Source organism: Spinacia oleracea, chromosome 4 (assembly GCF_020520425.1).
Source record: "Spinacia oleracea cultivar Varoflay chromosome 4, BTI_SOV_V1, whole genome shotgun sequence".
NCBI lineage: Eukaryota > Viridiplantae > Streptophyta > Magnoliopsida > Caryophyllales > Amaranthaceae > Spinacia > Spinacia oleracea.
The window spans coordinates 20,316,876-20,388,964 of record NC_079490.1 but is presented as its reverse complement, the minus strand read 5'-3'; the positions used below and the strand labels follow the sequence as shown (position 1 = coordinate 20,388,964).

Below are 72,089 nucleotides of genomic sequence, written 5' to 3'. Positions count from 1 at the left end.
CAAAGCGGCATGATCAGTGTGTATAATGACTTTCGAACCAACAAGGTACGTCCGAAATTTGTCAAGAGCATAAACAACCGCAAGGAGCTCTTTCTCAGTAGTAGCATAATTCATCTGAGCTCCATCCAAGGTTTTGCTTGCATAATAGATAGCATGCAACACCTTGTTCTTTCTTTGGCCAAGCACTGCTCCAACAGCATAATCACTCGCATCACACATAATTTCGAACGGCAAATCCCAATCCGGAGGCTGAATGATTGGAGCAGTTATCAATGCTTTCTTAATCCTGTCGAAAGACTCCAAACAAGCATCAGTGAACTCAAATGTGGCATCCTTGAGCAATAATTGAGTAAGGGGTTTGGCAATTTTAGAAAAATCTTTTATGAAACGGCGATAGAAACCCGCATCACCGAGAAAACTCCTCACTCCCTTGACATTCACGGGAGGGGGAAGTTTCTCAATCACCTCAATCTTTGCTCGGTCAACTTGGATGCCACGCTCAGAAATAAGATGGCCAAGTACCACTCCTTCATTGACCATAAAGTGGCACTTTTCCCAGTTCAATACCAAATTCACTTCAGAACAACGTTTAAGCACTTTAGAAAGATTATGCAAACATACATCAAAGTCAGAACCATAAACACTAAAATCATCCATAAATACCTCCATGATATCCTCGATGAAGTCAGAAAAAATGGCCATCATACACCTTTGAAATGTAGCAGGGGCGTTGCACAAACCAAACGGCATTCTGCGGTATGCAAAAGTTCCATATGGACAAGTGAACGTCGTCTTCTCCTGGTCGTCTGGGTGAATGGGAATCTGAAAGAAACCTGAATATCCATCCAAATAACAGAAAAAGTTGTGTTTTGATAATCTTTCTAGCATCTGGTCAATAAAGGGGAGGGGAAAGTGATCCTTCAACGTGGTCGTATTCAACATTCTATAATCTATACACATACGCCAACCTGTGACAACACGAGTGGGGATAAGCTCATCCTTATCATTCTTAACGACCGTTGTCCCCCCCTTCTTAGGAACGACTTGCACCGGGCTCACCCATTTAGAATCTGAAATGGGATAGATGATGCCCGCATCAAGTAGTTTCACTACCTCTTTTCTCACCACATCTTGCATATTAAGATTCAAACGACGTTGTGGCTGTATGCGAGGGCGGTGATCTGCTTCCAAGTTAATTCTATGCATACAAAAGTCAGGACTAATGCCCTTGAGATCGTCAATGCTATACCCGATTGCCTTTTTGTGCATACGTAGCACGGTCAGAAGCTTAGAAAGATGGCTATCGTCGAGTGCAGCATTAACGATCACAGGAAAATCCTCATTATCATCAAGAAATGCATATTTAAGGTGAGATGGTAATGGTTTTAGTTCTACCTTCGTTACCTGTGGCTCGGAAATAGAGCAAACAGTTTCCAATACCTCAAAACCATCGACCTTCTCAGCTTCAATTCCATCTAAATCCGAGATCAAGGAATCAATCTCACAATCTCCTTCTCCTTTATGGGCTTCCAAGGTGAGAGTCGCCAGCAATAGATCATCATACAACATTCTAGGAATGTTGTCTAGAGAAATCACTTCTGCAATATCAATCCTGCAACAAGTATTCTCAAGCATAGGAGACTTCACAGCATTGGTTAGATTAAAAGTAACAGTATCATCACCAACACTCAAAGTAAGAGACCCAGACTTGACATCAATAACAGCACCTGCAGTACATAAAAATGGCCTACCCAAAATTATGGGGATTTGACTATCCTCCTCCATATCTAGCACCACAAAATCAACAGGAATGTAGAATTTCCCCACCCGGACAGGAACATCCTCCAAAATACCTAAAGGATATTTTATAGAACGATCTGCCATTTGCAAAGTGATTCGTGTGCATTTTAGTTTTCCCATATTCAACCTATTACAGACAGAAAGGGGCATGACAGACACACTTGCACCTAAATCACACAATGCTTTATCAATGAATAATGCACCTACATGACAGGGGATGGAAAAACTACCGGGATCCTTAAGTTTGGGTGGAGACTTATTTTGCAATATGGCACTACATTCTTCAGTTAGGGCGACTCTCTCCACACCACCATAGTCCCTTTTCTTAGTGATCATCTCTTTCAAAAAATTTGCATAAACAGGAACTTGAGATATTAAATCAGTAAAAGGGACCGTTACCTCAAGATTCTTGACCATTGCCAAGAACTTACCAAGTTGTTGATCGACCTTAGTTTTCTGCATCCGGTGAGGGAAAGGTAACTTAGGCACAATAGGGAGAGAATCAGAAATCTTCTCTTTCCCCTTATTTGCACCAACATCATCAGCAGTATCAACTTCCAGGACTTGAGGCTCTACATCAATTGCTTTCTCTGGTCCATCTGTGTTCTCCTCAGCAAGAGTTGCATCATCAATGTGAAGGAAATAATGCCCTTGGTCCAAGTATGCATTCAATGATAAGTCTAATAAATGCGGTTCAGTATTAATTAACAAGTTAATAATTCAGTGAGATCAAGTGAGCTGAATGCCTAGCTAGAGGCCGCTTCAGTTCAAGTGGAATTAATGATATTAATCCACAGCTTACTCTTGACTGAACCCGTAGGGTCACACAAATAGTACGTAAACGGATCAAGTATTTAATGGCATTAAATACTCCATCTATGGATATTCGGAATCGACGGATCTTGGTTTCAGTGGGAGCTGAGATCGTCACAGGCAAGAAATGAATACTCCGGAAACGATGATATTGCCGGAAACGGAAATATGGATCGTGTCGGAAATATAAATATTATCCAAGTCGTAGATGTTGCCGGAAACGGAAACATGGTACGTATCGGAAAATATTATCGGAAATAGAAATATTGCCGGAATCGGAAATATTGCCGGAAACGGAAATATTGTCTGAATCGGAAATATTATCGGAATCGGAAAATAATTCCGGAAACGGAAATATTAAATATTTGTTCGAAACGGAAATTAATTCCGGAATCAGAAATGTTAAATATTGTTCGTATCGGAAATGAATTTCGGAATCGGAAAATTAATCGGAAGCGCGTCGTACGAATTAGCATCGGACGAGCTTGCTAGACGAAGGCCCGGCACGAAGCCAGGCCCACGTCCAGCAAGGGAAACGCGCGCCACAACACGCCAGCCCAAGGCTGCGCCAGGCCCACCGCAAGGCAGGCCCATCGCGCGCCCAAGGCTGCGGCAGTCGTGGGCTGCGATGCTCGGGCTGTGCGCGCGCACGCATAGCGCCCCTCGTGGGCTGCTGTGTGTGCGTGGGTGTTTGTGTTCACATACGAAACCTAAAACGTACAGGATTCGTTTAATGATTAAATTCCTAATTCTATTTGATAAATTAATTAAATAAGAGTTTCATTAGGATTCTAATTTAATTAATTCGTATCCTAATTCGATTCCAATTCTCTTTCCATACCCCTATAAATATGTGGCCTGGGTTCACAATTTATAACAGGTTTTTCAAGTATTCAAAGTGAGTTTTGAGAGAAAAATTTAGTCACATTCCTTGCTCAAAAGTGCCGAAATTTTTAGTACCTTAAGGGCGATTCTAGTTGGTCAATCTTAAGGCGGATCCGGACGTGCTGGGGACTATCTACGGAGGGACGACACTTGGAGTCCTAAAGACTTGTTCTTGTTCGGTTCGGGCGCAGCTAGGGAAGGCACGCAACAAAGAGTATGCATCTAAACTATGCTAAATGATTATGTGTAAATAATATGTATTCCTGGCTAAATGGTTTTTCCGCATGATTTATGAATTGTCATATGTATTATAACCTAACAGTGGTATCACGAGCCTCTTATTATTTTCATAATCTAAATTGCATGAACATGGTTAAATATTACAAATTTGCAAGAATTAAAAGGGGTGATTAATTTTCGTAATTGTTAATTAATTGCAAATTGCGTTTATTTAATTATACGTACGCAGTTTTTCGGCAGTTTCTTCGTTACTCATCCAAATCGAGTGATTTTTGTGTCAATTCCACATGTAAAAGGCATTCTAAAATTTTGACAAAAATAGTGTTTTTCGGCCGAACCCAGAATTCTCAAATTCGAAGCCTAACTATGACTTTTCGAAGGTTTTAGTTTTTCGAATGCAAAATTTCGTAAATTTAAGATGTTAAATTAAATATTTGCGATTCTTGTTGATAAATCTTGAATTTTTGATTAACCTACTGTATATGTTTAACAAGTTTGAATGCCTAGCCTTGTTAATTATGCAATCTAATTTGTAATTATGATTAATTAGTTGAAAATTAGAATAATTTAGAATTAATTTGATTTTCATAATTAATTATAATTTAATTAGATACCTATGATTAAAAACCACCATAAAAATTGTAAATTTATGATAAATTTTAAATTTTTATGACCTAGACTTGAATCCATGTTAATCGGAAATCAATTGAATAATAAATTTTCGATTTTTCGCCCTAAAATTATGAAATTAATATTATTTATTAATTTGTCATTAATTTTAAGTATAAATTTTAAATTTTATGCGATTCGTTCATATAACTTGCACGCACAAAGCAATGGGCGCTACTTGTTACCCTTAAGGGGTTTGTATAGTGCGGGCATGCGACGACGAGCAAGGGAGCTCGTCGCCCATGCGGCACGAATGCAATGAGCAAGGGCATGGTGCACGAGCACAAGGCAGCAGCCCTGCCTTGTGTCGTGGGCCACGAGCAATGGACGAATGGGCATGGGCGAAGGCAAAGCACGGCAGTCGCGTGTGGGCAGCAAGCGAGCTGCGCCACAACGCGCACTGCCTCGCGCAAGCGCGCGCAGCCTCGCGCGCAGCGAGCGCAAGCTCGCGTGCCACGAGTGCTGCGCCCAGCGTCGATGCCTCGCGCAGCGAGCGCTGGCGAGCGCGCGCAGCGAGCACTGGCTCGCATCAAGCGAGCGCTGGCGAGCGCGCACAGCGAGCGCTGGCGAGCGCGCACATCGAGCGCTGGCGAGCGCGCACATCGAGCGCTGGCGAGCGCGCATAGCGAGCGATGGCTCGCGTGCATCGAGCGCTGGCGCGCGCGCGCAGCGAGCACCAACTCGCGCGATTGCTTGCGAAGGGTAGAAGCAGCAGCTATGCGACGCAGCGCATGGGCTGCGCGCACATGGCCAGCGATGGCTGTGTGCGTGTGGCCCATGGGCGTGCGATGCGTAGGGTGTTTGCGTTGCGATTAGATCGTTTTGAATGTTTAAGTTGAAATTTTCCGTTTACGTAATTTTAATTAATTTTAAAATTAATAATTTAAATTATTTTCTTGGATTTTAATTTTGAATATTGTAATTATAATAAATTATTTATTCTAATTATTTTACTAAAATTAAAATCATGAATTAATTTAAATACGACTGAAATTAAATTAAACCTTTTTGGATTCAATTATAAATTTATATGAGCTTTAAATTTTAATTAAATTTGTATGTTTCCGGTTAGACTAGAAATACATTTTTATGTTTAAAATTAGTAAAGCATATGAATTTATTGGTTTGAGTGGGAGCCCTTTTTAGTCATAAACTCTTGATTAGGTCTACAAATCCTTAAGGTTAAAACAACTTGATTAGAATTAATAAGGACTGAATAATTGGTAGATTATTGGTGCCCTTGATTAATTGCTGCAAATGTTTACGTGATGCATAATGTGTTTTACTAACCATCTATGTGGGCCATTCATGATAATGAATGGGTGAATGGTATATATTGTATATGTACTGTTTTGCAGGTTATGAAGTGACTAGTATGGCCCAAACAGGATAGAAAATATGGTCTGCGTACCATTAATTTGAATGTAATTGGTCTAAAGTACCAAAGTGTTTTTCAATTCAAATATGGTCTGCGTACCATCAAATAGTTGTAATCAGTTTTAATTATAGCTTATTCTATTTGAAGAAAATGGTGCCTCCCACGGAGATTTTCAAGACGGACTTTGAAGTCAAAGCTTCAAGATGAAGTCGGGCCATACTAGATCACATTTATCTTATGCATGTTTTAAGTTATTTATTGCTTTTAAATATGTCTTAAAATGCATGAGATCATAAGCTTGATTATGTTGCATGATTAAGGATTTTAGTTCACTTAAAATCTAACCAACATAGTAAGAGCCTTAAAGTTCCAAACTTAAAAATTGAGTTATAAGGTGCCATGCCAAAATATACACTTGCTTGGATATCCTTTACATCAATCTAGTAATAGTTTTCGCTCAGCGAGGTGTTACTTATTGGTCCTAAAGGGGCAAGGTACACAAATAATTGTGAGTACATGTTAGTTTTGGTGAAACTCAACGATATAAGTAAGGAGTCCTTTTATGTCGTGGCAAAATCGATAGGTTTAACTAATAAGTTCTTAGACGTACCTATCAACCAAGAATAGTTTCTAGACTATTAGCAAAAGGCTTTTGCTTACCTAAGATGTTTTAGGATTAAGTCGACAAACTGTGCTTAGTTCTTCAATGATTTTAGGATCTTGGAATCATTTTATTCACACCTGCCGGAACACATAACTTGAATAAAATGCTTAATAAACATTAAATTATGCATGTATGCTAGAATTTAAGTTTATTAAGAGAAACTGTGAATGGTTATTTATTTGTTTATTCTTTTCAATTGTAGTTTTTAATATGGCAAACAACAATTCATTCAACATTCGATCAATTCTCGAAAAGGAGAAGTTGAACGGGAAAAACTTCCTTGACTGGCAAAGGAACTTGCAAATAGTTCTTATGCAGGAAGAAAAGGAGTATGTCCTAGAAGAGGCGATGCCCGAAGCCGCAGGCGAAGGGTCACTCAGGCAGCCCTCAATCGTTGGATTGATGCCAACAAGGATGTGAAATGTCTAATGCTCGCCACCATGAGTGCGGATCTGCAGAAAACGTTCATCAACTCAGATGCTTTCACAATCATCAGTGAGTTGAAGAACATGTTCCAAGATCTGGCTCGAGTCGAAAGATTCGAGACTCATAGGAAAATTCTTGAGACCAAGCTTAAGAAAGGCGAGCCCGTAAGTCCACATGTTCTCAAAATGATTGGACTCATTGAGAATATGAGTCGGCTGGATCAGCAATTTTCTCAGGAAATGGCTATAGACACCATCCTCCATTCTCTTCATAGCGGGTATGATCAGTTCAAACTGAACTACAGTATGAATAGTCTGGACAAAACGCTCACTGAGCTTCACGGTATGCTGAAGACCGCTGAAAAGACGCTCAAAAGTGATAAGCAGGATGTGCTTATGGTGCGTGGGGGCAAGTTCAAGAAATCTGGAAAGAAGAGGAATGCTAAGAAAGGTGGCAACAAGGCCAGCCCAACTAAGCAAACTGGCGCCAAATCTGTAAAGAGGAAGGTCAGTCAACCCACTTCTGAATCCGAATGCTTCTACTGCAAGAAGAAGGGGCATTGGAAGAGACATTGCTTGAAGCTAAAGGAAGATCAGAAGAACGGAACAGTCGTTCCATCTTCAGGTATTTTCGTTATAGACTGTATACTTGCTAATTCAACTTCTTGGGTATTAGATACAGGTTGTGGCTCACACTTATGTTCCAATCCACAGGGACTAAGAAGAAGTAGAAAGTTAAGCAAGGGTGAAGTCGACCTACGAGTGGGAAATGGAGCACGGATTGCTGCATTAGCTGTAGGAACTTACTATTTGTCGTTGCCCTCCGGGCTAGTTTTGGAACTAGAAGAATGTTTCCATGTTCCAAGTCTTACTAAAAACATCATTTCAGTTTCTTGCTTAGATGCTAAGGGATTTTCCTTTTCGATAAAAGACAATAGTTGTTCGTTTTATTTTAAAGAGATGTTTTATGGATCTGCTAGATTAGTCAATGGACTTTATTTATTAGATCACGACAAACAAGTATATAACATAAATACCAAAAAGGCCAAAAAGGATGATTCAGATCTCACCTATCTGTGGCATTGTCGATTAGGCCATATAAACTTGAAACGCTTAGAAAGACTTCAAAAGGAAGGAATTCTAGAACCATTTGACTTAGAGGATTATGGTAAATGCGAACCATGTTTACTTGGCAAAATGACAAAGCAACCTTTCTCTAAAGTTGGAGAAAGAGCAAATGAACTATTGGGTTTAATCCATACAGATGTATGTGGACCAATGAGTACAAATGCTAGAGGTGGTTTCAGCTACTTTATCACTTTCACTGATGACTTCAGTAGGTATGGTTATGTCTACCTAATGAAGCATAAGTCTGAATCCTTTGACAAATTCAAGGAATTTCAGAGTGAAGTAGAGAATCAATTAGGCAAGAAGATTAAGGCACTGCGGTCTGATAGAGGCGGTGAATATCTGAGCTATGAATTTGATGACCATCTGAAAGAATGTGGAATTCTATCAGAATTGACTCCTCCTGGAACACCACAATGGAACGGTGTGTCAGAACGGAGGAACAGAACCTTGCTAGACATGGTCAGGTCAATGATGGGTCAGGCCAAACTTCCATTAGAATTTTGGGGACATGCACTAAATACAGCTGCACTCACTATAAATAGATCTCCGTCTAAAGCTGTCGAAAAGACTCCATACGAATTATGGTTTGGAAAGCCTCCAAATGTGTCTTTTCTTAAGATTTGGGGATGTGAAGTATACGTCAAACGATTAATTTCAGACAAACTTCATCCAAAATCTGACAAATGCATCCTTGTGGGCTATCCAAAGGAAACAAAGGGGTATTACTTCTACAATACATCTGAGAACAAGGTGTTTGTTGCTCGAGATGGTGTCCTTTTGGAGAAAGATCACATTTCCAAAATGACAAGTGGGAGAAAAGTAGACCTCGAAAAAATTCGAGTCGAACAACAAACTCTAGAGAATGCTCAAGATGACATTCAGGATGAAACTCAGAGATCTTTAGAAGAATCTGGTGAGGATCATGGTCATCCTAGAAATGTTACCCCGCGTAGATCGCAAAGATATAGATCTCAACCGGAAAGGTACTTAGGTATTTTGACGAACGAGAGCTATGACGTTCTATTACTTGAAAGTGATGAACCAACGACTTACAAACAAGCTATGACGAGCCCTAGCTCCAAGCAATGGCAAGAAGCCATGCAATCTGAATTATACTCCATGTCTGAAAACCAAGTATGGGATTTGGTCGATTTGCCAGATGGCTACCAAGCCATTGGAAGCAAATGGGTTTTCAAACTGAAAAAGGACAAGGATGGTAAACTTGAAGTTTTCAAAGCTAGATTGGTTGCAAAAGGTTACAGGCAAGTCCACGGTGTGGATTACGATGAAACCTTTTCACCAGTTGCAATGCTAAAGTCTATTCGGATAATGTTAGTAATCGCTGCATATTACGACTACGAAATATGGCAGATGGATGTCAAAACTGCTTTCTTAAACGGCGTTTTAACAGAAACTGTGTTTATGACACAGCCTGGAGGTTTTGAGGATCCAAAGAATGCTAAAAAGGTATGCAAGCTAAAGAAATCAATCTAAGGATTGAAGCAGGCATCCAGGAGCTGGAATATACGTTTTGATGAAGTAGTCAGTGACTTTGGTTTCATCAAGAACGCAGACGAATATTGTGTATACAAGAAGGTCAGTGGGAGCAAAATTTCTTTCCTAGTATTATATGTCGACGACATATTACTTATCGGAAATGACATTCCTATGTTGAACTCTGTCAAGATTTGGCTTGGGAAATGTTTTTCGATGAAAGATCTAGGAGAAGCACAGTACATATTGGGCATCAAGATTTACAGAGATAGATCTAAAAGGATGATTGGACTTAGTCAAAGCACTTATATCAATAAGGTGCTTGATAGGTTCAAGATGGCGGACTCCAAGCGAGGCTACCTACCCATGTCTCATGGAATGACTCTAAGCAAGACTCAGTGCCCAAAAACACTTGATGAGCGTAGACGAATGAATGGGATTCCATATGCATCATTGATTGGTTCAATAATGTATGCTATGATATGTACACGCCCGGATGTTGCGTACGCACTCAGTGCTACGAGCAGATACCAGTCAGACCCAGGAGAGGCGCATTGGACTGCTGCCAAGAATATTCTGAAGTACCTGAAAAGGCACAAAGATGACTTCCTGGTCTATGGTGGAGATGATGAATTAATTGTTAAAGGCTATACGGACGCAAGTTTCCAAACCGACAAAGATGATTTCAGATCACAGTCTGGGTTTGTCTTCTGCCTCAACGGAGGAGCAGTAAGCTGGAAAAGTGCTAAGCAAAGCACCATTGCGGATTCTACAACTGAAGCGGAGTACATTGCTGCACATGAAGCAGCAAAGGAAGCTATATGGCTAAGGAAGTTCATAGGTGAACTTGGTGTAGTCCCCTCCATTAAAGGACCAATAGCCCTGTATTGTGATAATAACGGAGCTATTGCACAGGCAAAGGAGCCTAGACACCACCAGAGAGTCAAGCATGTACTTCGTAGATTTCACCTTCTACGAGAGTTCGTTGAAAGAAAAGAAGTCGAGATAAGAAAAATTGGAACTGATGACAACATATCAGATCCATTGACTAAACCTCTGCCGCAGGCGAAGCACAACTCGCACACTGCAGCTATGGGAATCAAGCATATTGGAGAATGGCTTTGATGTCTCTGTTTAATGTTTTAAAGTTTTAGAGTTTAAATCTTTGTAAAACATTATCGGTTAATCATTCACAATAAATGAAAAGAATTCATTTTCCATTTAATTTGTGGTTTATTAAATGATGAGTCCAATTTGACGATATATTCAAGATAGACTGTCAGGACCAGTCCTGTGACTAAGAAATGTCTATCAAGTGAACTTGAATGTCAAAGGTTGAAAATGGTCCCTAGTCGGAGTTTTCTATAAAAATTGGACGCATAGAAAACATTAGACGATTAGAATGCAAGATGACTAGTAGTTCTGTTTCTTGAACTATGTGGACATGGCAATGTCATAATCATTTGCATAGATACTTACTTTGGGAAGACTAGTATCGGACAAGACCTATGAAACTTTACTGTAAGAGATGAAAATCTGTCATAAGTGAATTTCATTAAAATTATTAGACACTAAATCCTCAATACCTGAGTGATTTGAGATTACTTGTTTGAGAACTGGTTGCTTTGACGTTGACCAACCGTCGCACCGTAAAAGGAGACTATAAAGGCAACGCTCAGGTAATCACCTATCAAACGAAGTCTAATCTCAAGATCGCAAGATTGGGATTGTCCTCCCATAAATCGGGATGAGATGCTTAAAAGTTGTACAAGGCCACTCGGAGAGCTAGAAACTGTGAAATGCATGGCCGTGCTCGGATGAATCATAGGCTATGATAATCTGTTTATTTGATCAGTTGAACTCTGAAACCGAGGAACACCTCTGGACATAATAAGGATGACAACTCTTACCTTATGTTCAAGAGCAAGCATCGAGCGACAAAGGAATTAGGAAATGCACACTTGTCCCTAAGGACAAGTGGGAGACTGAAGGAAATAATCCCCTTGGTCCAAGTATGCATTCAATGATAAGTCTAATAAATGCGGTTCAGTATTAATTAACAAGTTAATAATTCAGTGAGATCAAGTGAGCTGAATGCCTAGCTAGAGGCCGCTTCAGTTCAAGTGGAATTAATGATATTAATCCACAGCTTACTCTTGACTGAACCCGTAGGGTCACACAAATAGTACGTAAACGGATCAAGTATTTAATGGCATTAAATACTCCATCTATGGATATTCGGAATCGACGGATCTTGGTTTCAGTGGGAGCTGAGATCGTCACAGGCAAGAAATGAATACTCCGGAAACGATGATATTGCCGGAAACGGAAATATGGATCGTGTCGGAAATATAAATATTATCCAAGTTGTAGATGTTGCCGGAAACGGAAACATGGTACGTATCGGAAAATATTATCGGAAATAGAAATATTGCCGGAATCGGAAATATTGCCGGAAACGGAAATATTGTCTGAATCGGAAATATTATCGGAATCGGAAAATAATTCCGGAAACGGAAATATTAAATATTTGTTCGAAACGGAAATTAATTCCGGAATCGGAAATGTTAAATATTGTTCGTATCGGAAATGAATTCCGGAATCGGAAAATTAATCGGAAGCGCGTCGTACGAATTAGCATCGGACGAGCTTGCTAGACGAAGGCCCGGCACGAAGCCAGGCCCACGTCCAGCAAGGGAAACGCGCGCCACAACACGCCAGCCCAAGGCTGCGCCAGGCCCACCGCAAGGCAGGCCCAGCGCGCGCCCAAGCCTGCGGCAGTCGTGGGCTGCGATGCTCGGGCTGTGCGCGTGCACGCATAGCGCCCCTCGTGGGCTGCTGTGTGTGCGTGGGTGTTTGTGTTCACATACGAAACCTAAAACGTACAGGATTCGTTTAATGATTAAATTCCTAATTCTATTTGATAAATTAATTAAATAAGAGTTTCATTAGGATTCTAATTTAATTAATTCGTATCCTAATTCGATTCCAATTCTCTTTCCATACCCCTATAAATATGTGGCCTGGGTTCACAATTTATAACAGGTTTTTCAAGTATTCAAAGTGAGTTTTGAGAGAAAAATTTAGTCACATTCCTTGCTCAAAAGTGCCGAAATTTTTAGTACCTTAAGGGCGATTCTAGTTGGTCAATCTTAAGGCGGATCCGGACGTGCTGGGGACTATCTACGGAGGGACGACACTTGGAGTCCTAAAGACTTGTTCTTGTTCGGTTCGGGCGCAGCTAGGGAAGGCACGCAACAAAGAGTATGCATCTAAACTATGCTAAATGATTATGTGTAAATAATATGTATTCCTGGCTAAATGGTTTTTCCGCATGATTTATGAATTGTCATATGTATTATAACCTAACACAATGGGCATCGGGGGTCCATCATATTTAGTGCCACTTCTAAGAGTGATAGCATTGGCACTTTCTCTATTCTGGGGCGGAGTTGGTTGCCCTGGTAGTGTACCCGGCTGCCTTTGAGATAGAGTGTCAGCAAGTTGAGCAACTTGATTCTCCAACAATTATTCTGATTCTTCAACTCTTTGATGCTCTCATCATGGTTCTTTTGAGCTATCTCTGCGGTCTTCTGCATATTTGCAATGAGCTTATACAGATCACCCATGTTAGGCTCTAGAGTAGCACTGCTCTGAGGGGGTTGTTGATATCCTTGATGCGGGGGCCTATTAAACCCCGGGGGAGCATTATGTGAGGCTCCTTGTTGAAAAGGAGGCCTGGCAACATGTGGTTAAGGTGGATGGAACTGTGGTTGCGACCATTGTTGTTGGGATTGAGGATTCTTAACATTGTTGCCCCGATATGAGAAATTTGGACGATTTCTCCAACCCGGATTAAATGAATTGGAATATGGGTCATTGGGTTGTCTTTGTTGAAAAGCATTCACTTGCTCCAATTGCGTAGTATCCTGTAAACTATAAGAGCACTCATGACCAAAGTGACCTTGGAGGCCACATACTTCGCAGTAAGAAGTTGTCACTGGAGCTACACTAGACATAGCATTGATACTCATTGGGGGAGTACTAGACTGAGGAGCCTTCAAAGAATCGATCTTCAGGTTCAAGGCTGCCACTTGTGAGGACAATAGAGCATAAGCATCGACATCCAATTTTCCCTTCTTAGATGTGGTTCTGGTGGTGTTGTAATGGTTGGCAGCTAAATTGGCAAGAAAATCATAACCTGCATCCACTTCTTTGTCAAGAAAAACACCCCCAGCAGCAGAATTAACCGTGTTCTTTATTTCATCTTGCAAACCATGGTAGAAAATCTGAACCAAGAACCATTTTTCAATGTTGTGATGCGGACACGACCGCTGCAAAGCCTTGAATCTATCCCAGGCTTCTCGAAGTGATTCACCAGGTTCTTGAGTGAATGTAGTCAGCTTATGCCTTATTTCAGCAGTCTTGGTGGGTGGAAAGAATTCTTCTAGAAAGGCCTGTGAAATAGCACTCCACTCTGTCTCCTTGACATCATTCAACCATGTCTGAGCCTTGTCACGAAGGCTAAAACCAAACAACATGACTTTCAATTGGTCTTGAGTGACCCCTTGATGCTTGATAGTACCACACAGTTCGTTGAACCTCTGCAAATGGTTGGTGGGTTCCTCAGATGGATGGCCACCATATTGACTTTTTGAGACCATGGAGATTAGAGCGGGCTTGATCTCAAAGTTGACTGCATCAATAGTTGGCATTGTGAGCCCAGTCGGAACACTATTCGAGGAAGGAACCCCATATGATTTCAGGGATTTAGACATCGTGTGACTCGGTGGAGTCTGTGAGTCTTGGGACCCTGACTGCTTCTTCTTTTTCTGTTGCTTTTTTAGTTGACAAAGGGTCTTTCCGAGATCGGGATCGGGAGGAACCAAGGTACCCGTTCTGGCAGACCTGGGCATAAACAACAACGAAAGAAAACGCAGTGAGATTTGCCTCAATTGGAACTGAGAGTTCCAATGAGACAATGAAAACAGTTCAAATAATCAAACTAAAACTAATAGAATCTAGCCGTCTCCCCGGCAACGGCGCCAAAAACTTGATGAATTAAAAAGTGATACCGCAAGTGCACGGTGTTTGTTGTTAGCAGATACTTAGCAAATACGGGTCGATCCCACAGGGAGACAAGTTCTATTAGTTTTTGCCCAATTATACGAACTATTTCAATAACGAAAGTTGATTTTGGATATTATTAACTAATGAAGCTAAAGCAATAATGTAAATGTGAAATTATTAATGAATTAAAAGGTCTAGGGCGTCTGTTCGGTTCACCATGCTTATACCAATCCAAGAACACAAATCAATCCAGAAATGAATAAACTAAGCCGAGTAATTAAAGTACATGTTAATCCTACGGTCGGGTCTTAACACTTTCAATTCAACATATGCAGTACGGTCGCTAACATAATCAGAATTGCCAATTGTACTAAGCCTCTAAAAATACGATCTTTCGATTCTAATTCCTATTAGCTAGATAATCAATTCATGAAATTGGCCGATAACATGAATCAACAATTAAAACAAATCAATCGGAATACTCAAGCAATAATCTATAAATTAACAAACTTTATGCATAATAATCATGGTATAAACATGGCTTCCCTTACTTAGCCCTAGAATACGACTACTCGCTCATAATTGAATTCACAAACATGATAGAAATAATAAACATGAATTTCATAATCAAAGGAAAAATTAAACTAAGGAACGAAAACAATAATAATCAATTAAATCAAAAAAAACGATTCTTGAATTACCTCTAGATTGATGAATTGAAAATTGAAAAGCTAGGGTTCAACAATGGAAAAGGGAAGAAAAGCAAAACTAACGTGAAAAGCGTTCTAAGAATTGAAAACGTAAAAAAAAATAAAAGCATAAGGGAATACATTAATTCCCTTGAGGTATTTTAGTGTTTCCTAAATTCTAAACAAAAAAGGAAAATAATAATAATTACATAAGTTATCATTTAATTGAACGATCACAAGAAACGACGCAACGAACCCGCATGGAAGTAGCTGGGCGGAGAAACCAGCGGGCCCGCTGGTGGGTCGCTGGTTTTCGCGCCCAAGGGGAAGATTGGGCCATCATTTTGGGCTTCGGGCGAAGCGGGTAGTCAAGCCATCTTGTTTATGTCATAACTCTTGTTCTACAATGCCTATAAGGACGTGTGACCTGTCGGTGGAAAGCTCTTGAAGTCTACTTTCTAGGCCAATAAAAATCGCCTCATTCCGACATATAGAACTTGAGATATCATCAAAAGAGTGAACGCTTATCCGTTTTGATGCTTAGAAAAATAGCGTTTAGCTTCGTTGTTGACTCAAAATTATCCCTAGAGATATGCAATGATCCTCGAGTCAACATTCCATCCGTTCATCATGCAAATCAACTCATAACACTCCGAAAGCATCCAAATGACCGTAAAATCACCTGAAACATTAAGAAAACACAAACGGGGCGTAATAGAGTACGACAACGATAACTTATGCAAATGTGATCCTAAATGCAACTATAATGATATAAATGCCTAATAATGCAACCTAAATGCGCCTAAAATACCCTATACAAATATGACTCATCAGCCATCCTTATCACAAATCAACACCTTCAATCCACTTTTCCTTGTAACTCTTGAGATTGCGACGTAAAGTTGACCATGGCTAAATACTGGCCTTGGAAGATATAGACCAACGTGTGAGAGAGACTGCCCTTGACTTTTGTTAATCGTCATAGCACAACAAACAACCAATGGATATTGTCTTCGTTGAAACTTGAAAGGCAATTTTATGTCCGATGGGGTTAAGAGCATGCGAGGAACAAACACTTTCATACCAATGTTGTTTCCCGATATAATTTTAGCCTCGATTATGTGGTTACCCAACTGAGTAATTACTAATCTTGTGCCGTTGCATAGACCATTAGGTTGGTCTATATTCCTAAGTAGCATAACTGGGACACCAACCTTCAGTTTTAGGGTATGATTTGGCAGACCGGAACTTTTGATGTTGTTTGATGAGTGACATTTATGTCACTCACATGGTAGTGATTTAGGCATCATTTGAGTCGTTTTATTCTATTTATAGTATTTTTAATCGTTATTTTCATTAATTTCTCATTTTAATTATTTATAGCTTAGTTTAGTATTTTTAGCTATTTTTGTTAGTTTTTAGATTTTAATTTCGTAATTTATAATTTTATAGTTTGAATATTTTAGTTCTCGTTATTAATTTTCTATTTCTATTTAATTTGAATTTGAATTTATTTATTTATTTATCTATTATTATTATTATTATTATTATTATTATTATTATTATTACTCTTCGTTTTATTTTTATTTGCCCCGCTTCTCTCGTATTTCGATTTTTGTGTATAGGTGAGGGATTTGGAGTCCGGAGTTCAAGATCAAAGGAACAAATGCAAGCTAATGTGCCATACAACTTTTGCAAAATATAAGCAGCTACCCTATGCAACACCCACTCATATCCTACACCCCACATCACTCTAACCTACACCACACTAACTGCAGCCCACCATCTTAGCCTTGCACAGCCATCACACGAGCAAACTGCAGCAACATTCCTACTGCTGCCTTTCAGCCAAGACCAGCCCACGAACCTTGCCACACCACCTTCATCTCCTCACCATCTACACCAAAATCATTCCACAACCAACAACAACAGCAAAAACACAATCAAAATCAATCAAACTCGAACCCAGAAAACAGAGAAAAACAGAGTATTTGTTCGTTCGAACCCGTAATTATGTTCTACTGAACCGAAAATTTAGAGTTCCTGATTGCATGAGGTTCGGTCGAACCTGAATGAAGTTCGCCCAAACCACAATGAAGTTCGACCGAACTTCCATTAGAGTTCGTTCGAACATTTGAGCGCGTTTGGTTGTACGGATTAAATGATGCTCAACGGCTGCGATTGAATTGTTGATTGGGAAACGATATGGAGCAGCGACGGTTATGATGTTGATGATGATGATTAATCGAGGGTGATGGTCGTGTTGATGGTCGTTGATCGAATTGGAGTAGGGAGCAGCAAATTGAAGGGCTGCGATTTCAGAGGAAAGATGGACGGTGGTGCTTGGGTGATGGTGGATGATGGACGACGCTGATGAGGTTGAGAAGAGGGGATCGCACCGATGGTGGCTGGGAGCTTCGCAGCGAAAAGGACGGAAGAGGAACGAAGAGGAAATGACGAAGGATGAAGGTGGTCTCACATTTTTTTTATTATTTGATTTTGTGAGGTTCTGATTGTTTAAGGGGGATTCTTATCCTTTCCCTTTTTCTTTTTTTTTTTTTATTTTCTTCTTTTAATTAGAGTACTTTAGTTTAGGTTTTCCTTTCTCTTTTTCTTTTCTTTTCTTTTCTTTTGTTTTCAATTTCCTTTATTTATTTCCTTTTCTCTTTCTTTTTATTTCTTTTTTTAGGCTTAAATATAAATACCTATCTTTTGGGTCTTGGAAAAAACCATGTAAATAATTAGTTTAGTTCTTCTTTCTCTTAGGGTTTAGGGGTTTTCTTGAGTTTAGTTTCTATTTTCTAAGAGTGAGAAAGTGATGAAAAATCATTGAAAATGGAGGATTATGGATAATACAAGAAGATTTGAAGCATTCATTCATCAATCAATGAGAATTTTCTACTCTCTCTCCTTATTTATTGCTTATTTATTGCTTTATTTATCATTTTAATTAGTTTAATTGTTTTTGTTTAGTTTAATGATTCATGTTTAGATTAGTTGTTATTATTGTTTAGAATCATGTTTTTGGTTGTTAATTTCTTTAAATTTCCTATTTTTATGTTTATGGAGTAGTGTTGTTGGTTAGGGTTTGGGTGAAAACTCAACCATGATTGATTTGGGGATTTGAGTTCCAAATTAGAGATTTTGCATGATTAAATTATTCCATGTTTGAATGTACTCAAGCTTTGTTGCATATGAATTGATCACTTGTGTGTAGCATTGAAATTGGGGTAGTCGGCCTTGGAAAATCAAGGGATTGTGACTTTGTGTTGACTATTTGTTGGTTGATGTTTAATTTACCTAAGAGTGATAGAGTGTAGGATGGGAGTCCGCATTTTGTCATTTTAAGAAAGGATTCACATCGGGAGATGATTGGAATCCATAATCGAACCAATATCTCTCTCATGTAGTGTTTATGCATTATCGTCCCTAGTTTTGATCCTCTTATGCTTGTATCATGATTGGTTTGCGTTTGATCCTCATTCCCTAACTCGTTTATCTTTGGTGGTAGTTAGTTTAGTTTATTTAGTTTTATTTGATTAGTGATTTTCCAAAACCCCGTTCCGACCTAGCTTATTGTTTGATTAGCATAGATTAGCGCACCTTAGTCCTTGTGGATTTCGACCCTTACTTGCCGCTTTACTTGTGTTTAGTGGTTAGTTTAGGTTTTTTATTTGATTAGGAGAGACTAGTAACGACCTAGTTTCTACCTCGATTACTGTTCAAAAAATCTGTTGTATATAACTCTTGATTGCCTCTTATATTTCTATCTGATGCGCAAATACTATCTGAGCTAAGATATATTTTTTCCTTGCCTGGAATCATGGACAGTAAATGCTCATTAACCACATGCACACACTCATTTGTTGGAGCAAGAATAGATCTCTCTTGAAAGTAATTTGGGTTATCCAAGTTCTCTAACATGAAAGGATACACTCTATCCACAATAGATGCAATGGGACTTATTCCTCCATCTTTGATCAGTATATCTTCAGGAATCTGTATGTTTGCTTCCCCATCATTAGGGTCTCCTTCTTTACCATCTCCTACTCTTAATATCCACTCTGAAAATTCTTTGATCTCATTCAGATTTGAATCCGAACTTCCCGCTTGAAGTCTCATATTACGTGTCAAAGAAAGTACACGACAAAAGTCCCATAAGTATGAAGAGTTAATAGCTGAATAAACAATATCTTATCTGCTTCCCTTTGGAATAATCGGTAAAATCTGTCGAAAATCTCCTCCAAAAACAACTACCTTGCCACCGAAGGGTTGCTCCATACTTTTTGGATTACTAAATTGCATAATGTCCCTTAAACTTCTATCCAAAGCCTCAACACAAAACCTGTGAACCATTGGGGCTTCATCCCAAATAATAAGTTTTGCCTTAATCAAAAGATCTGCTAACGGTGCTCTCTGCTTGATTTCACAAGTGGTATCTTCATTTACATTTATAGGAATTGCAAATCTAGAATGAGCGGTCCTTCCGCCTAGTAGTAGTAGAGAAGCGATCCCACTTGATGCAACATTAAGTACAATTTCCCCTTTACATCGAATAGCGGCAGACAGTGTTTTCCACATGAAGGTTTTTCCTGTGCCACCATACCCATAAAGAAAGAAAACACCTCCTTTATCTCCAACAAGAGCACCAATTATTTCATCATAAACACCTTTTTGTTCATCCGTAAGACATGAAAGTAATCTTTTGTGCTCTATTTCCATGGATATTTTGTCATAAGAAAGTTCTTCATGAATAAGTTTGTTCAACCCATCTGAAATCAAATCCCGACCTGGTAGTGGCATCGGAGGAAAGTGTGAAAGACTTCGTCCATTACTCTGTAGTAAATTCTCTATGTATGCCAAAGTGTGGTTTTTCAGCCGCTCTTCACTTAACGTCAAGTCTACAATAAGAAAAAATATCATTAGTATGGAAATGGTTGCATGTTAGTTATGTGCAAGTTACTATTGAATCTATAAAAGTCTATTACCAATAATACTACTGCTAGGGGATTAAGTAAATGCATACTAATGCCATATGATCTGTAGATATTTAGGGATTGCATCAAATTTACCAATGCCTAATACTAAATTTGTATATAAGAAAAATGCAGCAAAGTATTATATGCAGATTATCAGCTATACCGAAAGTCACCAAAATTATGAATATGGTTGTGCAGGCAGCTCTGTTCCTTAATCCTCCACCCAAAATTTTTGTGCAGTGCCCTATTCTTAATCCAAGGTACTGATTCTAGATTACTATTTCTGATCAGTTTAAAATTTAGTTTTTCTTTTTTCTTTCCTAGGTTTGACAATGTTCGCATCTGGAAGGAGAAGCTAACGAATGCAGTTGATGATTATTCTCCGCACGGCCAGCTTCTTAGTGCTATGGATGACCTGTTCAGGTTTGTATATACTTTTAATTTTACATTCACAGTAGCTGAACCTGGTAAATTCTTGTTACCCTTAGCCGAATGTTACTGCAATACCAATTTCAATAATTTCAGCCTAGCTTACCCTCTATGATCAGTATAAGATTCAGTGTTCGCATCCAAAAGGGAGAAGCTATTGAATTAAGGGAGCAGCTTCTCAATGCTATAAAAGAATCATGCATCATAGTTTTTTTATTCTACTTTATATTTTCTTAAAACAGTAGTTGAACCTGGTACTTTGTTGCATACGTTTCCTATATATTTTCAAGTCAAATTTTTTGTGCAGTGCTGAGAAAGTTGCTGCATTGAGTCGAATCCTCCTTGGTGTACAATATTTTTGGGTTTTACTTAATCTGTTTTACTTAACCAGTCTCCCAAATTCACAATCAGGATTCTACTTTCCTGCAATGTGTGATGTGATGCTAAAAAGATGAGTTAATTTCCTTCCAATATGGATGGCTTTGACCTGTGATTTTCTTAAAATAGGCTATTAGATTCTGTTCTTCTCTTTTCTAATGACAGATTTCCCCCGATTGATCGCATAATAATACATGTAGATAGTTAGATGTTTATATTAAGATTAGAGAATTTATAATAAGATGATTCAGGTATCTTGCATGTCACGGGTACTATAAATCTATAGATGCATACCATAAATTTGATTATGCATAATATAAATCGGTTTATGCATAAAATTCTTTATGCAAAGTCTATATGCATAATATAATCTGTATATTATATAATTTCTTATGCATAATCTATTAATGCATAAAAAAATTCTTTATGTTGAATTCTATAATCTGTAAATGCGTAATATTGCGTCATACCGGGAATTTGAAGAATAACTCTCTGCCTAAAAATAACATCATCTCCGAGGAACTTCCATATTTTCTCCCACACAAACTCAGGTCTAGACATACTTCCTGATATCAATAAAGTCACAAATAGACTCCTTAAATACCCTGCTGATCCCCAAAAGCTTGCTTCAGTTATACCATCAATGTATTCCCTGTCATCGTCTAGTAATCCAAGAGCATAGCAAGCCTCTTTGAATGTTGAGTACGTTACACCATTGACTGTTCTGATTTCTTCGTAACATGTCGCACCTCTTACTGTATTCAACAAAGCACCTAAATAGTGCAATTCTCCACTTCCCGGAGAAACATAGTAAATTCTTCCAATAGAAAATCTTTGTGCCCTTTTCGTCCATTCCTTCTTCCCGTTTTTGTTCCACACAAACTCCGTCGGAAATTCACAATAAGTTAATTCTCTTGATTTCTGATTTGTTCTATTACATTCCATCCAACTTAAGAACATTGACTTATCAACCCCTGGCTTGTTCACGATGTCCTCCAATGACTCGTCATCTTCAAACACAATACTTTGTTCATTGGGTAGGTGGAAGCTCAACCTTTCAACCGGTGGAGTCCTATAGTGAATATCATATCCCAAAATTCTCCTTACTGCTTCACATGGAGAGATATACCTGTAAACTTACGAAGATTAATGATAAACACAATGAAATTCACCCTAAAATGGAAAAGAAAGAAACTATGTGAAATATTCAACATTTAAATAGAAATTAGAAGACCATATAAGGTCTTTTAAGTGATGTTGAGATTTACCTACAATCGTAGTATGCTTTTATCTCATCTTTTATAGTGTCGTCACTTTCACTTGTCTGACTCAACGATGTAGTTACTCGATCATGACCCTTGCTAATATACTTAAAAAGAAATTTAATTGCACGTGATTGATTGCACCACTCAACATTGATGTGAGCTCAATATTTCAATAGAAGATAAGCATTATATGGAACGACATATCTATTATCCAAAGTAACTCCATTCTTTTCTACTGTCCGTCCGTTATTGCTTCTTCTGTACACAGGAAATCCTTGATCATCCACTGTCGTTCTCTCGTTGAAATTTTTAGGGAATTTCTTTGTACACTTTCCATCCTTCATGCACGGAGCACGCATGTTATATTCACCACAGGGACCCTGAATCATGGAGTCTGTAACCAGTTTATATAATTCTGGATTTGTTTCCTTGTCAGGTATCTCTGCAGAAATAACACGATCGATGTCATCCGCATTAGGAAACTTGTCTTCTTGGTGCAAGAACAATACAATGTGAGCATGAGGTAAGCCTCGCTTTTGAAATTCAATTGTGTAGACCACTGCACATATAAAGTTTCATATTAGACTATAGAATATATTAAAGATTAAGATAAATGAAAAATCATAAAAGATATTTATTATATAAATATTAAAACTCACAAGATTGTGTTCTTCCAAATAATTTTCCACCCTTCAAATCTTTAATCAACTGGTCTAGCTTCATTTTAAAAACTCTACACAGAATGTCTGGCCGATCTTCAGGTTTAAGAAGTCTTTTCTGTACATATCGCATGATTTCTGGCAATTTTGGATTGCATGTAAAGGTAATAAATAAATCAGGATATCCATACCATTTGCATAGAGCCATAGCATCTTGGTAATTTTGAACCATGTATCTAGCACCGCTTTTGAAAGCGCGCTAAAAACGTTGCTTCTGTCGGGGCCAACAGAGTTCCAAAATTGATGAAAAAAGATTGCATCAAGGTCCAGAAGCTTCCTCTCTCCCAGCAAGCAAGACGAGATCACCACTTTAGTAAAAGATGAAGGCAAGACTATGCGTTTTCCGGTAGATGAAGAATTAGTGTTTTGTCCTGGTATGTCTCTCAGATTCTTGTACTTGTCTACTCTCAACTGCTTTTGATGCGTCCGAACGAAGCACATCCTTTCAGATTCTATCATTGTGTATGCGTCAACCAAAAACTGTTGGAGTAATTTTCGGGCCCATAAAATAGTGACAGATTCATCTTTTCTCTCGCATATTCTAAATGCAAAAAATTCCCTCATGGTCAATTTCTTTCTTTTTCTGTTTGAAGATGTGTCCCTTAATTGAATACCAAGTCGATATCCATCCTCTCCATAAGGGAATAATAACGGATATTGTAGGGGAAGATAAGATGGATGTAACTCGTTTATACGTTTCAATTGTCCAATTTTTGTCTCAACTATAATATCTCTTTATCCTGTTGAACTCCCAATATCTCCAACAATAAGAGCAGCCACTTCGGATGCAGTTGGTAGATTGTAAGTTCTGCCATCACTTTCCCTATTTCCAATGAGTTTAAGCTTAACAGACTCCTCATTATTGGATTTAAATCGATCCCTAGCCACCCTAAATGCCTGTGCTAGAGGATTGTATTCATCCAACATCTCTCGCAAACTTTCAACAATTGAATCATCTAATGCGTTCCTTGCATTTCTTTCACTGTTTGAGCTGCATGAATACATTGGAAAAAAATATCAGTTAGGAATACACTTTAGGTCACGCCAATGGGGTCAACAACGATTCAAGCATAATATGCAATTTCAACATAATTTTAAGGTAATCACAACACACCTGTAAGCATGCAATCTGTTAGATACTTCGTTTTCAGTATCATATATATATAGTTGTGAAAATTTCAGTGATGATCCTGTTGTTGGCAATAAACTCCCTATTCTATGGTAATTTTGTCCATATAGTCTAAACATAAATGGACCACGTCCCTTGTTGACAGATGAATCAATCTTCCCACCCATTGAAGTAAAAGCAAACATAATATTATATGCTCGTGTATTTTCCTGGAAATTCTTGCTCTCTGAATCTTGATTTGTGTATAGATCCTGAAGTACTTTAGGTGGATCTCGGAGCTTAGGAAGTTGAACCTTTCCTTGCATGCAACATTTGTTAAATTTTGGGTTTGTTTTTCGATCTTTCCTTGCTCTCTCTTCAAACCACATGAATGCATCACAACATTCACATGTGTATGTTGGATCTCCAATGTCCCAATAGCCTACATGTTTAATCAATACGTTTGGAACATAAATATCATATAGGTGATTGTTAGTTATTAAAATATAAATAGTTATGGAATAAGTACCTTCAAAACCAGTAACATCCGCATATATATCGTTCCCACCTTGAATTTCAAAAAAAAATGTAGCATAATCAATTTACAATGAGCTTTACTAACAGAGAGGGTGGGCGTGGAAATGATGAGATGTTTCAAACCTTCAATGTCAATGTTTGAGTCGTCCTCAATCAGTTCATCGACGATATCGTGTTCTGTATTGAAATTGATATAGTAATAAGCTACAGAATAATACATTAAACAAAATATAAATGGTCGGTCAATACCTTCATAATCAACGTCGCTATCGGTATCCATATGATGCCCAAATGCTATCAAGAGAATGATACTTGTGTTAATGTATAAGTAGTTCGGAATCTAACTGAATTTTTAATTTGAATTTTTACGGTGTAATAGCCTGTAAAATATAATAGATACCTGAAGAAGTACTTGCATGGTTAGTATTGTTTTCGCTTGTGAATCTATCTGGTGTTATATTCATGCCACTGGTCGGCATTTGTTTGATTGATTCAGGTGAATGATTAGATGCAGCAAACCCATTGATGCAATGAGAGTTTTCGGTGCTATGATACACAGATGATGTTGCTAGTTCTCCAGGAGTACGAAATTGCTCCTGACTTGAATATGATTGGCCATGATCATCGGAGACTACAAAGTTGAGGTACATTAACAAAACATTAAGAATACTCTTATCTAAAAAATATGTTCTTTTTTTTTCCAATGCAAACACCCTCTATAATGCTCAAATGTAAATGTTAAAGAATTCTTAAGAGTACTTGCCATTTGATATATCTCTTAGTGGTCTTCTTGGCTGGTTTGATGTCCTTCTTGCTTCCATTGATAGTCGTTGTCGCTTTTCCCTTAAAATGGTTATTCTGTTCATCCTGGCATTTTTCTTAAGCATTTGATCCATTCTTTTCTGCCTCTGATCAAACTTTTCTGGTTAAGAATGATGCGTAAAAATGACCTATTAATGATAATTATCTAGCAAACGTGGATTCATTATTTTTCTACTTTAGAAACTGTTAGGGTTTACAGTGACAAATGTATAAATTAAGAATCTGATATTGGCGGCAACTATTAATGATCCTTTTTTAGTTTTTATCCCATAATTATCTGTCACTTTTAGGGTTTTAAAAATCTGTCATTGCACTATATTTTCCGTAATCATCAATAAAGTGTCAAACTCTTTTTTACCCTAGATTACAATATCTTTTATGATTTTATCTTTTAGATATCCATCACTTTTATGGGATTTAGAAATCTGTCATTTTTAAGGGATTCAAAAATCTGTCACTTTCATGGGATTTAAAAATATGTCACTTTTATAGGATTGGATAATCTGTCACTTTTATGGGATTCGAAACTAACGACAAAGCATAAGTGCACCAAATATTTGTGTTGCTTCTGTTAGTTCTAAATTCTATCAAAGTTAAATCAGCGTTGTCACCTGAATTAAGTTTTGAGACTGTTAGTATTATAATTTGGCTCGTTCTGAATGTTTTTTGACCATATGCTCGTATTTTTTAACTCTTTTGAAGTTTTATCTTCTCCGAACTTTCCAGTCCTTTAAGGGGCAATGCCCTTATAGATTCATCATCTCATGTAATCAGCATTAAGCCTTTGTTTATGAAAAGGTAAATAGGCAATAAAGTAGGTATTTGAATAATGCAATGTGCATCAATGTCGGGCTTTCATTTGGATCATACTATATATTTATATCACTCATTTAGTAGGAATGTTGTTTAATTTAAGTAATATTAGGGAGTTTTCATGTGATTACAAATCATAATTCAGATTTAATTTTATCAAATGAATCGAAACTTCCTTAATTTTGCATAAATGTAATGTAGAACTTGGCTAAATTAAGTAGTCCAATTTGATAAGATGTGCAAAATTGGATTGGTTTGGGGTATGGTTTCAGGAACTTAAATGGTCTGATCAGAGGTATGAGGAGAATTAAGTGTTCAAAATTCAGGAGAGGTGTCTTTAAAGCTTGCTTTTATAGCTGTCATTAAGTGTTCGCCGCAGCTTCCCCTTGCATATTTCCTTCGCCACTTCACTGCAACTCAAACTTAAAAAAGTCAGGTCTGTTAGCTACCCACAGGCCAAAGCGAGCAGCCATCAATTCCCCAAGTCTTGCATCCCAGGTTGTCTCATGTCTTCTCACCCCACAGCCAACACCACCCCTTCACTCGACCTCACCACAGCCCCCCAGCCCCACCCTTCCTCCAGCAAACACTGCAGCATCTACACTCACCTTAAACATGCCCATATTCTGGGCTACATCACCCTGCCCTCGACGTTACACCATTCAGATGACTTGCCTTGCCAAACACCGCACTGGCATAGACTTTGCTGCATATAGTTCTTGACAGTGTTTCGGATGAGGGTAATAAAAATGGGTATAACTTCTATTGCAGTGTAGTGGGAGTTCTTGCTGAAATTTGAGTTGATCTTGTAGACTCATGAGTGATTTATTTGTTTTACAGAGTGGGTCAGGAATCACTGATGGAAGTTAACTAGGCAGATGATGATATAGAAAATGAATTGGCACCTATAACTGTTCAACTGGCATATGTTCAGCAGGTATGGATCGTGTGGCATCTGACTTACTTGTTCTATGATTGTAAATGTGCTGAAAAGTTCAATTTTCCTGGCTTTTCAGCAACATGGAAATACACCAGAAGCTGTGAAAGCATAATTGGACATGATAAAACAGAATTTAGATGATGAACCATCCCTTGCTATTGCAGTGTGTGGAAATCAGTACTAAGCAAGGCTTGACCTGGTACTTTGTTGCATACGTTTCCTATTTACTTTCGAGTCTTCTCATGATCTTTTGGTCAATTTTGTTGTGTAAGTTTTAACGCCCATACCGGTTTCTGTTTTGGTTCAAACTTATCATGCTATTAACTATAATCAAGTATTAAAAAATAAAGAACGGAGCAGGGAAATTGAAAAAAAAAATCAAAGGCTTTTATTAACCAATAAAAACGACATGAAAAGAAAAGAACACTTCAAAATCCAAAATCATCAAACATTAACCAATTAAAACGACATGAAAAGAAAAGAACACTTCAAAATCCAAAATCAACAAACAGAAAAGCTTTAAACTTAAAAAAACACCAGAATATTAATACTACAAATGAAAATAAATACTCTTAATTCTTTTTGCAGTAACTTTAGTTCTTCTCTTTTTTGACGACAATCTTTCGCTGAGTTTTATTAGTAGAAAACTCAGATGATGTAATATGCCCTTTCGAGCTTGTGCACCCCAACTCTTCAAAGCTTCTTTTATGGTTTGGAGTGATACAAAGTTCCTCACAATTGTCATCCATATTCTCATTGTCATTGTTGAGTACATTCTGCATATAATAGAAATAATTAGATACATGTCTCTCAAACAACAAATCAAATGTATACGTGTGTTTAATATACTTTTAGATATTCTGTATTATACCTTCTCTGTGTTAGTATCCTTGCAATGGTTGACAGATTTTGAAGTCACATCTAGTTGTTCTTCATGCTCCATAACCTATTATAAACAGAGAGGGTAAGCAATTGTATATTGTTAAAGTATTAGAGTTTTATTTGATTATAAAAGTACCTCATTAGGATCCTCTACATCTTGGAATGTCTTTATAAGGTCTACATCATCAGACATCTTTGTTACCGTGAATAATGGGCAGCTTTGCTTAAAGTTATAATCTGTAACTTTAACTTTAAATAAAAACTTCCGGTCCAGTAATTCTTTTAAATCTTTAGGCACTGAATCGTCATTAATTGTCATCCTTATTTCCATCCTGCATCAAGTTTAAAATTGATCAAAAGATCTACAATAATATGTAATACACTTTTAGTAAATAGTAGCATACAGGAACAATCCCATATGAACTAAGTATACCTTAATTTGGCATTCTCTTATATGTAATGCAGACTTTCCTAAGATTTGTACCACCTCGCGATCAAAAATAACAAATGAAGCACTTCCTGATTCATCCATCACCCTTACTTGAAGTTTGAACCTTGGAACGGGATCTACATAATTATTGCACTTTTCGCACCAAAACTTCGTTAGCTCATCAATTTTTTGATCTTGAACTTTCTTGTAGTCTTTCTTACATGCAAGGTAGAACCAACCATTCTCAAGCTCAATAGAGTCGATTGTGGCTACAGTTGCCAACCTATGCCATAAAAATCCAAAATTAGTATCTTGAGATCGATCTCTTTTTTTTTCTGTCTATATAAGCATCAAATTAAACAATACTAATGTTCTCACCTCCTGCATTTCAAGAATCTCATCAACATGTTTCCTCACCGATTTTTTCAAGAACTCGTTTTCATTTTTCTGAGAGATGTGACTACTTATTTGTTCCACCATTTCTGAAAAAGTCTTTCCTTCACTCCCAAATCTGCACGACAATTTATTTTGCAGGTATACTTATTATAAAAGTTTATTTATATTAGAAAAAAATAGTATTAAGGACAACAAAAAAATACACATACCTCTTTTTAAAATCATTTATCTCTGCAATTTCAGAATTTATATGGAGTCCAGTCACAAATAGAGAACTCGATATTCCAACAACACATTTAAATGCGTAAGAAAGATAAACGTATAAGAATGCAAAACCCCATCAATGTATAAAATGACGCAAGGATTTAATTCAACTCAAATAATATATATACCATGAAAAGTCTTGATTTTTGCATACTGGATGGCAATAAAAACTTGACAATTTGGATGATTAGATAAGTATTCTGTCAATTGATCAGCATATTGATTCCACAAAGTGCAACTCAAGAAATTTTTCCTGACAACACAACAAAGTTAGTACAAAAATAATAATTGTATTTTCCTTAAAAACATTAAAAATATACTTACTGCAAATCCTCTAGTTGAATATTGATCATTTTTTGGGGGTTACCATCTCTAATAAATTGACCAGTTGATAATATTCCAGAAAGATATCCAATACAATCTGTTTTTACAAAAAAACGATATTAAAAGCGAATAATATAAAAAATATATAATATACCAAAAACTTAGTAGATTTTTATACCGATTAACACACTGTTGTCTAGATCTTTGAGTGCTTCGTATGACTTAAAATCAAAACCATCCATAGGAATGGTCGATGCAACCACTTCTATGGCTTGAGCTTGAGTAAACATTCTAAAGTTTATTTTGTATGGATGCATCGTGGGTTTGTAGTCTCCAGCATTCTTTCTAACACCAAAATACGAAATATTATACTCTTGTCCTTCGATGAAAACATTCCGCCATTTTGAGATAGAAGACTTTTTAATAGAAGCTTGAATCTTGCCTCCCTAGTATACAATAAAAATAAAATAAATAATCAGTTAGCAGCATACTAAAACTTGAATATTTGTATCGAATCTAGCACAATATGAATGATGAAATTACCTCTGCATCTAGTAAACAATTCCGCTTGCATGGACCCGGTCCACCATTAAGGTTACCATGGACCAGGGTAATTAGGTAATTTGCAGCGCTGATTAGGATATACCGTTAGGAAATCACGTGATCCAAAAAACAGAACGCGCGACCCAACTAAACCCTAAAATCACTATTCTCCAGCAGCTTCTCTCTCCTCCAGCAGCTTCTCTCTCCTCCAACAGCTTCTCTCTCTTCGAGCTTCAACAATGGACGACGATTTAATCGATTTGAATATCGATTTAAATCGCGCAATAGAAGAAAAATTGTATAATTATGACGGTAATATTCGAATCCTATAACTAACTACGAAGAATTATAGTAACTTTCATACTCATTGAGTAATTATTATTATTTTAGAAAATTTAGAGAATCATAGAGAAGTATATGACGTTGAAGATGAAGATGAAGGCACATCTCAGCAAGTTATGGTTGCAAATCAATGTATTGAAGAAGGTATGATATAGTATCTCTTAATATATATATAGTAACTGTTCTTTTGATATAGTAACTGTAGAGTAACTATAAACTATAGAGACTAACTATATAAAATGAAGAGTAACTATCACATATAAAGAGGAACTATATACTGTAGAGTAACTATCACATATAAGCAGGAGTTATATTAACTGTGAGTAACTATAATATATAAACAGTAACTATATAAAATAAAGAGTAACTATCACATATAATGATAACTATATTTAAAATAAAGTAACTATAATTTATGAATGGTAACTATATTAATTATAGAGTAACTTCACATAACGAAATAATCTATATAAGAAATAACTACATTTAACTTATAGTAACTATAACATATAAATAATAACTATATTAACTGTAGAGTAACTATAACAATCAATAGATCCTAAGTAAGTATGTTAAATATAGAGTAACTATAACATATAAAGAGTAACTATATGAACTGTAGAGTAACTATAACAATCAATAGATCTTAAGTAACAATGTTAAATATAGAGTAACTATAACATATAAAAAGTAACTATATAAAATGAAGAGTAACTATCACATATAAAGAGGAACTATATACTGTAGAGTAACTATCACATATGAAAAGGAGTTATATTAACTGTGAGTAACTATAATATATAAACAGTAACTGTATAAAATGAAGAGTAACTATCACATATAATGATAACTATATTTATAATAAAGTAACTATAATTTATGAAAGGTAACTATATTAATTATAGAGTAACTTCACATAACAAAATAATCTATATAAGAAATAAACTACATTTAACTTATAGTAACTATAACATATAAAGAATAACTATATTAACTGTAGAGTAACTATAACAATCAATAGATCCTAAGTAAGTATGTTAAATATAGAGTAACTATAACAAATAAAGAGTAACTATATGAACTGTAGAGTAACTATAACAATCAATAGATCTTAAGTAACTATGTTAAATATATAGTAACTATAACATATAAAGAGTAACTATATAAAAATGAAGAGTAACTATCACATTTAATGATAACTATATTTGTATTTGTACAGGTTCAATAATACAATCAATTGATACAAACCACAGCATCTTTGAAAATCCAAATAATGAGCAGGAAGAAAACATTGATAAAGAATTAGATGGCAGTTTAATTGGAGAAGCAAGGAAAACAACCGATGAGATTTATGATCTATATTGCAAACATGCTGCTATTATTGGTTTTAGTGTACGAAAAGGGAAGAATAGATATAAAGAAGGAACCACAATTGTTAATGGAAAATACTTCTACTACTCTGCTGCTGGAATAAGAGACCCTCCTAAAAACAAAGAACTCAAAAATGAAGATGATCAATCAAATGCAAAGAAGAAAGAAAGGAGAAAGAGGGTTATGATAACAAGAACAAAATGTGAAGCTCAAATATTTGCAAAGAAGAATGAAAATGGAGATTTTGAAATAGAAAAGCATGTAGTGGTACATAATCACCCATTGACAAGAGAAATAAGTAATTATCTCCACCGATCGGAACGACAAATGACAGAACCTAAAAAAGAAGCTATTGAGGCAATGTCAGAATGTGGTCTAAGACCAATGGAGTCTTATAGGTATATGTCAACAGAAACTGGCGGAGACGACTGTGTAGGTCATACGATGATTGATCATCTAAACTACTGCTACAAGTTAAAAATGAAGCAAATTGATGGCAAGGATTCACAAACACTAGTGAACAAACTGTATGACATACAATCAATAGATCCCGAGTTCTTTTTCAGATAAGACTCAATGCTGAAGGAAAAGTTGAGTGCCTATTTTGGAGGGATTCTATGATGAGAGAAGATTACAAAATATATGGAGATGTTCTAGTTTTTGATACTACATTCAGAACCAATAAGTACAACCTCATATGTGCTCCATTTGTTGGCATCAATAACCATTGGAAAAACACAATGTTTGCTTGTGCTTTCATTGGGGATGAAACCACAGAATCTTTCGTTTGGGTGTTTGAAACTTTTCTGAAGGCTATGGGAGGAAAGCACCCTATATCAATTTTCACTGATCAAGATGCAGCTATTGCTGCTGGAATAGAACAGGTACCTCTTCATATATTATAGTTACTATTTTGACAATATAGTAACTCTTTGTAAAAAAAAGTTACAATTTTGACAATATAGTAACTCTTTATAAAATATAGTTACTATTTTGACAATATAGTAACTCTTTATAAAATATAGTTACTATTTTGACAATATAGTAACTCTTTATAAAATATAGTTACTATTTTGACAATATAGTATCTCTTTATAAAATATAGTTACTATTTTGACAATATAGTAACTCTTAATTCAATATAGTTACTATTCTGAAATTATAGTAACACTTTATAAAGTATAGTTACTATTTTGACAATATAGTAACTCTTTATAAAATATAGTTACTATTTTGACAATATAGAAACTCTTATTACAATATAGTTACTATTTTGACAATATAGTAATTCTTTATAAAGTATAGTAACTCTTTATAAAATATAGTTACTATTTTGTGGAACTATATATATTCATTATTGTTTTTCAGGTTTTTCCTTCTTCAAGACACAGGTTATGCTTGTGGCACTTGAGTAAAAATGCAAACAGTAGGTTTGGTTTATTGAAGTCTGATAAAAACTTCAAAAACGCATTCTACAAGTGTTTAAGTGGGTATATAACACCAAATGATTTTGAAGAAACTTGGAAATCTATGATCAACACTTTTAAGCTGGAAAAAGATGACTAGTTCAACAGATTGTATGGTCTTAAAGAAAAATGGTGTACAGCTTTAAGTAAAGATTTTTTTTCTGCCGGTATACTTTCTTCACAAAGGAGTGAAAGTACAAACCATGCTGTTGGATTTAAAGCAAATAAAAGTATAACATTAACAGAGTTCTATAGTATTTTTCAAGCTACAATAAATCGATGGAGAAAAACCGAAGAAAAAGACGACTTTGACTGTACAAGGGGAATACCTACTTCAGAGCTAAGTATGAGTGCTATATTAAAACAGGCAGCAAATGTATACACGATAACACTTTTCCGTGATTTTGAAAAAGAGTTCAAGCTTTCTGTGGCAAGTAGTACAATGTTTAAGGGAAGTGTTGGAAGAACAGTGTTTTTTGAAGTGTGGATAGAAGGAATAACAGGTAAAAAAACTATAAATCTTTATTTAATATTTAAAGTAGATGTTCTTTTGAATAATATTACATTATATGTAAATAATATAACAGGATCAAGGCAAGAAGTTCAATACAAAATGGAAGATTCAACCGTCACTTGCACATGCAAAAACTTTGAAGAATCTAGATGGTTGTGCTTCCATTGTTTGAGAATATTGCATTTACATTCAATCAATACAATTCCAGATCGTTACATAACAACAAGATGGACTAGATATGCAAAGAAACAGATATGGGAAAAGGTTGATACAATAAAAAGGGAGAAAGGTGAAATCAACAATTTTACTGGTTGGAGATTACATATGATCAGAAGGTAATTTTTCAATATACATTAGTTCATTTTCATATAGTTACAATTACAGTTGATATTTGACTTCATGCTTAAACTTTATACCAGAGATACTATAACTTAATTTTGAAAGGGCATAAGATAGCAAAGGCCAGAAAATTTATCGAGGAGAAGTTTAAAACGGATAATAAAGCAGTTGATGAAATCATAAAAAAGGAAGAAGAAAGGAAGGCAAAAGAAGAAGCTGCAAAGATAGCAGAACAAGAAAAGGCAAAAGCTGAAGCACAACGACAAACACAAGACGAAGAATCAACTAATTCTGAAATAACAATTGTGCTTGATCCTGGTCGTGCTAATACTAAAGGAAAGAGTAAGAAGAGAATAAAGGGTCAATATGACAATTACAAGCATCCATCAAAGAAAGGAAAAAAGAAACACAAAGAATTTGGATCCAAGACACCAAATATTCAATTATTTACACCTAAAGAACAACTATTTTAGTGATGTTCTTGTTTTATATTATAGTTTTGACAATATAGTAACTCTTTATAAAATATAGTTACTATTTTGACAATATAGTTACTCTTAATACAATATAGTTACTATTCTGAAAATATAGTAACTCTTTATAAAATATAGTTACAATTTTGACAATATAGTAACTCCTAATACAATATAGTTACTATTCTGAAAATATAGTAACTCTTTATAAATTACTATTTTGACAATATAGTAACTCTTAATACAATACAGTTTACTATTTTGACAATATAGTAACTCTTAATACAATATAGTTACTATTTTGAATCATATAGTAACTATTACCAACATATAGTAACCTTTGGAATCATATAGTAACTCTTAATACAATATAGTTACTATTCTGAAAATATAGTAACTCTTTATAAAATATAGTTACTATTTTGACAATATAGTAACTCTTAATACAATATAGTTACTATTTTGACAATATAGTAACTCTTTATATAATATAGTTACTATTTTGACAATATAATAACTCTTAATACAATATAGTTAATATTCTAAAAAAATATTATGCAATCAAAATGACTTATAGTAACAATCTGTACTAACTCTTCACATTTAGTGGTCACCCTTCCTTACATATAATAACTCTATATAAAATATAGTTACTATTTTGACAATATAGTAACCTTCGTTATGCAATCATATGACTAACAAATTTATAAGAGTTACTATATTTTAAGAAAGGTAACTATATCATTCAAATAGAAACTATATTTATACTGAGTAAATTGAACAATATGACACAAATACTGCAAAAGTTATAATTACTCTCATATATCAAACAATTAAAAAACACTGAGAGTAACTATATCAAAATTAGAATTAATTGTACTTTGTAAACAGTAATTTGACTACATACTAACACAAAAAATTAAATTGTATTTTCACCAATGATTATTAACCACGTCCACGTCCACGTCCCTTACCGCGTCTGCCTCCTCTGGCGCGTCTCCCGCCTTTGCCACGTCCTTTCTCTTCAACATTGACATCTATCTCAGCTTCATCTTCTGTTTCAACATGATTGGATTTCCTTGCTGAATTATTTCTTGCAACAATTTCAATTTTTGAACGTATTTCTGCGTCAACTCTTCCCTTTGTTTAATTAGGGCATCCAAAACTAGGGCTGAGCACGGATCGGATATCCGATCCGAAATCACATTACGGATCGGATATCCGTATCTGAAAAACCTAAAATATGATATCCGTATCTGATCCGAAATTTTCGGATATTTGATATCCGATATCCGAAAATTTTCGGATCAGATATTGACGGATATCCGATATCCAACAAAGCTGTTGAGAAATGCTTTACTAGTTTTCTTCCTTTTCAAAGAGTACCAATTCAACATTAAAATTCTGATGATTAATTCAAAATTTACAATCGATGCTTGAGAAAATGTGCAAGTAATACAACTAAAACCCTTAACAAATGAAACCCACAAAAAATCGATTCATTTACAACAAGATGTCAGCAACAACAAATAACAAAAAAAACGTAGATCTATATATGTTGTTGCTACTCTGCTAGTGCTTGGAATCTTAATTTCATTTTTTTTCCCAAAATGTGATCTTATCTTGATCAATCTTTAGATCGCCAATCATTAATTATGAGAAAGGGAAAGTAAGAAAATAAAACTTAAAAGATAGTAACCTGTTAATGCTGGAAATTGATACTTTGTGAATAACTGTTGAATATGAAGGAGAAAGGTGGTTAGCAGGTTAGGTTTTGGGTAGGGTGGAGTGAAGTTGGGCGGCTGAGGTCTAGGGAGGTGAGGAAAATAGTAGATGGGCAGTGGGTATTAGAACAATGGGCTTTGAGAATATTTATTCGCCCAAAACATCTTATTTCGGATAATTTTTCGGATATCGGATATCCGAAAATTCTAATTTTGATATCTGAATTACTATCCGATATCCGCTTTTTCGGATCGGATATCTGATCCGAAAGTTAATTTCGGATCAGATATCCAAAAAATCGGATCAAATACGGATCGGATTTTCGGATAATCGGATTTTCAGATAATTTTGCTCAGCCCTATCCAAAACATCTTGTTTCCTGTTTTTCCTGAATGCAACCATTCGTTTCAGAAATTCATCTCTGTAACAATTTAAATCTGACAACACAATGGTGCCACACATACAAGCCCTGAGAAACTTCCTGAAATCCTCCTGCAAATATCAGAACAGTAACTATTATAATAAAAACAGTAACTATGATAACAAAACAATAACTATAAAGAATGAAAAGAAAATATGAATAACAATAATTATTTTTAACACAAAAACTTACATCTGCCAAGGGATCAAAGTCAAAAATCCCAACACCATCTTGTACCGTTTCAACACCATGAAAGACCATCATAAACATCATCAAATAGACACAACAGTCTTTGTCATAAGCACCTCGTTTCCAATTACCACCGACCGGGATAAATTTGAAGCTTTTAATATCTTCATGATGAATGTTATCCATATCTTTCAGTAGATTTTCCAATGAAGAACACTGTACAAAACATATAGTAACTATTACCAACATATAGTAACCTTTGAAATCATATAGTAACTATTACCAACATATAATAAGCATTAAAATCATATAGTAACTATTAAAATCATATAGTAACTATTACCAGTTGGTTAAAAATCATATAGTAACTATTAAAATCATATAGTAACCATTACCAACATATAGTAACCTTTGGAATCATATAGTAACTATTGTATAAAGAGTTACTATATTTTATAAAGAGTAACTCTTTGTACACATAATTATTTCTAAAACAGTATAGTAACTATTGCATAACATATAGTAACCTTTCAGATAATATAGTAACTATAGTACTAACCTATTAAATCACTCAGTAACTATTTATAAAACATAATTACTGCTTTAAAGTTAAATTACTTTCTAGAAAAGATAGTAACTATTTTAAAAACATAGTTACTGTTTTAAACAAATAGTAACCTTGTCAAAAATATAGTTCCTCTAAAAAAGAAAGACTAATATAAAGGTAACTATAACATTTATAGAGTAACTACAAAAAAAAAAAAAAGGTAACTATAAAAAAAATTTACCAAGACAAAATAAGATTTCTTCCTTTGTTCCATCTCTTTTGGTTCCAAAAGCATATTATCAACGAAATAGACACTTTTGTCTTTCATACTAATGACAAACAGGTAATAATGTTTCGGGTCTTCAATCAGAACAGGAGCAAAAATCTATATAAAAAAGAAAAACAACAGATTACAACTACAAGAAAGGAGACAAAAAAAAAGAAGATAATATGGTTATATAAAGAAAATATAAATCATACCATATTACAATCTTTCAACGATTGAACTCCATTTACATCTTTCACACCATAATTAAGACAAACACACAATTCAGACAAGACTTTTTCATTGTCTGGTTTCTCAATCAAATAAGCAACATATTTCTGCAAATCAATATTAAAAGAAAAATTAAACAAAGGCCAAAAAAATTTAAAATAATTAACATTCTATATTATTAAAAATATAACTTACACAATATGTGCCACCTAAAAACAGCTTCTGAGGAGAACCGGCAGGATTCCTTTCATTTTCATTCAATAAGAAAGCCCAAGATTCAATATGAATCAAAAGAATATCAAATGTGGAAGGAAGGGTCCACATGTCATCTCTTGCTACCGCAATAAAATGATTGTATTCTACAACTTTATCACTGAAAAACATAAAAAAAGAACAATAAATATGTGAGAAGAATTATAAAGGTTACTATAATAAATAAAAAGTAACAATAGAATATAAAAGGTAAATATAGTAAACAAAAGGATACTATAGTATACAAATAGTAACTATATTATATGAAAGGTTACTATAAAGTTAAGGCAGCAACTTCACTTTTAAGAAAGGTAACTATATTATATGAAAGGTAACTATATTATATGAAGGGTTACTATAAATTATGAAAGGTAACTATATTATATGAAAGGTAACTACATTATATGAAAGATAACTATATTATATGAAAGGTAACTATAATATATGAAAGGTATCTATTTTATATGAAAGGTAACTATAATATATGAATGGTAACTATATTATTTGAAAGGTAACTATAAATTATTAAATGAGAAAACTTCTACTTACTCAGTCAAAATACCCTCTCCAACAGTCAAAGCAGCAAAGTCCACAACTTCTTGAACAAATGCTGGAAGATGCCTCATTAAATCTTCAAATGCTTTGCTTTAGCTTTGCTTTTCAAAGCAGCAAAGTCCTCCGTAATTTCTTTAGCTTTGCTTTTCAAAGAATCAAGAACTGCATGTATTTGAGTGTCAGGATCAACTTCTCGAATAATTGCTTGGGTAGATGTTGTTGCATCAACAACAGCAGCTGTACACAAACTTGCAGGCTCAGTTGGAACAACGGCAGAAGGTTGAGGGGCAACAGTAACAACTGGATTGTTACTTGAACCAAAAATGTCATCCCAACCATTTGGTAGATTCTTCACCAATTGATGAATCTCCACCAACTCATCAACCATCTTTTGATAAGTGGAATTTTCCAAAATATCATCGCCATGGTTCTGCGAAGGCATTGAAGCCTTTAATTTGAACAGCTCTTCAGCATGGATGGCTGAAACTACATCTAGATCTCTCTTCATCAACAACCACTGACCATGAAAATCCTAAAAAACAAAATACATAAATTTAAATATGGAACATAATATGAAAATTTAACTAAAAGTACAAAAAATATTATAAGAAAAGGTATCTATGGTATATAAAGATAACTATATAAAAGTTAACTATAGTATATGAAAGGTAACTATAGAATATAAAAGATAACTATAGAAAATAAAAGATAACTATAGTAAATAAAAGGTAACTATAGTATATAAAAGATATCTATAGTATACACAAGAAAACTATAGTATATAAAACATATAGTAACTATTTATACCATATAGTAACTGTTTAAAACATATAGTTACTATTTATTAAAACAAAGTAATGGTAACTTAGTGTATGAAAGATAACTATAGTACATAAAAGATAACTATAGAATATAAAAGATAACTATATATACCTACATTTACTAAACCAAAGATAATGATAACAATAGTGTATAAAAGATAACTATAGCATATAAAAAATAACTATACTATATATTGACAAATATATCAATAATAAAGTAAACTTACATCAGTGGCTTTAGAGAAAATTTCTTCATCCGTAGGATGAGAATCAGGGATTTCAAACTGAAGAATCCTAGGACGCCGACTTGGAACTCGACGCCCAACATAGGGTTGTTCAGCTCTTCCCCCACTGCTGCCAGCTTCATTTTCTTTCGAAATAGATTTGATTTGGGTCAAATCTATTTGACCATCAACAAAAAAAAACTTTTTGGAAATTGGATACTTCTCCTTCTCCAAAATACCAGAACCATATAATGCACTCATATTGGCATTTTCAGCATGAATTCGATCGGTTACCATCTTAGATGTCCAATGCTGAATAAGAGGTAATTGATCAGGAATACCACTGGAATTCCTAAACTTAATCCTCTGAAAATACACAAGTTGCAAAAACACAACACAGTCTCCAAATGTCTTTTGATCTTTGCCTTTCAATAAACAATTTTTAAATTTCACTGTTTCCTCACATAATACGTCAAGAACGTATTTACACCAATTGTATTTGGGAATCATTTTAGGATCTTCCAAAGCCTTAGCCAATCTCAAATCTACAGTCCTATTGGCTGTTGGAGTAAAAAATGTAGAGAAAGCAACAAAAACAAATAATTGTTTAAACAGATCACCACCATCTGTCAACAATTTAATCTTGTCCTCAAGCAACCTTATAGGAATTTGAGCATTGACCTCTTCAAAACCGAACTCTTTTCTCCACTTGATCTTCAAATCAAAATCAGGATTAGTGGAATTGCGCCCACGTTTAACCCCTTCAACCTCCAGCTCAGAAAGGGGGAGCATAAACAAATCGTACACATCATAATCAGTGATTTCAAATTGCTTGGAATCACTGATTGTAACACCATCAAAGCACTTGATGCACCAATACATCATCTGAGTGTTTTTTCGACTTAATTGAAGGCCTAACAATCCTCCAAACCCTATCTCTTGAACAGCTGTCTTTTGATCAGGAGAGAAGTCTTTAATTAATTTACACAATGATCCTCCTGAACATTGTGTATCAAAATTAAACATGAAAATAATGAATAATGAAAGTAAGTCAGGTTTATATATCATATAGTAACTATTTAGAACACATAGTAACTGTTTAAAACATACAGTAACTATGTTAAACATATCGTAACTATTTAGAAGATATAGTAACTGTTTAAAACATATAGTAACCTTTCAAATAATATAGTAACTATAATACACATAGAACCTATTTATAACATATATTAACTATTTAGAAGATATAGTAACTGTTTAAAACATAAAGTAACTATTTAGAACATATAGTAACCTTTGGAACCATATAGTCACTATTGTAAACATAGTACACATAGAACCTATTTAGAACATATAGTAACTGTTTAAAACATATAGTAACTATTTAAAACATATAGTAACTATTTAGAACATATAGTAACCTTTGGAATCATATAGTAACTATTTAGAAGATATAGTAATTGTTTAGAACATATAGTGACTGTTACCAACATATAGTAACCTTTGGAATCATAATAGTAAGTGTTTAAAATATATAGTAACTATTGAAAACATATAGTTACTATTTAGAACATATAGTACATGTTTAAACATATAGTAACTATTTAAAACATATAGTAACTATTTAGAACATATAGTAACTGTTTACAAAATAAAGATAATATGTACCTATTACAAAGATATAGTAACTACTTAAAACATATAGTAACTATATATAAATTAAATTAACACTTACACAATTGGCAGACCATCAGCGCCAACTTCTTTCAGAACTTGTGCATGCAGTTGATGAGATTCAGGCTGTGGAACGTCAACCAAAGAAGAATTTTGTAAAACTAGTTGTTGATTAGGTTCTTCTTCTTCAATTGGTTCTGTTTCAGGTTCAAGCTCAATATCTTTTATTATCGAATTGCCAGCCTTTTTGTTCTTTTTTATAGCCACAGATTCCTTAGCAACTGAAACAAAACAATTACAATCATATAGTAACCATTACAATCATATAGTAACCAATAAAATCATATAGCAACCATAATAGAATATAGAAACCATTAGAATCATATAGTAACTATGACAAACATATAGTAACCTTTGAAATCATATAGTAACTAATGTACAAATAATAAGTTATAAAATAGTATAGTAGCTATTGTACAACATAATAGTAACCTTTCATATAATATAGTAACTATTTATTAGACATAGTAACTGTTTAAATTTATAATAATATTTAAAAAAGATAGTAACTATTTATAACACATAGTTACTGTTTTAAAGTTATATTTACTTTCTAAAAAAGATAGTAACTATTTTAAAAACATAGTTACTGTTTTAAAGTTATATTTACTTTCTAAAAAAGATAGTAACTATTTTAAAAACATAGTTACTGTTTTAAACATATAGTAACCTTTTACAAAATTTAATTACTCTAAAAAACTACTAGCACTACGAACATTCCAGTCACTAATAAAAGCACTTAAAAACTTCGTAAAATAAAATAAAAGGTAACTATATCTTTGAAACAGTAACTTCATGAAACACTAACCCTAATTTCAACAAAACCACAAACAATTCAATAATTCAAAATCAAACAAAAAGTAAGTTCAAATTACCAGGAATTATTTCACGAACAGGATTTGGCCGTCTTCCTCGCCTTCGAGGACCGTCAACTACTTCAGCGACGACATTATCGACTTCAGGTTTCTTCACTGTCGGTTTCTTCGCTGCCGGTTCCAAAGGTTACTATAATACACATAGAACCTATTTATAACATATAGTAACTATTTAGAAGATATAGTAACTGTTTAAAACATAAAGTAACTATTTAGAACATATAGTAACCTTTGGAACCATATAGTCACTATTGTAAACATAGTACACATAAAACCTATTTAGAACATATAGTAACTGTTTAAAACATATAGTAACTATTTAAAACATATAGTAACTATTTAGAACATATAGTAACCTTTGGAATCATATAGTAACTATTTAGAAGATATAGTAACTGTTTAGAACATATAGTGACTGTTACCAACATATAGTAACCTTTGGAATCATAATAGTAAGTGTTTAAAACATATAGTAACTATTGAAAACATATAGTTACTATTTAGAACATATAGTACATGTTTAAACATATAGTAACTATTTAAAACATATATAACTATTTAGAACATATAGTAACTGTTTACAAAATAAAGATAATATGTACCTATTACAAAGATATAGTAACTACTTAAAACATATAGTAACTATATATAAATTAAATTAACACTTACACAATTGGCAGACCATCAGCGCCAACTTCTTTCCGAACTTGTGCATGCAGTTGATGAGATTCAGGCTGTGGAACGCCAACCAAAGAAGAATTTTGTAAAACTAGTTGTTGATTAGGTTCTTCTTCTTCAATTGGTTTTGTTTCAGGTTCAAGCTCAATATCTTTTGTTATCGGATTGCCAGCCTTTTTGTTCTTTTTTATAGCCACAGATTCCTTAGCAACTGAAACAAAACAATTACAATCATATAGTAACCATTACAATCATATAGTAACCAATAAAATCATATAGCAACCATAATAGAATATAGAAACCATTAGAATCATATAGTAACTATGACAAACATATAGTAACCTTTGAAATCATATAGTAACTAATGTACAAATAATAAGTTATAAAATAGTATAGTAACTATTGTACAACATAATAGTAACCTTTCATATAATATAGTAACTATTTATTAGACATAGTAACTGTTTAAATTTATAATAATATTTAAAAAGGATAGTAACTATTTATAACACATAGTTACTGTTTTAAAGTTATATTTACTTTCTAAAAAAGATAGTAACTATTTTAAAAACATAGTTACTGTTTTAAAGTTATATTTACTTTCTAAAAAAGATAGTAACTATTTTAAAAACATAGTTACTGTTTTAAACATATAGTAACCTTTTACAAAATTTAATTACTCTAAAAAACTACTAGCACTACGAACATTCCAGTCACTAATAAAAGCACTTAAAAACTTCGTAAAATAAAATAAAAGGTAACTATATCTTTGAAACAGTAACTTCATGAAACACTAACCCTAATTTCAACAAAACCACAAACAATTCAATAATTCAAAATCAAACAAAAAGTAAGTTCAAATTACCAGGAATTATTTCACGAACAGGATTTGGTCGTCTTCCTCGCCTTCGAGGACCGTCAACTTCCACTTCAGCGACGACATTATCGACTTCAGGTTTCTTCACTGCCGGATTCTTCGGTGTCGCCTTCTTCACCATTTGGAAAGAGTAATTTGATGCAAATTGGAAGAGTAATTTGATGCAAATTGATCAAAATAATCACTGAAATTAAATTTGAAATGGAGAGAGAAATTCAGAGAGAAGTTCGAAAGCAGTTTAGAGAGAGAAGTTGAGTGAGAAGTTCAAAAGCCGGGAAAAAAGGAAATTAAAAAAAAACATATATATAATTACGAAAGCACGTGGCAGTTACAGATAATAGCAACACGCAACTTCTCACATGCAACAACGCAAAGACTATAATACCCTGGTCCATAGCATGGACCGGGTTTACTATAGTGTAAATATCTAGTAAAACCATTTCAATAGCATTTGTTTCACTTGGATTATTGAAGGCAGGAACGGTCCATAGTCGGATAACCCTTGCTTGTATCGTTATGTTTTCTATAGAAGGATTAATAGTGTGTATGGGTGTAAAATTCTTGGCCATTTTTTTTTCTCAAACTCCACGTATATTTGAATAGACAGATGCTTGATATTATTGTTGGTTGAGAAGGGAGTATATATACCCGGTTGAATTCTAGGTTACCCTAATTTGTTGTGATTATTCTAGATTTTTGGGATTCTGGATAAACAGGGAGTATTTTATAAATTTATAATTCCCAAAAATATTCAATGTTGTAATCTTGTTTAGGGTTTCCTATTGTAATCTTGTTTACGTAATTTCTGAGAAAAAAAATATTCAATGTTGAAATCTTATTTACGTAATTTCTGAGATATTTTTGTAATCTTGTTTTATGGTTTCCTATTTTGCAGGGACTCAGGTAATTATTCAAAAACTGAACGTGGATAGAGGGAAAGCATATTTATCCCCTAATGATTAGATATTCCCTAATGACCGATTTTATCCCCTAATTATTAGATATTCCTAACTTTATTTTTGTAACTGATTATTCTATAGGATCTTTTCCACATGATCTTTTCCACGTTTTTAGTATAACAATATTAGGATACCAGTTAAATAAATTCTTGCTATTCAATTTCACACGTTTTTAAATTTTCCAGATTTCAATTACCTTATACTGGTAATTTCGGACTTTGTATACACTATCAATTTGGGATTTTTTTTTATTTATTTATTCCATTTCACAAGTCTCATCCATACCACAGGATCATTTATTTGAAGTTGTTATTGAACCCGATCACTGTTATCATAATATTTCATACGTTTTTTTTTTTTTTTTAAATAGTTAAAAAGTAATTTAACTTGTTTTGTCTAGTGATTTGTACACATATCTTAGGTTATTAGCTGATCATTATCATCTTGCGCAAAGTCCCAAATTGATAGTGTTAAAAAGGAAGGAAATTGGGTTTTGTGTTAGAATGTTGAGAGAAAAGTTTCATTTGTGCTTGAGGATTGGGAGGGATTTAGTACGTCTTTTACAGGATTTGGTTCATATTACTGAGTTTCGAGGTATATGGAAGGATTTAGTAATTTAAAAAGTAATTTCAAATAATTAAAATATGCAACAAAATATTATATTTTTAAATAGTTAAAAAGTAATTTTTAAAAAAAAATACTAAGGATTCACCAGGAGATGACACGTGTCATTCCTGGTGTCTCTTTTAATATATAGTTATAGATTATAGATAGATAATATTAGATTAGATAGATTAGATTAGATTAGATTAGATTAGATTATAGGTAATTGTTGTTTTAATTTTATTCTATGTTTTTATTTTTTCCATATTTTTAATTAAAGAAAAAAACTGTGACGACGCAAAAAGCTGTACAAAACATCGTTTATTGTAGAATTTGTGTTCTCGTTAATCTCTCCAACAGGTATTCACATAAATACATAATACACTGGCTAGTTTTGTAAACCTACTCCAACTCATAATACAAAAGATAACTTAAATATAACTCTATTTCTAGAATTTGTAGTAAGTTGGAATTACTCCCTAATTCTATTGGTAACCAATATATATCCCATATATCTAACCTGTATTGTATATATAAGGTAAATTTGTCAAAAACTACCTTATAAAATCTTATTTTTGTCAAAAACTACCTTATAAAAAAAATGTTGTTACTAACTACCTTATAAAAACATATTGTTGTAAAATACTACCATTCGCCGGAAACTATAAACGTTGACCGACACTCCGGTGTTGACTTTGTCACGTGTATTTCACGTGACATTTAACTACAAAATTCCAACCCTTTGTCGCCCTTACTATTTCCCTTATTTCATTTTCTCTTTACTTCCTCCCCCCATTAACTTTCTGAGTTACTCACCACCAACCAAGGAATTGAAGAAGCTCATCAATGGAAAATATTTTCAAAGATAAATCCATAGTTTTCAATTAAGCAAGAAAACAAAAATTCATATTCAGATATTAAAATTACCAAACCCACTCTTTAGAATAATCCAACAATCATTTTCATAAGCAATTAACTAAATACTAAGATATTAATTAACTAACAATCCCTTTACCCACAATCGATCCCCATGTAAGATAGTAATTAACTAACCAAACCTTTACCCACTAAACCTAAACGCAAATTCACAATTGAATAACTAAATTAATTAACTAGAAAAGGAATTGTACATGCGTATTAAATTAAGCACCAGGTGATCCCCTAACCACCTCCACACTTAGTCTTCGAGAATCTTTCTCCATTGAAAGCAAAGAAAATGATAATTTTTGTAAGCAAACAACATTATTATTATACTGAAAGGGAAAGAAATTAAAGCAATGCAAACTTACAAATTGGAGGAAGTTTAAATCTCCATTAATGAGCTTCTTTCATTTCTTGGCCGGTGAGTAACCCAGAAAGTTAATGGGGGAGGAAGTTAAGAGAAAACGAAATAAGAGAAATAAGGGCGACAAAGGGTTGAAATTGGGTAGTTAAATGTCACGTGATGTGCACATGACAAAGTCAACGCCGGAGTATCGGTCAACGTTCATAGTTTCCGGCGAATGGTAGTATTTTACAACAATATGTTTTTATAAGGTAGTTAGTAACAACATTTTTTTTATAAGGTAGTTTTTGACAAAAACAAGATTTTATAAGGTAGTTTTTGACAAATTTGCCTATATATCTCTATTATATAAGCCAACAGCTGAGGTTATTTTGGTAAATTAACTTTTCGTGTCCCTCTTCAAAATGACAATAATACCCCCAGATGCACACCAATTCAGCTATCATTCTCTTCTTTCGTCAGTTACCCAGATGCACGAACTTCATCTGCCGCTTCACTCTCACTTGCTTTCTCTCTCCCCCCTTCACTCGAAAATTTCAAATCTTCAATTCTCGGATCAGTTAATAACATTCAATTATTTTCCATCAATTTTGTGGTTTTTTTGGATTTGATTCTGTTTTTGCGATCCCGATTTGACAATCTAAGGATTTTAATTGCTATTTAGTTTTCGTTTTTAGGGTTTAGGGTTTGCCATCCCGATTTGATTCTGTTTTTGCGATCCCGATTACGAGGTTTTGATTTTGATTAGGTTTTAGAAATCTTATTTGGATTCCTAATAGGTTTTATAAATCTGATTTTTATTCCTAATAGGTTTTTGAAATATGATTTGGGGTCCTTATAAGTTTTGCTTTTGTCCGTTTTCTAATGCATTAGCTTCAAATCAAACAATCGGAAGGTGAGTTTGGGTTTTCCGGAGATGTGTTCTACGGTGGAGGTGGTGCAGGGACCGGCGGAGGGAGGGCGGGGATGGCGAGTTTCCGACAACAACAACAACAATAACAGCAGCAACAATCGCGGTGAGTTTCTTTTGATTTAATTTTACCAATTTGTTTTTACTAATTTAATGTTACCAATTTGGGAATTTTTTTGTTATGGGATTTGACAATTGATAATTACAGAGTATTTCTTTGATAATCACCAATTCTGGAAATTTTCGAAATGTTTTTCGTGGATTTTGAATTTAGATTGTCAATTAGATTTTGTTTTTTTTAAAATTTTGCAGATTTTGTGGTTTGAATTTCTTTCATTTTTTAAATTTTCGATTTCAAATTTGTAAGATTTGGGGAATTTAATTTTTTTCCAGCCCCATTGATTGATGATTGAAATTTGGGTGCTTTTCCTCAATCATCCATAAATTAAATTATTGCATCTTCTATTAATTCACCATCATATAGATATCTCACTTTCTCAATGTTCTTCCTTTATTAGACAGAGAGGATTTTTCGGGATTTATACAGATTTATGTGTCAAAAAGTCAAAAACCACCAAAAAAAAAGAGGGGACCTGGTATGATTTCTATTCTATAAACAAACAAGCAGTGAGAATTGTTGTGAATGTGTTTGGTATCTATTTGCTTATCAGATTAATCAATTTACTTATCCTCCTTGGTAAACCACCGCGTATGGCTGCCGCTTTGGTGGGGCGCTCATTTAGAATTGTGGTTAATAGTTGTTTCGCAACACCATTGTGGGTATCCCTTACTGTCATCATGCATGTTTTTTTTGTTTCAGGTTGGTGATGATTTGAGATCATTGCTCATTCAATTTTGTGTTTTATCTGTGCCTTATCAAGATTTTGGCAAATCGCCAGTCAGTTGCTGATACGTATACCGTCTACAGACAAACATAAGTGATCGTTTAAGATGATCATTTATTAATGGAGGTTCAGTAAATGATCATCTTAAAGGGTATAAGGTGATCACATAAGTGTAAATGAAGTTCTCTCTTGCATGAAATGTGATTTGGTTTTTTTTTTCTGAATTCCGTTGAATTAACTGATAACTTAGCTCAGTGCCTGTTACTGCTTTTCAGGGTTATAGCTTTGTGGAAAATCCCTTCAAAATTATTACTCATTATCAGGTAATTTATCAGGTTTCTGATTAGTAGGATATTCTTTGAAGTTATGGAGTTACCCATTGTGGCATTGCTGTTTTATTGTTCTGAAATAAATACATCTGAAATAATGCTCTTCAATGTCTTTGAATTTTTAGCTTTTGGTTTACCGAGAGTTAATGACATTTTGTGCCCCTGGCTTTTCTTTGCATCTATTTGGGTTTGATTCTGATTTGGTTTTCTTCTGAAAATTTCAATGTTTTCCTTTGAAAAAATTGATTATCATGTTTAATTTTCAATTCGATGTTTCTGGTGATGAAGTAAGAACATGATATTACTAGGATATCTGCCTCTAAAGCCCCTCTTTTTGGGTCGTTTTTCCGGTTTCGCATAGTTTCATCTCTTTAAATTATATTGTTCTTCTGTTACACTTTCATTTGATTCTTTGCATTGGTCTCTGATGCATGATTATAGATCAGCTGGTAATATATCAGCTGGTAAGATATCAGTAGCTCATTCTTCTAAATCTTTGGCATTTGGGTCGTTTTTCTATAAATCAGCCACCTTCAAATTCAGAGTGACTATTTATATTTTTTTTTTAATAAGGAGTACTAATTGATCCTATCTTCATCATCAGAGAAGTCCCCATGATATTTGGTCTTAAGTAATTAAGCTTCAGGACCACCATCAAATCCATATTCCACATCAATCCATCGCTCCTCCCTAGACACCTCTCCAATGGCTTCATACAAATTCTTAACATTCTGGGTAATTGCGAACATTATTGAAATTTTGATGGGGTTTGGTTAAAATTAAAAACCCAGGAAAAATTTACCAAATTCATTGGTTATTTAACTGAGGAATGGGGTTGTGAGATTTATTTGGGAATCTAGGTGAGTGAGATTTGGTTGATATTGAAGGATGAAAAAGAGAAAAGAGGGGAAAATGAATTAGGGTGTGAATTAGGGAAGAAGAAATCATGTTGAGAAGCCACGTTAGAGAAAAAGAGAAAGGGTTGACTGATGATGATACTTCTACTCTACGCATCCACCAGAAGGGGAGCAAATTATGGAAACGTTATTCTTTACTTTTATTAATTTGATTTCTTTTACAATTTAATCAAATTATAACTACATTTTCCATATTAGGCATTCCTAATTGTTTCAATGTATTAATTCTTTTTTTTTTCCACAAGGAAGGGAACTCATGACTCATGAGGGCAATTGTGAGTGAGGACAATATTTCCTTGAATTACAGTTAATGAACAAATTAATTCCATTTTACAATAAATCATATTCATAAATAAATGTCATGGAATTGATTTGAAGTATTATCCAGTTCTCCTTCTCCTATTTCACCATCGAGTCAATCATAATCTTCAATTTGGGAAATTTCAGTGCTTCACGATTTGATGGCAGATGACTTGCGGTATAAATTTCAGTAATTTTATGTTTTTATTGTTAATTAGTGTATATTTGTTTAGTTGTATCTACCTGAATTTGAGATTTTGCGAAGCTGGGATTAGTGGTTAATAGTTTAATTGCATTTTTCTTAAGGTAGAACGATAGACATTGGAGACGTTGGAGTTTGATACTTTAATTGCTAATGGTGTTCATCAAATTGGGCTTTAGAGTTGAACATTGAAGTACATTAAGGAGGAAATTTGATTGTCACACATTTGTTTATTTGTATTATGTGATATTATTTACAAATTAAAATTTAATTTAAATTGTCGCACATTTGTTTATTTGTTGTATGCTTCAAACTTATCGGAATGTGATAGTAACGCAGAATATAATAGTATTTGTATTGTGGCAAAGTTTGTATCGTGGAAAATTTGTTTGCATTAGGGTTCTCATTTTATGGATTAGAACAGGGTCTCCGATAAGAGTGTAATGTACAAGAATGTAATTATCTTACAATCAAGTAATTTTGCTACTATTGACTATTGATTTTATTATATTTAATTACAAAATCAATGCTAAAGACGATTGACTTTATATTATATTCTATCATAATCGCATCGCGTGCATATAAGACTAGTAATAATAGAAACAAAGAGAGAATTTCAAATTTGAAGAGAGAATTAAAATCATGGGATTTAACAAGGTTGGATTAGCCGAAGAGGTGGGTACAGGCTTCAGCGTTGGTACCTGCGCTAGTTCTGCGTTCTACTTCTCAAAGAAATTCTTATCATCCTCCACACATCAGCATCAGTTCGGCAACGCTTTCCGGTCAGCGTGCGAGAAAGGGCCGCGCGTGCGTGGTGCTTTAGCGGCGTTTTGTGTGGTGGCATACAGTGTGAATTCAGGGATAGAGTATTACCGTTCTAAGAACGACGCCTTCAACGGATTCGCCTCTACGGCTGCCGGTGAATTTGTATTGAGTCTTCGTTATGGCATTAAATATGGGTTATGTACCAGCATTGGTCTTGCAAGTGCCGTCACGCTATTGGACAAATGGGTGCCCGACGTCCCACAAGAGAAAATAAGTGCTACTGAGGTAGCTAAGGATGAATTTACTGTGTAACAAAACTTAATTTATGATCAACAATGCGGTTGGATTTCAGATTGTTTACTTCTTTTTCTTTCTTTTTTTTTCTTTTCTTATTATTTCTCCTATGAAACTTAGAAAATATAATATTGGAAATTTGATTTTGATTACAACGTCTATAATTATTTGGTTAAGAAGTTACTCTTATATAATTTGCCAAAAAAGACCTTTTATAACTCAAATTTTGCGAGAAAGAACCTTATATAATTTTTTTTGTGAAAACAAACCTTAAAGTAATTTTTTTTGTGAGAAAGGACCTAAGGGAAGTTTCCGGCATAGATTGAGCTTTTCCGGTCATTGACTTGCACGTGTGGCTTACGTTGGCTAAAGAAATTGAATTTCCCGAGTCTTGAATTTTCAAACTTGATTTTATTTCGATATTTTTTTTCAACTTTAGGTTTTAAAGCTTAGAATTTTGGAGGAAAATTGGGTGTGATTAGCAAAATAAAGTCACACGTGCTTCTCACGTGCAAGTCAATGGCCGAAAAAGCTCAGCCAATGCCGGAAATTTACTTTTGGTTGTCTTTCGCAAAAAAAATTACATTAAGATGTGATTTCACAAAAAAAAAAAATTATATAAGTTACTTTCTCCAAAAAAAAAAAAAAAAATTAAGGTGTGATTTCACAAAAAAAATTATATAAGGTCCTCTCTCGCAAAATTTGGGTTATAAAAGGTCCTTTTTAACAAATTTGTCTTTTGTATTTTGACATTACTTGTGAACCATTATTGTAGAATTTGTTAGTATGTATTATGGTTTGGTGTCGAGTGAAATTTGATTTGGGTCAATTTATGGACTATGATTAAGGATGTAAAAAGATATTGTTACTATTAGGAGACAAAATTTTGTCACTATTACGTACTCCATATTCTTATTTATCCGATTGTGATTAAAATTAGTATTACTATACAGTATATACCAACGTTAATTTTTGTTAGAAAAACGACATTTTATTTGGTTTTTTTGCCACACTAGTATGTTTAAATGTGAAGTTGAAATTTTCTAGAAACCAGGATTGACTAAAGCTGCAATCGAAAGCAACATACTTCCTGCAGAATAGGAAATCTGTGACCATGAGTTTTACACTTTTACTGGTGTAGTAGTCGTAGTTTAAGCTAAATCAGATGATAATACAGTCCTAACTTTCTTAAAAACTCTAGCAAACATGCAGATGCTAGCCTATATATAATCCTATACTGCCCGTTCAAAAATCTGAATCAGAAGTATGAAAAGAAGTGCATAAATGGAGTTTCTAAATTGTGATGATTCTGATAATCTTCCGTAGATGTTCCTAATGTATTATACTTTGTGTGGTAAATATGAGTTTAAGTTGTTGTTCTTATTGATGATTAGCCAAAGAATATATAATACAATGTATTAGAGTTCTATGTCAACTCTAACTAGTAATACTACTGTTATGCGTCTAGTACTAGGATACTACAATTTATAATAATCCTAGTCTAACTCTAATACCACACAAAGTATAATCCTAGTATTAACATCCCCTTAAGGTGGAGCATGAAGTTCTCGAATGCCCATCTTGCCAAGAAAAAACTCGAATTGTGCATTTCCTAATGCTTTGGTAAAAATATCTGCTAATTGCACCTTCGTTGACACACTATGTAGCACGGAAACGGGTACGAGGACAAATACCGGGACAGGTACGGGGACAGAAAACGGCAAAATCAAAATTCCAAAAAACGGGTACGGCAAGGATACGGCAAAAAAATCTTTAAAAAATCATATTTGCGACGCGTATATGGGCTAATAGAAAATAAAAAAATAAAAAAAAATCTTACAAATCAAATAAAACATAAATGCATACAGTCGATGGTAACTGCCTCCTAACTGGTAAGCTAGGCCAGTAGTTCCAGGCTCTGTTTGGTAAATCATTTCAGGTGACTTAAATGATTAGTTGACTAAATTTTTTTGAACCTTATTAGTTTAGAGGTGTTTGGCAAACAACATAAGTTACATTTCAGGTCCTAATGTGGACTGAATTCAGACGTTACTTGGAGTGACGTCTGAAAATCAGTTCTCACGTTTCAGCTCCATTTTTCATCTTTATTCTTTGGCGATTCAAAGAAAAAAGCTATTGGGATGAGCTTTACTTTGATAAAAAGTACTCCCTCCGTCCCTTAATACTCGCACCGGTTTGACCGGTGCGGAGTTTAAGACATTTAAATTGACTTATTAATTCAACGGATATTTCATTAAATACCCTCGAGTTTTGGCGTAATTCACCAAACGCCCATCAAGTTTCGATAATACATAAAATACCCCTATTCCAAAACTTAATACACCAAGTACCCTTATGACGTCATCAACCCTAATTAACCAACTTAATCCACCCATTAACCCATTCTCCCCAATTAATCTACTAAACTCCTAATTGACCCACTTTTCTGTTTTTTTCCTTCTCTCTCCCCCCTTTCTTCTACCAGTTATTCCATGGCTGCCAATTTCCTCAACCCCTCAACTTCTCTGAAACTCCATTTTTGTGTTTGAGAAGATTGAAAATGAAGAGAACAAGAGGAGAGAGAAAAAACGATTACAATTTTTTTCTCCCTCTTTTACGTTTTCTGGCAACAAATTAATGAACACTTTTCATATTCTCTGTCTTCGAGCTTCCATGGCAACACCCAACATTTACCTCTCTTCTTTGAAAATTGAATTTGAATTCCCAAATTGAAGAACACAATTTCTGAAAATTGAAGAACAAACTCAAGAACAAGAGAAAAAGAATCTGAAATTTGTGATTTAATTCCTAAAATTTAATATAGTTAATCTACAAATTCGAATTCTAGTTACGTTGCTCTAATCTCCCTATTCGTCGTTGCTGATGTTCTCCATTTAATAGCTACTGTTGCTGCTCAATTGCTACTGCTACTGCTCGTTAATTGAACCCAACAAATATGGTATGCCAAAGAACGAAAAATAAGAAGAGAAAAACTAAAATTAAAAATCTGAAAAACAAAACTCCATTTCTAATCTACGAATTCTTAAATTGGTGCTGCAGTAATCTCACTCCTATTGTTGTTGATATCAATATGCATCCTCATCTCCAAATCGAATTATTTCTCTTTCTTGATTCGTCGATTTAATTGAGTTTTTTTTTTGTCTTTCAATGGGGTTCACAATGAGGGAAGGGGGAGGGGGAGGAAGGCGGCATTGGGAGCTGAGCTATGGTTAATGGGATGGTGGTGATGGTTGGTGGTGATTAGTTCAGCAAAGAGAGAGAAAATAAGGGGTCGAAAAAATGGTGGTGATGGTTGGCTGGTTGATGGGTTCTTTCTAGTCAGTTAATGGAAGAAGAAAGGGGAGAGAGAGAAGAAAAAGAAATGGGTGGGTTATTGGGTTAATGAATGGGTTAACTAGGTTTTTAAATGGGTGGGTTGATTAGGAATGTTAATTAGGGATTATGTGGTTTAATTAGACGTTAAATGGTTTATTATGTGGTTGATGACGTCATTAAAGACATTTGGTGTATTTAGTATTGAAATAGGGGTATTTCGTGCATTATGTTTTGGAATAGGGGTATTTTATGTATTATCGAAACTTGATGGGCGTTTGATGAATTACGCCAAAACTCGAGGGTATTTCATGAAATATCCGTTAATTCAATAGGTGTTTGTTGATAGTGGGGTATTTTTTTCATATAGTTAGTGGGAAATGTGTAAGGGGTGGGGAGTGGTGAGTGAGGGGTGTTGATTTTTAAATGATTTTTTGTAGGGAATAGTGGTGTAGGTGGGGTAGTAGGTAAGTGTGAGAAATAATATAATATTAGTAAAGATTTTCATTTATAGAAGCGGTGCAAGTATTAAGGGACGGCCCGAAAAGGAAAGCGGTGCAAACATTAAGGGACGGATGGAGTATTCCATATATGAATATTTCGGCCTCCCAACACGCACTATGCTGAAGATGCAAATTGAGGTGTGATTGGAATTCAGAGGTTAAATTTATGGCTACTCATAACATTTGGATAAAAATTAACAAATTTGGCAATCTTAAAGATGAAAAATTGAAGGAATGAGGAGAGAGAAGAGAGAATAGGTGGAAGAAAGCACAAAAACAGTAGAAATTAATTGAAGGAGGAGCAAGTTACCAACACTCCAACAGGGAAGAGAGTAAAAAAAGTTACTCCCTCCGTCTCTTTTTGTTCTTTACGTTGGGTATTTTTCACGCGTTTTAACGATTAATTAATTTGCACCGAAATTCCTCAATTTTTTTTATTTAAACAATATAAATTACGTTTATTTATAATGTTTTCACTTTTATCAAAATTTTGATATTGTGAAATGAGAAAATTTTAATGTCCCTATGAAAAAGTGTGAGAGATTAAATGACCCAATGAATTTAATTGGTTAAAATAATAATTGGACACAAATTTTGATAGAATACTAAGTCATTTATGTGATGATATAAAAGGAAATGTAAAGAATATTTTGAAATACCCAAAAAGAAAAACGTAAAGAACAAAAAGAGACGGAGGGAGTACTTTGTTTCTTGGTTTTATAAAAAGCCCGGTTAGTTGATTTGCACAAGAAATCAAGCAAGAAAAAACAAAATTAAGTACTAGCAAAGAGTATTATTCATTTATTCCATGTATTATGATTTTTGGGAGCAAACTTCACATATTAAGATGTTAATTAAGAAATACACGTACATAATGTTTATCACATACCATGTATATAATGTCTACTTAGATACAGACGCCTAATACTCTGTAAGATATAAAAACATTGATATGAAATATCAAATATTAACTAAAAAAAACATTACTTAAACAATCAGTTTTACCAAACAATTCATATAATCAGCTAACTTATTACTTTTAACACCTTATCAGTTTCAGGTGGTATCTTTTCAATTTCAGTTACCTTATCAGTTTCAGCTCCATTTCAGCTAGTGTAGCCAAACAGAGCCCCAATCTCTGAGCCTAAAGGGATTTAAAAATAAAGACAAAAAAAAGTAACAAAATAAAAAGAATAGCTTTTCCAGCTTTTCCATTTAAAAAAATGTTGTACTACAATTCTGCAATAGGGGAAATATAACCTCCTTCACTTTCCCTTTCCTGGAAGTTTGCAACCAAAGCAGAGACCACTACCGTCGTTGTCGCCGGCGAGTAGCATCTGTAGGATGGTCGAAGAAAATGATACCATCATGTTCAGAGTTACGTTTCTAACAAAAGCCCTAATGTTTCAACAAGAAATTAGGTAATCTTCAACCTCAATTAATAGATCTAGGGCTTGAAAATCGGAAAAAGAACAAAATTTAATGGCAAATTTGTTAAAAAAGACCTTTTATACCCCAAATTTTGCGAGAAAGGACCTTATATAATTTTTTTTGTGAAATCACACCGTAATGTAAATTTTTTTGCGAGAAAGAACCTTATATAATTTTTTTTTGTGAAATCACACCTTAATGTAATTTTTTTTTTGCGAAAGACAACCAAAAGTAAATTTCCGGCATTGACTGAGCTTTTTCGGCCATTGACTTGCACGTGAGAAGCACCTGTGACTTTATTTTTCTAATCACACCCAATTTTCCTCCAAAATTCTAAGCTTTAAAACCTAAAGTTGAAAAAAAATCGAAATAAAATCAAGTTTGAAAATTCAAGACTCGGGAAAATAAATCTCTTTAGCCAACGTAAGCCACACGTGCTGCTCACGTGCAAGTCAATGGCCGGAAAAGCTCAGTCAATGCCGGAAACTTCCCTTAGGTCCTTTCTCGCGAAAATAATTACTTTAAGGTGTGTTTTCACAAAAAAAAATTATATAAGGTCCTTTCTCGCAAAATTTGAGTTATAAAAGATCCTTTTTGGCAAATTTCTCGGTACGGATACCTCATGAAACAGCAGTACCCGTGCTTCGTAGTTGACACATATGACGGACAAATAATTCCTTCTTTGATTGCATCTCGTATGAAGTGACAATCTGCTATGAGTAAATATATATATATATATACTAGATTAAGTCCCGAGCACGCAGGGATATTCGAAAATTATTATTTGACCATCTATTTTGTAAAATGTTTAAATGAGATATTTATCCTTTAGATATAATGTGTAATTAATAAAAAATATTGAACGTACTCATATAATAATCTAATATAAACTTTTCGCCCTACTACATATTATATACTTTATATGTTGAATGATAATTTGACCAAAATATTCGTTATGCTTAATAGGTTAATTTGACCAAAATACTGAGTAAATACAGTTTCTATAATTGATATGTCGATTTGACTAAAATATTACCAAAATCGTCTCATACTATCATATTTTATAATCTTATATTTTCCAGACATAAACATTTATAAAAAGGAGAGAAAATAATATAATAAATGAAATAGATATATTTTTTTAGTAAAGTGATTTTTGGCGGGAAAATTTTACACCAGAAAGTGACATGTGTCATTCCTGATGTCTTTAATAGATACTAGATTAGATCCCGTGCACGCACAGATATCTAAAATTATTATTTGACCATTTTTTTATAAAGTGTTTAACCGATATATTTCTCCTTATAAAGCAAGTGCATAATTAATAAATCTTGTACCAGTTTAATATGTAATTTTCGTCCTACTCTGTATTACATATTTTATATGCTTAATATGCTAATTTTTCCATTTGATGGAGTATATTTATTTGACTAAATTATTACCAAAATTATTTTAACCATATTATTATTACGTGATATCTATTAATTGTCATATGTATATTCCAATATTTTTTTACCATACATAATCAATTTATAAAAAAGGATATAAAATAAAAAAGAAATAAAGTTAATATATTTTTACGATAATATTTTTGGCAGGAAAAATTTATACTAGGAAATGGCACGTGTCATTCCTGAAGTCTGTCTTAATATAATGTAATAAATATTACGAGTGGATTATTAAAAAAATATTAATAAAAATGTATAGAATTTCCTAAAATTCAGGTGTTTAATTTTAATTTTCCTCCCCTTTTTAGTGAATGATGACTTTTTCATGTTCTTCTCTCCTTAGCTCTCTGTAGAAATCAAGAAGTTTCAAGAAAGAACCAGTAACACACCGTATAAAAAAAAAGTGCCACCACTATAGCACTGACGTGTCAATATTTAATTGGCTATCACACGCAGTTTGCAACAATATTATGACGTGCAACAAGATCACTGGGAAGAACAACACTCTATCAAATTAACAATGTCCTTGTCCCATTCCTCATAAAACTAACCCCCAAATCATATATATATACAATCATTCTTCTAATTAATCATCATCAAAAATCTACATCCAACAAATAATCCTGTTGCGATCTTCATCTTTTTCCTCTAATACAAATTCCACTGAATTATTTATTGTAAAGGTGACACAAATTTTGATCTGTTACAATGCGTTTCTCGTCGAAGAATTTGGCATTGTACCTTCTTCTCCTCTTTGTTTCAGGTTAGTTTTCGTCTGTTACCACCCTCTTGATTTTGTGTTGTTTGCCTCTTTGGTGTTTAGAAAGTCGCAAATTGTTATGATGCAGATGAGATTCCTAGGTTTTTTCCTTCTGGTTTGATTTTATTTGTTGGAGTATTTGTTATTCTTAATGTTAATGAAATTTATGGTTAGTTTTCTTTTATTGCTCTTAATTTTGCGTTTGTTTGTGTGTTTATAAAGTCGTAAAAGTTGTGAGGTAGACGACATTCGATCATAAGAAACAATGATCACTCTTATGAGTTATTACTCCGTATTTGTTACTTTTGTTTTTGCGATTTTTTTTTTTTCAAAACTACATAACCCATATCATGAAAACCAAATTAAAAAAGGAATTTCTGAAATTTTTAATTAGTTTCTGTTAATTTTTATGATTCTGATCACAATGTGTATAATGAATTGTTATGGTTCAAGAAATTGACAGATTTTTTTTTGGTAATTTTTTTGTGGGACGTAGAATTTTTGCTAGGAGTAACAGTAGCAGCAGATGATCAAACAGTAAAAGGAACAGTGATTGGAATAGATTTGGGAACAACATATTCATGTGTTGGTGTTTATAAAGATGGTCATGTTGAAATCATAGCCAATGATCAAGGTAACAGGATCACACCTTCATGGGTGGCTTTCACAGACACCGAGCGGTTAATCGGAGAAGCGGCGAAGAATCAAGCTTCCCTTAACCCTGAACGAACCATTTTCGATGTCAAGCGACTTATTGGTAGAAAGTAAGTCACATTGATAGTGTAATTTGAACTCGTAACGTGACAATTGACTTTGGATAATAGGGTTAACTTTTTGTGTGTAATTGGATTATGTAGGTTTGATGACCCTGATGTTCAAAGAGATATGAAGATGTTGCCTTATAAGGTAGTGAACAGAGATGGGAAGCCTTATATTCAGGTGAAAGTTAAGGATGGTGAAGTTAAAGTGTTTAGCCCTGAAGAAATCAGTGCTATGATCTTGCAAAAGATGAAGGAAACAGCTGAATCTTTTCTTGGGAAATCTGTCAAACATGCAGTTGTCACTGTTCCAGGTATAATTTATGTTACCCGGACTGTGATACCCATATCAGACACGGCTATTTTGTGAAACCATTGCATGATTTTGGTCCAAAATTAAGTGTCAAAGTGTCAATAGTTACTTATGTTATTGCATTGTTTTTGTAATGATGGATTTCTCATAGAAGTTTGTATGACCTTTGTTGTAGCTTATTTCAATGATGCCCAAAGGCAAGCCACTAAGGACGCAGGAGTAATAGCCGGGTTGAACGTGGCTCGTATCATCAACGAGCCCACAGCAGCAGCAATTGCTTATGGGTTAGACAAAAAAGGAGGAGAGATGAACATCTTGGTGTATGATCTTGGTGGTGGAACTTTTGATGTGAGCATTTTGACAATTGACAATGGTGTGTTTGAGGTTCTTTCAACTAGTGGAGACACCCACTTGGGAGGTGAGGACTTTGACCACAGGATCATGGATTATTTCATCAAGTTGATCAAGAAGAAGCACAACAAGGACATAACCAAGGATAAGAAGGCGCTCGGAAAGTTGAGGAGGGAATGTGAGAGGGCTAAGAGGGCACTCAGTAGCCAACACCAAGTTAGGATTGAGATTGAAGCTCTTGTTGATGGGACTGATTTCTCTGAGCCTTTGACTAGGGCGAGGTTTGAGGAGTTGAACATGGACTTGTTTAAGAAGACAATGAATCCTGTCAAGAAGGCTATGCAAGATGCAGGGTTAAAGAAGACTGAAATCAAAGAGATTGTACTTGTTGGTGGAAGTACTAGGATCCCTAAGATTCAGCAGCTTTTGAAGGATTTCTTTGATGGTAAGGAGCCTAGCAAGGGTGTAAACCCCGATGAGGCTGTCGCCTTCGGTGCTGCTGTTCAAGGTGGTGTTCTCAGTGGTGAAGGAGGTGAAGAAACTCAAGGTAGAAACTTAAGAAATAACTTTTTGATTTTTTTTTCCCATATGAATGTTTCATTATCACTTTGTCTGATGAATTTTGGTGCTTTATTTGATGTAGGTCTTCTTCTTCTGGATGTGGCTCCTTTGAGTTTGGGTATTGAGACTGTTGGTGGAGTGATGACTAAATTGATCCCAAGGAATACAGTCATTCCAACTAAGAAATCTCAAGTCTTCTCCACTTATCAGGACCAGCAAAGCATAGTTGATATTAAGGTGTTTGAAGGTGAAAGAACCTTGACTAAGGATTGCCGTGAACTTGGCAGATTCCAACTCTCTGGCATTCCACCCGCTCCAAGGTAGTCATCTAAACCTTAATCTTTAATAAGAAAAACACGATCTTGTATTCGGTTTGTGCTTGTTTACTGATAAGCTTTGTTTATCCTGTGTTCATTGCAGGGGAGTACCACAAATTGAGGTGACCTTTGAGGTGGATGCCAATGGTATTCTCCATGTAACAGCAGAGGACAAGGCAGCTAAGAACAAGCAAACCATAACCATAACCAACGACAAGGGCCGTCTAAGCCAAGAAGAAATAGACCGAATGGTCAAAGAGGCAGAGGAGTTTGCCGAGGAGGATAAGAAGGTGAGAGACAAAGTGGACTCTAGGAACAAGCTTGAGTCGTATATCTACAGCATGAGAAGCACCATTGATGATAAAGATAAGCTCGCTGATAAGATTGACTCTGACGACAAGGAGAAGATTGACGCTGCCTTGAAAGAAGCTCTTGAGTGGCTAGATGATAACCAGAACGCTGAGAAGGAGGACTTTGAAGAGAAGATGAAAGAAGTTGAAGCTGTTTGTAACCCTGTGATCAAACAAGCTTATGAGAAGAGTGGTGGAAAACCTGCTGGTGATTCTGAAGAAGAGGATCATGATGAATTGTAGATACAGTTAACTAAATTCAGAGGCATTTTCTTGATCAATTCCTTTATGGTGTTATTCTAGGATTTTTGTTCTCCTAAAAGTTGGATCTTTAGGATCCAATATTGACATAATTTTGTTGTTGATATACGACACTGTTTGATTCAGATTAACAAAGTTCTTTCCCATTGTTCTTGTTCCTTATCCATATTATCTCCTTTTGCTGATATTACATAATGTTTTAGCATAGTTCTATGATCTGGGGTTAACTGCAGTTTGCTGTTAGATCGGCTTCTGGTATAATTGCAGCAACACTGCTGCAGTGCGAATTGCTGCAGTATCTGCCTTAAACGATAGGATGTTAAAATATCCTTCCCTGAGTAGGAGTTGTGTGCCTGATTGCCTGCTGTTGAGATTTGCAAAGTTAAGCAAGCTTCGGATCAGATTTCTCCAGTTTGTCTGTCCGGTTTGAAAGAGTTAGATGGGGATATGGGAAAAAATCCGTACAAATCTCCTCTATCTCTATCAATCTCTGTTGTTTTAGATATGGAGAAAAAAGAACGGTAAAAAAGTCCGAGCAGAATAATAGAATGCATACATTTCACTCTGTTCGGAAGCATCCCGAAAAAAACCAAGAAGAATTATGCTTTTTTAACTAAAGGATTCTGTAGTTTCTCAAGCTCAGTGTGAACATTAAGATGCACATGTTCAGCTAACATAAGTTCTATGCAGCAAACTTTCTACAAAGTAATGCTTGTACCAACTCAACTAACAACAAAAAGTGTACTACACTATTACTAACTAGAATGTATGAGAACAATATCACAGGGGATCCATTGGTCTTGCTCTGATGTAAACCAAGTGGAGCAGCAAATCAAATTATCACACACCCAACTCGAACTTTCAAAGAAAACTGCAATTTGTGAAGTGATCACCTCTTTCGTTTTGATAGCTTTGCAGATATTCGTTCTTTAACTGTCATTGAATTTGACTGATGTCTGGACTTTCTACTGCGAGATTTCCGTGGTTTTCTAGTTGACCTTCTCCTTGCTAGACGCTGTTTGCGAATTTCAGGATCTGCCCATCCCTTACCCCATTCCGAGAAAGAAGAATAAGGCTCGTGTGCTCGGGTAGCTGATAACAGCATATCAGCCTCAGGATAAGCATAAAAATCTTGTTCTGTATCAGATTCGAGATATCTAAGTCCCTGTTTAGTCAACTCGGGGCATTTTATCTGAACACCATTCATGTTACCTCCTTCTTTGATAAAACCTTTGTCCTGCAAAAGACGAGCAAGACCTCGCCACCATAGCTGATCACTAGCTAGAAATTGCTGAGACTGTTCCCTTATTTTTGTCACAAACAGCCTTAGAGTTGGCCTCTCACTTGATCTGCTTCTCTCTATCTCACCACCTATATAATCATCATACGAATATTCTTCAAAACTTTGTTGTTTGTAGTGAGCAGCAATAACTTGCATGAAAACTGTAGCCTCTGCTTTCATATTCTGCAATTCAGGAGGTCCATTTGTGCATACATCACATGACATACACCTCTCCTGATGGAAAACCTCCCCAAAGTACTCAACCAGTACTTTTGCGCGGCAAATTGAAGTATTCATACCATATCTAAAACAATCAGTTAGCATCCTGTATGCGTTTTTCTTTTGTTGTTCAGTTCTTTTATTGGGTAGGAGTGTTGGCAGTCTAGATAGGTTTGCATACAGAGTGCAATCTGCTAATTTGCCATCTCGTCCAGCACGCCCTGCTTCTTGATAATATGCTTCTAGACTCTGAGGCCATCCATAATGAATAATCCTTCGTACGTTTAGTTTGTCAATGCCCATTCCGAAAGCAATAGTTGCAACAACTACTTCTAGAGTATTTTCATGAAATTCCTTGTGGACCTGTCTAAGATGCGACTTTGGCAACTGAGAAAAGGAATCAAAGTCAGTAGCTCTTACGAATTATATTACAGATGAAAGAACATATTTCAATATTAAGAATAGTGCACAAAAGGAAAAAGAGCATCTTTATGATGTCAAACAACTAGCACTCGCATGAAGATAAACCTTTAGGAACCTGATAAACAAGACCTGTTTTGAATGCCAATGAAATAGCTTCTTTTCTTTTTTTTTGAGGAAAGAAATAGCTTCTTCTTGGCACACATAAAAAAGACATACTATATATTAAAACTACAAATCTCACCCGATAAATCACTATATAGACATATGGTCATAAATAATACTTGATAGCTTAAAAAGTCAAAATGTGAATAAGATTACCTTTGCATTATAAGCCGCAGCCTTGACACCCTTTGTACAAAGATATTTTGATATAGCTACTGTTTGTTTTCGTGTCGGAACATATATGATGGTCGGTCCTTGTTCCAAAGAACAATTCATAGGTTGTGATCTTTCTGCTGGCCGTGGAGAAAAATGTGGTAGCTCAGTAGATTTGCTGATCTGTACGTCATCAACCAATGACTTCCCACAAAACTCACCACAAGAAACTGCCATGGCATGAAATATTAGAATAGTAACTTCCATGTAAGTGGTAAAGAGTAACTCGCCATTAATTATGCATTTATTTAGATAATATCAAGTTGTCAACCGCACAGACATACCATCAAAGTCATCTGCAGTCTGGATGTCATCAAAATCATCTTCCAGAAACTCAACTGATAACTGTCTTCCTTTCGAAGCACTGAAAGCAATATTTTTACGCGAGCTCAACTCATCATCCTGCTCATCCATTTCATCCCCATCACTGCTATCAGAAGTCGCGCTACCGGAATGTTCTAATGCGTCTTCAAGATCCTCTGTGACCGCCCTAGTATAATCACTTCTTTCTTTTGTTGTTCTCTTGCTAGAGTATGCTTTCACTAATTCTTGGAAATCCTTAACATAAGACGTAGATGATGTCCTACTATGCATTATCTGAAAGATAGCAAACCATTAAAACCAGTCACACTAAGAGTGAGAATAAATATGAATATGTGCCCGTGTATCAAAATACGAAATTAGAAAAGCCAAAAGAGATGATATAAAACATGGTCTTATGAAACAGAAGACATACTGAGAATTTAAGGTTTGGACGGAAGAATGTCGTAAGCACAACTTTTACATCCTTTGACAATTTAAGCGACTTAAGAATGTCTTCTCTGACATGATCAGTGGCAGTGGCAGTCAATGCCATTATTGGAATGTCAAATTTCAAGAAATTCAAACTGCTGGCACTAAAACTTTCACGCAACACAGACAATCGCCTACAAGAACACAGATAATCGATTAAAAATAAACGCTTAACAACAAACTGAGCCAACTTAGAAACAGCTATGACATCCCTTTCCCTTAGATTGATATGACTAGACAATAAGAAGACAAAAAGAGACAGCTGAGCAAGGTGAATTCAAATTACCTACATGACAGAAATATGGTTCTTAACTTTTTCTCGCAAAAATCATTGTAAACTTGTACTCCGTAATTGATAGATCAATCAGTGTACCGAAATCTATGCAACTTCTGATATACTAGACAACAACTACCAGAAAAAGCAAACAGACATAGGGAAGCTTTTGAGCTTTGCCGTAGTCTTGGTATCACTGAGACACATACTTGCTACTCTGCGACTACTCTACCTAGTTGAATCTCAAGTTGGATTGATTAACAACAACAGAAAATAGTTAGGCTCCTCTATAATAATTCCAAGTTTCAAACAGAAAATATTCCTAATAATCCTAAGTTTTGAGGGATATCTTGCAAAAATGATCCTAAATCTGATACGGAGTAGTTGTTAGATATTCCACCAAATTATATAAGTTGTCTATGCAGTATTTAGCATTATGATGTTCAAGGTATAATCAAAAGCTATTTATACCGTCCCCTATCAGCTATTTGTTTTCCTTTCTTCTTTGCTTCCACTTCTTACTCTTCTTTCCCTCTGCCGCATGGCCTGCATGTACATCAGATATCTTCTCCACCCTCTTAATTTTTTACTTTAACTCAACTTTCTCTTTCTTTTGACTGACTACTACTTTTAATCCAAAATCAGAATGAGATGAAATCTCCTACAACAGGCCACTCCTATTGAAATAGGTAAACAGAAGGCAGCAATTTAATTGACACAAGAGAGCCTCAAACATTTCCAGAAGATAGCCTCAAACCAGGATTATTTTGGAAATATTGCAAGTTGAGATTACTATCAGGAGATACGAAAAAACTATTGGAAGATACTTCGATTAAAGTTAGGAGACTGGTCAAACATAAAATCCCTTTAAAAATGTAAGAGTAGCGGTACTACATATATCATTCTTGTTTATCTTGAGAACAAAAAGTAGAAGCTTCATATGATTCAGATATCGTTTAATGTTCTGAAGTAAAAAGATATTGTTTCCACCTCAAAGTGATATGCCATATCTGATGTTAATGATGCAACTCTGTCAACTGCAAATGTCAATTTCTAGTTTTCCACTACCATAAATTAAATAATAGAAATGATTAAACGATTGTAAGGCCAAAGTCAGCCGCGCACGTCAAGCGGGACATATAAATTTTAGACGCAGGAAGTATCTGGTTTCAGGACAGAGTGAGAGGCCTCATTCTTAGCAACAAAGGCCATACAAATTCACCCTTCGTAAGAAAAGGAAAACATCAGAGTTGCATAACCCCAAACCTACTCTCAGCAGGAGGTGTAATAGCTTGCTAGTCTTGCTACCATTTGCAGTTTAAATCGCATTCTGAACAATTATATTTATATAAGGAAACAAGAATTAAACCTCATTTATACGGGAACATTTCAGAAAATTAATAAACTCTAGCAAACATGGGAATCGACAACAGAACATTAAAATTTGAACTTAGACCTCGCAATAATCAAACACAGGAGCCGTTATATAGTGTATGCACAGAATGGCAATGTGAAAATCATGCATTGTTGGATAAGCAAATGAACATTTCAAACATAAGACATCCAAGGTGAGCAAGAGTGAAACCTGTAATCAGGTCTAAAGTCATGTCCCCATTTTGAAACACAATGTACTTCATCGATGGCAAATAAAGCTATTCCACGGTTCTCCGCAAGCCTCTGAAGTGAACTTATTAGTCTGCATTATACAACTCATCAGGTTGTGAAAACTGACATGATACAGTCCCAAGTGACAACAGCGGGGCATTTAGAAACAATTCAAACTACAAGTAATACCAGATGATGTACAAATGTGTTCACCTAAGCAGTGTTTCGGGGCAAACGTATACGACGGAATACATGCCGTTCATTGCTTTCTTCTCAACGGTGTTATCTGGTTGTCCTGATCCAAGGAAGCATGCAGAGATGCCATGTTTTGATAGCTTTAAGCACTGGTCATGCATCAAGCTTATCAAAGGAGAAATCACGACCACAACCTTCCCTGTCAAAAGCGCAGGCAGCTGAAAGCACAGAGATTTCCCTGCAGAAACATTAAAGCCTCAAAAACATTGACATGGTATATACATAGTACAAAAGGTCAAGAAGTATGCACAGAAAAGGGAGAATAAGAATCAGAAAATAAATACCAGACCCTGTTGCTGCAAGAACAAGAGAGTCTTGCTGAGCAAACCAAGCACCAAGAGCTTCCATTTGAAAACTTTTCAACCCGGAGTACCCAAAATGTTTACGCAGCAGACTGTTGGCTTTCTGGTCCCAGTCTGGTCCAAGTTCTACATCCTCTACTGTTCTATGGGCTGAATTCAGACTGTAAGATGTTTCAGGTGTATAATTTGTTTCAGAAGTCTCTTCAATATGAGGCTTCTGCAATTTATCTTGTACTTCAGGATGTCTTTGCAACTCGGCTTCAGATGTTGTTACCTCGGGAAAATTGTCAGTCTGCCTCTTCTTTGATTTGCCCATGGGTTGGAGATGCTCCAGTATGCTAGACTGTCTCAAGTGACCAAATGGATGCAGTGAAGAGACATCTCTTTTGCGCGAAGGTTTGACATTCTTGGCCATTGTAGCACGGTTTAAACAAGTCAATTCCCCTTTGCTTCCTGTTTAATTAACAAATGATTAACAATGTCACTCAAAGATGGACCTACAGGACATTCAAGTATTCAACACCCATGTCACTAGACTCAGTAAGCATGGCAACAATTGTGCTGGTCAACCGAATATTTCCAATTATAGCACTAAAGCTTCTTAACAAAAATGCACCATCAGGGACAGTAGAAACATCACGGTGACCCACATCAAAAAAACAAACCATAGTGAATTTTCAGCTAAAAAAGATTAATAGAAATGGACAGAGGTCTGTGTTCTCATTTTGGTTAGTGTCTACGCCACACTTTGTTAAACAATGCCATAAAAATAACATCTCCGTTTAAGCTTGGTGTAAAAATATTTGAACACCAAGGAAACTAACCAGCAATAAATTCCACTCAATTCCCACCAATTCCCTCTCCTCTTATGAAATTATTTGCATTTTCTCATGAACTCCTGCATTTCTAAGTTGATTTTCCTCAATTCTTCCCAGGATTTAAAATTTGAAATACTGTGAATCTCATTACTTAACTCTTATATGAATATATCATGAATTTAAATATAATATGCTACATAATTTCATATAAATACTAAACTTGATTACTAGTAATCTTCGAGCAACGGGAAATAATTGCAAATTATTTCATACATTCATAGGCGATTTTCCACCGTTATAGGATTGAAACACAAAAAATCATAGTTCCAAATCGCAATTAAGAGAAACCCTAGACAGTAAATTGGTACAAAAACATAATTAATCGAAAAGGGGGAAATCCCTGATTGCATGTGACAGGGTTATCTGAGCTTAATTCAAAAAGAAATTGAAGGTAAATGAGAGAGAAATGTAGCAGCTTGGATACTTACAAAGTTACAAAACCTAAAAGTTGCGGAAATCGGTGATTTTCTCTCTTGTGCTGAATGTGCTCCCTGTTTCTCTCCAGAAATTTGATTTCGGTGGCCGGTGGAAGGAGAAAGGTTTTTCCACCGTGTGTGCCGCGGAACATAAATTTGGAATTTTAGTCGATATGTTGGATTTCCTTTTCCCGCCTGAGCAAGCTATTTCACTTCACGAGTATTTGTTCCCCGAGTCCGAATCTTACGGGATATGGCAGGGTGACTGTTAAAAACGGACCCGATTCAATCGAGTTTTGGCAAAAATTAAAGTGAATCAAAAAAATCACATCTTCAATCCGATAAGCTGATCCTGCATAACATATAATCGGTTTATACCCGAATCGATTATACCTGACTCGTAATCGATTAATGATCCGATTTGACATGCCTAGTGTTAGAATCCAACATTCCTTGTATTTTGCTTATCTAGTGCTTTCTAGGATCTTTCTAATAGTTTTCTAGGCTCTAGATAGAATTATTATGTTTCTGTAATTCCAGTGTTCACTGGGAAGTTTTAGCTAATTCAAAATAAACCTCTATGACGGGTATGAATTAAACCAATACCTCTCATCAGAAGTTGCATTTGCTTAATTCATGTGATGTTGCTAGCCTTTATAGATATTGTGCTGTCGCATACTTTTAAGCTTTCCAAAACCCACCAAAGTCCCTCAAAACAGATAAACTCTCGTCGATGGTCCCGCTTGTGCCTGATGTGCGCACACAAGCGCCCGTTCGACCCTCGACCCTCACTCTTGTCGCCAATAGGCAAGAGTGCCCTTTCAGAACCAGACGCTTACTCGTGCCCCTACGAGTCACAAGACACTCATTTCGCACAAGGCTTGCCTCCTTGCCGCCAGTAGGCAAGAGGGCGCCGCACGGATCCGGTGTCAAAACATTCTGACCGTGACACTTAGGTACAGACAAAGGATTTTGAATCTTTGTTTCCTTACCTAACTACCTCGCCACCTCGATAATCATATCTCCCTTCCATTTCTCTATCGAATATCGAAATTTTGATAATTTTAAATACGAAGGTCATAGAGATTATGCTTGGACTAGACCAGAAAAAATTTGTCCAAAATTAGGAGCATAACGATTTGAACTGGTTTCAATCTTATTTCTATATTACTTTAGTTATTGAACAAGATACAGTAAAAAAAAAAAAGGTATATAAAAACTAGGAGCAATTGTAATGCCTTTTTTGAAAGGTAAAATAAAACATATAGTGATATTTCCAACATATTCAATGATGATTTTTTTTAAAAGTGGAGTGTTTTTAAAAGTAAATCTGGTACACTCTACGGTTTTTAAAGGGTATTTTACTAGACTGTACACTAGGAATAGGAATGTTTTTACTCAGAGACCGACCGGTTGTTTTCATTACCGTCCATTTTTCAGTTCTAACCGACTTTTTAATACTCCTAACCACAAGTTCTTATACATACAAAAATATTAAGAGAGTTCTTTTTTATAAAGTTTATACATAATTGCTGAAGGAAATAATGCCCTTGGTCCAAGTATGCATTCTATGTTAAGTCTAATAAATGCGGTTCAGTATTAATTAACAAGTTAATAATTCAGTGAGATCAAGTGAGCTGAATGCCTAGCTAGAGGCCGCTTCAGTTCAAGTGGAATTAATGATATTAATCCACAGCTTACTCTTGACTGAACCCGTAGGGTCACACAAATAGTACGTAAACGGATCAAGTATTTAATGGCATTAAATACTCCATCTATGAATATTCGGAACCGACGGATCTTGGTTTCAGTGGGAGCTAAGATCGTCACAGGCAAGAAATGAATACTCCGGAAACGATGATATTGCCGGAAACGGAAATATGGATCGTATCGGAAATATAAATATTATCCAAGTCGTAGATGTTGCCGGAAACGGAAACATGGTACGTATCGGAAAATATTATCGGAAATGGAAATATTGCCAGAATCGGAAATATTGCCGGAAACGGAAATATTGTCAGAATCGGAAATATTACCGGAATCGGAAAATAATTCCGGAAACGGAAATATTAAATATTTGTTTGAAACGGAAATTAATTCCGGAATCGGAAATATTAAATATTGTTCGTATCGGAAATGAATTCCGGAATCGGAAAATTTAATCGGAAGCGCATCGTACGAATAAGCATCGGACGAGGCCTGCCGGACGAGGCCCAGCACGAAGCCAGGCCATCGCCCAGCAAGCCAAGCGCGCCGCACAAACAGCCACGCCAGGCCCAGCAGGCTGCGCAGCGCGCACAGCGCGCACAGCACGCGCAGCGCGCAGCGCGCGCGGGCGCTGCGTGGGCTGCTGCTCGCGCGCACGCATAGGGGCCCATCGTGGCTGCCGTGCGTGTGTGTGCAAGTGTTTGTGTTCGTGCACGTTTCCTAAAACATGCAGAGTTCGGTTAATGATTAAATTCCTAATTCTATTTGATAAATTAATTAAATTAGAGTTCTTGTAGGATTCTAGGTTTAATTAATTTGTATCTGAATAGGATTTCGATTCCCTTTCCATACCCCTATAAATATGAGGCTAGGGCTCACAATTTATAACAAGTTTCAAAGTATTCAAAAAGTGAGTTTTTGAGAGAAAATTAAAACACACATCTTGCTCATAAAGTGCCGAAATTTTCTAGTACCTTAAGGGCGATTCTAGTTGGTCAATCTTAAGGCGGATCCGGACGTGCTGTGGACTATCTACGGAGGGACGACACTTGGAGTCCTAAAGACTTGTTCTTGTTCGGTTCGGGCGCAGCTAGGGAGGGCACGCAACAAAGAGTATGCATCTAAATTATGCTATATGATTATGTGTAAATAATATGTTGTCCTGGGTTAATGGTTGTTTCCGCATGATCGATCTATGTAATGTCATATGTATCATAACCTAACAGTGGTATCACGAGCCCCTTATTATTTTCATAATCTAAATTGCATGAACATGGTTAAATATTACAAATTTGCAAGAATTAAAAAGGGTGATTAATTTTCGTAATTGTTAATTAATTGCAAATTGCGTTTATTTAATTATACGTACGCAGTTTTTCGGCAGTTTCTTCGTTACTCATCCGAATTGAGTGATTTTTGTGTCAATTCCGCATGTAAAAGGCATTCTAAAATTTTGACAAAAAAAGTATTTTTCTGCCGAACCCAGAATTCTCAAATTCGAAGCCTAACTATGACTTTTCGAAGGTTTTAGTTTTTCGAATGCAAAATTTCGTAAATTTAAGATGTTAAATTAAATATTTGCGATTCTTGTTGATAAATCTTGAATTTTTGATTGACCTACTGCATATGTTTAACAAGTTTGAATGCCTAGTCTTGTTAATTATGCAATCTAATTTGTAATTATGATTAATTTGTTGAAAATTAGAATAATTTAGAATTAATTTGATTTTCATAATTAATTGTAATTTAATTAGAAACCTATGATTAAAAACCACCATAA

The 72,089-nt window shown here is 34.9% G+C and overlaps 5 protein-coding genes, 2 long non-coding RNA genes, 1 other non-coding gene and 1 pseudogene across 8 annotated transcripts; 5 read left to right on the top strand and 4 right to left on the bottom strand.

Moving 5' to 3' along the window:
• Positions 1-13,810: 13,810 nt before the first annotated feature.
• LOC130460442 (small nucleolar RNA R71) lies at positions 13,811-13,916 on the top strand. The gene has a single exon (XR_008920312.1). It is a non-coding gene; the product is annotated as a small nucleolar RNA R71 (small nucleolar RNA).
• Positions 13,917-16,905: 2,989 nt separating this feature from the next.
• On the bottom strand, positions 16,906-17,791 carry LOC130472280 (uncharacterized). The gene is made up of 2 exons (XR_008932322.1): positions 17,264-17,791; positions 16,906-17,155 (listed from the first exon to the last, which is right to left on the bottom strand). It is a non-coding gene; the product is annotated as an uncharacterized lncRNA (long non-coding RNA).
• A 1,166-nt stretch (positions 17,792-18,957) lies between these two features.
• LOC110794689 (uncharacterized) lies at positions 18,958-25,569 on the bottom strand (annotated as a pseudogene).
• Positions 25,570-27,841: 2,272 nt separating this feature from the next.
• On the bottom strand, positions 27,842-29,834 carry LOC110794690 (replication protein A 70 kDa DNA-binding subunit C). The gene is made up of 9 exons (XM_056841455.1): positions 29,723-29,834; positions 29,545-29,641; positions 29,349-29,473; positions 29,166-29,187; positions 28,922-29,071; positions 28,535-28,843; positions 28,267-28,462; positions 28,120-28,194; positions 27,842-28,024 (listed from the first exon to the last, which is right to left on the bottom strand). The coding sequence occupies exons 1-9, from the start codon at positions 29,832-29,834 to the stop codon at positions 27,842-27,844; spliced, it is 1,269 nt and encodes a 422-aa protein (XP_056697433.1).
• Positions 29,835-30,242: 408 nt separating this feature from the next.
• On the top strand, positions 30,243-34,665 carry LOC110794676 (protein FAR-RED IMPAIRED RESPONSE 1-like). Its single transcript, XM_056842852.1, has 6 exons — positions 30,243-30,399; positions 30,478-30,573; positions 31,649-32,684; positions 33,169-33,769; positions 33,854-34,115; positions 34,200-34,665. The coding sequence occupies exons 1-3, from the start codon at positions 30,327-30,329 to the stop codon at positions 32,368-32,370; spliced, it is 891 nt and encodes a 296-aa protein (XP_056698830.1). The 5' UTR covers positions 30,243-30,326; the 3' UTR covers positions 32,371-32,684; positions 33,169-33,769; positions 33,854-34,115; positions 34,200-34,665.
• LOC130471381 (protein FAR1-RELATED SEQUENCE 5-like) lies at positions 32,421-34,630 on the top strand. The gene is made up of 6 exons (XM_056841454.1): positions 32,421-32,684; positions 33,169-33,290; positions 33,375-33,769; positions 33,854-34,115; positions 34,202-34,461; positions 34,617-34,630. Exons 1-6 carry the CDS (start codon positions 32,421-32,423, stop codon positions 34,628-34,630), a joined length of 1,317 nt encoding a protein of 438 aa, XP_056697432.1.
• Positions 34,666-47,320: 12,655 nt separating the features above from the next.
• On the top strand, positions 47,321-50,703 carry LOC130459827 (uncharacterized). Its single transcript, XR_008919484.1, has 5 exons — positions 47,321-47,849; positions 48,262-48,339; positions 48,564-48,746; positions 48,864-48,911; positions 50,441-50,703. It is a non-coding gene; the product is annotated as an uncharacterized lncRNA (long non-coding RNA).
• A 7,837-nt stretch (positions 50,704-58,540) lies between these two features.
• On the top strand, positions 58,541-61,943 carry LOC110794679 (luminal-binding protein 4). Its single transcript, XM_021999645.2, has 6 exons — positions 58,541-58,873; positions 59,367-59,634; positions 59,728-59,942; positions 60,117-60,839; positions 60,936-61,173; positions 61,274-61,943. The coding sequence occupies exons 1-6, from the start codon at positions 58,819-58,821 to the stop codon at positions 61,761-61,763; spliced, it is 1,989 nt and encodes a 662-aa protein (XP_021855337.1). The 5' UTR covers positions 58,541-58,818; the 3' UTR covers positions 61,764-61,943.
• Positions 61,944-62,311: 368 nt separating this feature from the next.
• On the bottom strand, positions 62,312-68,838 carry LOC110794680 (ATP-dependent DNA helicase Q-like SIM). The gene is made up of 8 exons (XM_021999646.2): positions 68,615-68,838; positions 67,291-67,761; positions 66,965-67,184; positions 66,732-66,842; positions 64,817-65,006; positions 64,365-64,677; positions 64,024-64,250; positions 62,312-63,669 (listed from the first exon to the last, which is right to left on the bottom strand). Exons 2-8 carry the CDS (start codon positions 67,721-67,723, stop codon positions 62,671-62,673), a joined length of 2,493 nt encoding a protein of 830 aa, XP_021855338.1. The 5' UTR covers positions 67,724-67,761; positions 68,615-68,838; the 3' UTR covers positions 62,312-62,670.
• Between the last annotated feature and the right edge of the window lie 3,251 nt (positions 68,839-72,089).

Coding starts and splice junctions, on each gene's coding strand:
- LOC110794690 (XM_056841455.1), bottom strand. CDS start 29,834: ATGTTTACTCAAGCTCAAGCCATAGAAGTGGTTGCATCGACCATTCCT. Junction 28,844..28,921: donor GAGGTGAGAACATTAGTATT/GTTTAATTTGAT, acceptor TTTATGGCATAG/GTTGGCAACTGTAGCCACAA. Junction 28,025..28,119: donor AGGATACTAACACAGAGAAG/GTATAATACAGA, acceptor TATTATATGCAG/AATGTACTCAACAATGACAA.
- LOC110794676 (XM_056842852.1), top strand. CDS start 30,327: ATGGACGACGATTTAATCGATTTGAATATCGATTTAAATCGCGCAATA. Junction 30,400..30,477: donor AAAATTGTATAATTATGACG/GTAATATTCGAA, acceptor TTATTATTTTAG/AAAATTTAGAGAATCATAGA. Junction 30,574..31,648: donor AAATCAATGTATTGAAGAAG/GTATGATATAGT, acceptor GTATTTGTACAG/GTTCAATAATACAATCAATT.
- LOC130471381 (XM_056841454.1), top strand. CDS start 32,421: ATGAGAGAAGATTACAAAATATATGGAGATGTTCTAGTTTTTGATACT. Junction 33,291..33,374: donor TTCTACAAGTGTTTAAGTGG/GTATATAACACC, acceptor CTAGTTCAACAG/ATTGTATGGTCTTAAAGAAA. Junction 33,770..33,853: donor GTGGATAGAAGGAATAACAG/GTAAAAAAACTA, acceptor ATAATATAACAG/GATCAAGGCAAGAAGTTCAA.
- LOC110794679 (XM_021999645.2), top strand. CDS start 58,819: ATGCGTTTCTCGTCGAAGAATTTGGCATTGTACCTTCTTCTCCTCTTT. Junction 59,635..59,727: donor AAGCGACTTATTGGTAGAAA/GTAAGTCACATT, acceptor TGGATTATGTAG/GTTTGATGACCCTGATGTTC. Junction 59,943..60,116: donor TGCAGTTGTCACTGTTCCAG/GTATAATTTATG, acceptor CCTTTGTTGTAG/CTTATTTCAATGATGCCCAA.
- LOC110794680 (XM_021999646.2), bottom strand. CDS start 67,723: ATGGCCAAGAATGTCAAACCTTCGCGCAAAAGAGATGTCTCTTCACTG. Junction 67,185..67,290: donor TCTTGCAGCAACAGGGTCTG/GTATTTATTTTC, acceptor ATGTTTCTGCAG/GGAAATCTCTGTGCTTTCAG. Junction 66,843..66,964: donor TGCCCCGAAACACTGCTTAG/GTGAACACATTT, acceptor TGTATAATGCAG/ACTAATAAGTTCACTTCAGA.